The 72089-nt window shown below is 38.2% G+C and overlaps 1 long non-coding RNA gene across 1 annotated transcript; it reads left to right on the forward strand.

The window, feature by feature from the left end:
- Positions 1–25178: 25178 nt before the first annotated feature.
- Positions 25179–28669, forward strand: LOC133829178 (uncharacterized). Its single transcript, XR_009891601.1, has 4 exons — positions 25179–25255; positions 25581–25678; positions 26283–26375; positions 28445–28669. It is a non-coding gene; the product is annotated as an uncharacterized LOC133829178 (long non-coding RNA).
- The last annotated feature ends 43420 nt before the right edge of the window (positions 28670–72089 follow it).

A 72089-nucleotide genomic window follows, 5' to 3' on the forward strand; every position in this document is an offset into this window, starting at 1 on the left:
GTAGACGGCTCGGACGGAGACGTTATAACAGCTCCGTGCACTTCTTTGGTCTCCTCGGAGGGTGCCAATACGCCCATCGTCGCAGGGAAACTTCAAGCATAAGTGGCGTATCGAGGTTATGGCCCCATAATCGATCAGGACCGGTCGGCCTAAGATGGCATTATACGCCGTGGGGCAGTCGACCACCACGAATGTGCTATGCTTGAAGGCACAAGCGTCGCTTTCTCCTCTGAGGGTGACTGGAAGTTGAATTTTGCCTAATGGCATGAGTGCGTCCCCATTGAAACCTTGAAGCTGGATAGGGCATGGGGCCAGGTCCGTCTCGGTCAATCCGATCGCGTGGAAGGCCGCTTTGAAGAGGATGTTCACGGAGCTTCCATTATCGATCAAGATCCGTGAGACCTTCTTATTGGCAATCTGGGCTTCCACCACGAGGGGATCGTTGTGGGGGAAGTGCACATGTCGAGCATCGTCCTCCGTGAAGGTGATGGGAAGATCCATCATTCGGGGACGTTGAGCAGGTGATTGGACCAAGGCGCACATCTCCTCGGCGTGCCCTAACTCCCTCAAGTACCTCTTCTGGGAGTTGCGGGTGCTTCCGGCAAGGTGTGGTCCTCCGGAAATGGTGGCGACGTGTCCGTCAACGGGTGGCGGAGCAAGGCCGGGCGGATATGGGTTGCCTGGTCCTGGAGCCAACAAGGCAATGGGCGCCGGAGCAGGTGGAGGAGGAAGTGCTGGGAACTGAGACCCGGGAGCTTGGGGGTGACCGGCTCCGGGAGCGCTAGCGGCCCCCCTCTGTCCCGGGGAATATGCAGCTCCGTGAACTACCCCCTGTCCGGGATAGATTATGGGTATTCTCACCCACTGACCGAGGTGTCCCGCTCTTGCCAGGGACTCGATCTCATCCTTCAGCTGAAGGCACTCATTCGTGGTGTGCCCCACGTCTCCGTGGAACTCACACCTCTTATTGGAGTCTCGCGGACGCCTTCCTCCGTGAGACACTTTCGGGGGCTTCCTGTAGTTGACCATATTACAGGTCGCCCGATAGACATTCTCTCGCGAGTCTATCAAACTGGTATATTCCGTGAACTTGGGCTCATAGTCCTTTCGGGGTTTCTTTGAATGGTCTCCCCGGTTGGAGTTTCTTCCGCTTCGTTTGCTCCGCGATTGGCTCAAACTTCGTTCCGGGGCTTCCGCTTGCGGCTGCGGCATGCTAGGAGCGATACTACATCCGGTTTGTACTGCTCCATACCCAGAGAAATGGGTTTGACTCAGCGTCTGAGCAGACGCGGAAGGCCCATACACACTCGGAGTGAATCGGGCTCCTGGAAGCGTGAGGGCTGGTGCGGGAGCCTGCGAAGCAAAGCTCGGCGCAGTCACGGAAGGGGTTGGAGCCGGGGGAACTCCAAAGGCTTGCTGGTAGGCATCCTCAAGGTTGATGATTCCCTGAGCTTTTGACATGAATTCGGACAGGGTTTCTGCCCGTCTCCTTTGCATTTCCCCCCATAGCAAGGAGCCGACAGTAAGGCCCGATTGAAGGGCGATCAGCTTCATGTCATCGCTGACCTTGGTTTTTGCAGCAGCTTCCATCATTCTCTGAATGAAAGCTTTGAGGTTCTCAGTGGGTTGCTGCTTGATGTTGGTTAAGGAACCAACCTCCATGTCGTGGTCACGGGCAGCAATAAACTGCCTCCTAAACGCGGACTGTAGCTCCTTCCAACTGTGGATTGATCCGGGAGCTAATCTTTTCCACCAGTCCTCCGCGGACTTGGTAAGGGTGAGTGAGAAGCACATGCATTTGGCGTCCTCACTGACGCGCGCCACTTGCATCATTTTATTGTATTTAGCTAGGTGGGTACGCGGGTCTGTCCTCCCATCATATAATTCTATGTGAGGCATTTTGAAGTTATCCGGGAGTGACGTTTCCGCGATCCTCCTAATACATGGTTCCGGGTCTTCCTCCTCAGAATCTGACAGGGCCCCACTTTGCTTCCGGACCAGCTTGGTCAAGGCAGCAATCTGTTCCTCGAGCCTCTTCGTATCACTTTCCGGGAGGTCACGTCCCCGGAGCTTGTCATTAATATGATTTCGGAGGTCATCTCCGCGAGGCCGGGCTTTTTCCACTTTGGCCTTCTCATACTTGGCCTCCAACCTTCTTCTTAGGTCCACCGTGGACCAGCTATCTTCGGAGTGCGAGTTCGCAGCCCGACCGTCCTGATTGACGGAATCACTGGGGCGGTTGTTCCTTCCCCTAGGCCTGGGTGCCTTAGCACCGGGCCTTTTAGGCACAGAGTGCCCCCTTGGGGCTGAAGGGCGTCTGGGCTTAGGAGCGCCAGAGACCTTCTGTGCGCGGGGGGGGCAGTCGGCCTGGTGATTCACGCCTTTAGGAGGTGCAGGGGCGTCAGCGCGCACAGGCTCTCCAACTTTTTCTTTGCCCTTGTTAGGGGCGGCTTTGGATGGTCCAGCAGCGGCTGGATCCGGCATGGGGGCATCAGCACCACCTCGAACAGAGGTATCCTCGTCCGAGTCGCCTAGATCTCCGAACTTACTTTGGAGGCGTTCCATCATGCATTGCATTCTTTCGGAGACGCGCTCCTGCTCAGCAAGCTTGGCCTTAGTGGCCACCAGTTCTTCGGCTACTTGGACCAGTTCTGGGTCCTTCTCATAGTAGCAGCCGTCCTTGTAATAACTGTCTTGGACATACTCTTCTTCGTCTTCTAAGTATGTTGTATCTTCGGTACTGACCTGATCCTGGCGGGATGTCGGGTCTTCACCTCGGTAGTCTAAGGGTTCGCTTTGCACCACATCTTCCATCACGGTATCGGGGTTGACCGTAGCATTTTTGTCAACAGCGGATTTTCGCGTAGTCACCATCTCTTTAGTACGAAGTGAATACAAAAAAAAACGTACACAGAAAAAGAGCTGACTAACAACTTCCTACAGCTCTCAATGAAAGCACCAAAATGTTTACCGAGTTTTTCGGAAACGAATAACTAACAGAATAATAAAAAGATAAGAACTGTAGAAATACTGAAATGTAACTAAACAAACAGTGTTTTTACGTGGTTCAGGCGTTAACAAGCCCTAGTCCACGAGTCGATGTTATTATACTTGGAAAAGGTTACAGTAAGATGGCTGGTGCACAAGAACTTCACACACTCACAATGTTTCTCTCGGGTTCTCTTGAAGAAGATGAAGCTAGAGAGATTTTGGTAGAGTTTTTGCTATGTGATCTCTCGGTCCCCCCTCTTCTTGTAAAATGAAGGGGCCTTTATAGCTAGGGTTTCGGATTAGGGTTTTTCTCCACGTACATGAGTCTTAATTACACCAGCCATAAATAGGGGATACAATTACTGTAGTCGCATGGCTACAAGACTCTATGTGGGTATATTTACGTGAAAGTATGGGGAACACACAAAGTCAGCCGTCTTTTCCAAGTTGTCAGCGGAACAGTAGGCAAAAAGGTACCCTTAGGCGTGCTGGGATGTGTGCGGCTTTGTCCTGACGGGCGTGTCAGGCGGGATCCTGTGTCAGACGGATATCATTCCAAATATGCCTTCTCCCGGACTCGACAGTTCGGTTTTGTTCTGTGCGAGGCACGGAACTGTTTCCGCGGAGACCACTCGAAGGGCCTCTCCTGGAAGGGGCCTCCCCGAGGGGTATCCTTCGGGAGTCTGGGAGAGTCAACGAGTTTCTGTGTTGTGCTTGCTTGGAAGAGTAATCCGGATATCAAACAGGAGAGGCGAAGCCTTTCTGTCCATCCGCGAGCTCTGGTCACCTACCGTGAAAGACATCGATAATTCTGTTTCCCCGAGGTCATCAATCTAAACGCTATCCGGAAATCTGGATAACACAGTTCTTTACCTAAACTTTGAGATAGCATAACTCACTCATTTTTTAACATTTTTGAGTGTTTCAAAAGCTCGATTTTATCTACTCAATCTCAAAAAATTCAAAGTATAATTAAATTTTACAAAATCAATATACAGTGGATGCTTGACCCCTTGGATCTCACAGCTCAAAACATGTATTTTGTTTTAGGGTTTCCTACAAAACCCTTGGCGGTTTTGGTCCCTATTTTAAAAATCAACACACAAGCATCATAAAAATTATAAAATAACTACCATAACCTTATTACATCACCAATAAGAAACTTTACACACTAACTATACAAAATAATTCTTAAAACTAAAAACCATACAATAACAACCATAAAAGTAAACTTTTTACCTCTTGTTGTTCTTGCTTAAGGTTTGGATCTCCCTATTAGCTTTGGCTCCTTCAAAACCCTTTCAAAACCTTAACCAACTACCCCAAAAAACATATATAATCAGCTATTGAAAAATATATGGTTAAAACTTTACAAGAGTCTAGTTTTTTTAAACTTTACCTTAGGAAAACCCTTTCTAGACCATGGCTTAGCTTCCAAGCCTTCTTAGTGTTCTTGAGGTTGAAGATGGAGAGAAAAATTTGTTGATGCGGTTCTTCGCCAACAGGTAATTAAGAAAAGAAGAGAAAGGGATTAGTGCTTAGGTTGAACCAAAACAGATAAATGATCTTAGGAAATGAAATGGTGACTCAAAGTACGTTTTTAAAGTGGTTCAAAGGTTAAAATCCTTCTACTCCACTAGTCAGTATTATTGCTATATATTGGGTATTTGATTACAGGGTATTTCTTACAATCGAGAATCCAACCTCCATTAACTCCCACGGTCTCCATATTTATAGGAGAAGGTACCTGGGAGTTGGTAAGAAGGTCATCCCGTGACCTTCTTACCTATCATGTCGACTCTGTGACATTCATGATTAATTCCTAAACCTGACACATAAGTGTGGTCAAATCAATAGGTAAAGGGATAATGGGCCGCACGGCCCAAACCAGTCGTGGGAGTCTGAATACGCACGTTCCTGCTGCGTGTGCGAGAAGTCAGGGATATATCCAACACGTGATGTCTGATATATGCACGTTTACCTTGCGTTGTTGACTTTATAAGGGGTCACAGCCTCCAACTCCAACTCGTATCACGAGCTGGATCATCACTCGACCTGCGGCCTTCCAAGTCCAGACTCAATCCTTAGGCAATCTTTAGGAACCCTTAGGTTACCCCGAGCTAAGGAAGTAGGACCTTACAATGGAAGCTCCGGTCCTGGGGATGTCTGCCTGGTATCATGATTAGGCCGTACCTCAGCTCGCTAATCAACCCGTGGGAAAATCAGGGCGTACATCTGCCCCCCAAGCCCCTGCTCATGGTACACGACATCGTGTAAGGCCACAATAGGGGCTTTTAGGCTTCCCCATGAACTCTTCACATTCCACCCTTTACGCAGGTGCCTAATACGTGGAGCATCGTGGTTGGGGGATGGTACGTCTTCCGAGAACCGTATTTAATGGCCTAGCCTATACCCATCCGTCGTTTCGTATATCGAGTGGAGGGCCTTGGATCCCACATCAGGACCATCCAACGGCCCTCTTTATGTGACCCTTCACGTATATAAAACGGGGTGGCCACCCTACGCATGGGCCACCCTTTCATTTGAAATTTCTCAGAAATTCTCTTCTTCTTCTCTCTTCATCTCAGAAGAAAAACCCTCTTCTTTCCGTCTGCCACCCTCAGCGTTCAAGAATCTCAGGCGTAAGGACTCCTTCGAAGCTTTGGAAACAAATACTCCGACGAAGCTCCAACCTAGGCGACTCCTACACCCACTTTCCAGCCAAACACTCTATAAGTCTCCTGACTGTGCATGTTTTGAAAATATTTTTCACTGTAGCTTAAGTAAATATTTACTGTAGCCGCATGCAAGGGTTTACTGGTTGTTGTGGGTATGAAGGGTGAAAGCCTTTTAGGTTAGGGTATTTTTGCAGTAGGAAATAACTTAGGAGTATGGTTTACAGGATGCCCTTTCTGGGAAAAATTTATGGGTAGGATTTTTGGTATTTTGGGTGCAAAATAGGGTAGCTTAGGGGACACGCTTCACAGGAGGTTTTGCCTTTCATGCCTATTGGAACTTTCCCTCCAAGGAAACATTTTAACCTGACCCTCCTGACACACAAATTTTGAGTAATCGGGGATCTATTGGGAGCACAGGCGCGTGTTCATAGAACCGCGTGGTCTCACTCTCCACGAGCTGGGCTTACCTCAGCTCGTGCAAAGAACATTTGATTTTTCCTCATGCTTGGGTCGCCTTTTTTGAAATCTTTTCTTTTGTTCGCTAGGCGACCAGATGGCATCGAAGAAGAATGCTCCAAAGAAGACCACTGGCAGCTCGTCCTCCCAGCAAGAAAAAGGAAAAGCGGTGAAGCCCGAATCCCCGATCCCCAACTTTCGGCCTGCGGTGGAACATGAGCTCGAGGTGGCTCTTGATGCGTTCTTTGAGGCGGAGAGGATCGTTTCAAAGATTACCGACCAGACGAAGGTCAACAAAATCTTCCTCTCCCACAACATCGGGCTGGGGAGAGCATCAGTGATTGCCCGACCTTCCGCGGAAGGCGAGCGAAGCTGCGCGCCGCTCGACAAGGCATTCGCAGCCTGGAGCGACAAGCACTTCAAGGCGGGGGCCTTCCTCCCGTTGGACCAGTATTTCGCTGACTTCCTCAATTTCGTGAGGTTGGCCCCATTCCAGCTCCCCCCCAACTCTTATCGGCTATTGGCGGGGTTGAGATATTTATTCTTGAAACACGAGTGGGAGGTCCCCACTCCTGCGGATATTTTGTACTTTTTCTGCCTCAAGGCCAGCCCGGAGCAGCGGGGGAGAGGCGACGGGTTTTACTACTTAACTCAATTCCTCAACACGGCTGCGGTCATCGAGCTGCCCAGCCACCCCAACGACTTCAAAGATCAATTCTTTATGTCGACAGGGTTCAGAAACTGCGAGCTCCACTACTTCAATCATCCTCGTAAGTGCTTTTTAACCTTAGCTTGTAAGTTAAGTGTCGTTTAGCTCCTCCTATATCCCTTTCTGACTTAGATTAATCCTGCAGTTATCTTCACGAGGACAGAGAAATCTATGACCCTCGGGGCCCAATACGAGACACTGGCGGGCTTGCCCCCCAGTGAGAAGGATTACCGCGTGCTCGTAACAAACGAGACAATGGTGGCCTGCAAGCTGATTTCCCAAATCAGACATTGAACTTAAGGAGGCCCCGGGGGCTTCCTCCAGCTCGCGACACCAGACCTACCATCGTGGAAGAGGTCGCGGGAAATGAAGATGAGGAGGACGAGGTGGATGAGGCTCCCCTCGTGAGGAACAGGAAGCGGGCGCTAGAGGTCGCCCAGAGAACGGGCGAGGAGAGGATCCAGTCCGGAGCAGCCGCGGGTCCTTCTGGCCAAGGTAACCCTTACATTTTTAGGAATTTAGATAGGGCCATTGCCGACCCCTGGCTACCTAGGTTCAATCCCAGACAAATCGTCCAACATCACCGAAGGGATCCGGACCTGGATACAACCCTGCTCCACTGTGTCGACCAGCTCGTGCTGGACTACCAAGATAGCCGACCTAGGGGTACTGTAGTCGTAGATAACACCCTAGCCTTTAGGTTGATCCTATTCGAGGAGTACGGGACCAACCTTCGGTCGTGTCCATCACTTCGGAGGGGTACCGTAGCTCTGGGACTTAGGCAATATATAGAGGAATCTAGCCCGGAACTAGAGTCAGATCCAGAACTTGCACCAGCTCGGGAGATAATTGACTTAGATTCTCCCGCGGGAGCTCCGGAGCCGATGGTCGTAACCATAGGTTCTTCTAGCTCGAGGGGTAGGATCCCTTTTAGTATACATATACTTGAATTTCTCTTCGCTTTTGCTTTTGAATGGCTGTTAACTTTTGTACTAACCATATCTTTGTTTTGACAGAAGAGATGTCTCAGCCCGATGAGAGTCTGCGAGGTGCGTTCGCCGGGGGGAACCCCTCAGCTGGGGCCCCTGGGCCAAGAATGAAGAGGCTCTGGACGTCTAAGCATGCCGCCGAGACCCCCACCAAGTCTCCTGCAAAGGAGAAAGAGCAACCCCCGGCTGCCCAGGTCGTGGGAATGGTTCCTCCTGCTGCAGGGGGAAGCAACATGCCCCCGCCCCCTCTGCGAGCTCTGGCCACCGCCCGGAACGCAGGAACGGAGCTTGAGGCTTCGGCGATTGTACCCTCCGAGGTACGCATCCCATTCAATCCCCTAGACCTGGAGAAGATTCCAGAGGCCTTCCGGGGAACAGTGTATGAGTCGGCGAACTACGCTGTCAGCCACATATACAAGTTCAACGAGAATGAGTTCCGGGCCATCGAAACCAGGAGCCCGGTGGGCGTGCTAGAGTCTTCACTGGGCATGGCCATGATGGTAAGCAAACCTTAACCTTTCGTGGTTTGTTATTATTACACTTTGTCCTGTTTTTTCTTTCTTCCTTCTCTATTTTCTAAGGCAATTGCCTCTCCGCTTTCGCAGAGCACTGTTTCCCTTCATCGGAGCATCGCCAGGACCAAAACTCAACTCGAGGAGATGAGGAACGAGCACCAGACGGTCGTGGCCACCCACCAGGCTTCTCTACAGGCGGCTAAGGATGCCTTGGCGGCGTCGCAGGCCGAGCTGGAAGAGACTCGCCCGAAGCTTCAAGAGCTCGAGACCGCCCTCGCCACTGCGTGGGCAGACCTAGATGCCGCGAAGGCGGAGGCCAAGGCCGAGCTGGCAACCGAGCAGGCAACTTCAGAGGCCGCCATGGAAGACATGTTCTACAATTTCTGGGCCTACAACCAGGACGCCGACTTCTCCTTCCTGGCAGCAAACATCTGGGAGCGCTTGCTGGTGATGTTCCAAGCTCGCCTCGATAAAGAAGCGCCCTCCGAGGCCAGGGAAGGCTCCAGCGCAGCCGAACAGGGCGAGACGGCGACCTCCAAGGGGCCACCTGGCGGAGCTTAGGGCCTTCCTCTCTCATGCCCTTTCCTTCAATATTTTTTTAATAATTTTTTCTGTGTAACCTTTGCATGAGGTGCTTCCACCTCGAGACAATTTAACTATCAACTTTATTTTTAATTGATTTACTCCCCTTTGCCTCTACTCATTTTAGTTACAATTTTGAAAAACTTAGTCCGCGTTAATCTTTATCTATATCTCGAGCTCTTTAGGAAGAACAACGATCGATAGATTTAAATTAACTTCCAAGTTTTTTGACCTGGTTATATCCAGGAACTTAATTTGAAAACTTAGTTCGTGTCAATTTTTATCAATATCTCGAGCTCTTTAGGAAGAACAACGATCAATCGATATGAGTCAACCTCTAAGTTTTATGACCTGGTTATATCCAGGAACTTAATTTGAAAACTTAGTTCATGTCAATTATTATCAATATCTCGAGCTCTTTAGGAAGAACAACGATCAATCGATATGAATCAACCTCTAAGTTTTATGACCTGGTTATATCCAGGAACTTAATTTGAAAACTTAGTTCATGTCAATTTTTATCAATATCTCGAGCTCTTTAGGAAGAACAACGACCAATCGATATGAATCAACCTCTAAGTTTTATGACCTGGTTATATCCAGGATAGGACTTAGTTCGTGTTAATCCTTATCAATATCTCGCGTTTTTTAAGAAAAACAACGTTCAATCGATATGAATCAACTTCTAAGTTTTATGACCTGGTTATATCCAGGATAGGACTTAGTTCGCGTTAATCCTTATCAATATCTCGCGTTTTTTAAGAAAAACAACAGTCAATCGATATGAATCAACTTCTAAGTCATTAAGGCGACCTGGTTATATCCAGGTACCATATGCCCCCCTAAGTAACTGGGAAAGGGTCTTTCGTGGTTACTTTAGATTACACTTGAAAAACATGTACAAACATAAACAAAAAGTAGATTCTCATTGCGTAATACATGAAAAATGGCCTTTCAGGCCGTACAAGTGAATCATTGATAATATTTCTTTAAATGGATGGCGTTCCAAGTCCGTGGGACTGCCCCTCCATCAAGTCGAGCTAACTTATAAGTTCCATCCTTAATGACCTCGATGACTTGATATGGTCCTTCCCAATTCGGTCCCAAGACTCCATCTTTGGGGTCATTACTGGCCAAGAAAACTCTCCTGAGGACCGGGTCACCAACGCTAAAGGCGCGATTCTTGACTTTTGAGTAGAAATAACGAGTGATTTTTTGCTGATAATGGGCGAGCTGGAGTTGCGAATCTTCTCCCCTTTCATCAACTAGGTCAAGGGAAGCGCAAAGTAGCTCGTGGTTGTGGTCCTGGTCATAAGACTGGACCCTATGTCCAGCCAGACCCCCTTCGCTTCATCTAGTCGCTTCTTGAGTCTCGCCTTGAGAGTCTTGTTGACAGCCTCGACCTGGCCGTTCGCTTGGGGATAGGCCACGGAGGAGAAACTTTTCACAATTCCGTACCTCTCACAAAACTCGGTAAACAAGTCGCTGTCAAACTGAGTCCCATTGTTGGAGACAATCTTCTTGGGCAGACCGAACCGACAGATGATGCTCTTAACCATGAAGTTAAGGACTTTTTTGGAAGTTATTAGCCCACTTCGTAAAGTAGTCGATGGCCACCATCGCGTAACAGACCCCGCGCTTTCCAGTAGGGAGGGCGCCAACTAAGTTGATCCCCTAAACTGCAAACGGCCATGGGGAAGAGACCATCTTCAACTCGACTGGGGGAGCTCGGGCAACTATGGCGAATCGTTGGCATTTGTCGCACTTCTTCACGTATGAGATTGAGTCTTTAGACAGAGTTGGCCAGTAATATCCTTGCCTCAGGACCTTTAAGGCCAAGCTTTGCCCCCCAGTGTGATCTCCACAAAAACTCTCATGCACTTCCTGCAGGATGGCCTTTGCTTTGCCTGGAAGAACACATCGTAGGAGAGGTAGGGAGTGCCCACGCCGGTATAACACCCCGTCTACTATCGTATACCTGGGAGCTTGATACAAAACTCGCCGCGCATCATTACACCCTTCAGGTAGCTTTCCTTCGACGAGATACTCAAGGATGGGAGTCATCCAGGTCGGCCTGGCGTCGATCATCTCGACCTCCGCCCTGGCTTCCTCTATACTTGGTTTCTCCAAGAATTCTACTGGCACTAACCCCAGGATTTCCGTCTCCCCAGAGGTGGCGAGCTTGGCGAGAGCGTCTGCATTAGCGTTCTGCTCCCGAGGTATCTGGTCGATCGAGCCCCGCCCGAATGCGGACAGCTCAATATTTACCCTCGCTAGATAGGCAGCCATCTTAGGTCCCCGTGCTTGATATTCGCCCAGAACCTGGTTTACCACGAGCTGGGAGTCACTGAAGCACTGGACGGAGCTCGCCTTTAGCTCTTGAGCTATCCTTAGCTCGGCCAGCAAAGCTTCGTATTCGGCCTCGTTGTTGGAGGCCTTGAACCCGAACCTCAGTGCCGAGTGGAATCTATGTCCTTCAGGGGATATCAAAATGATTCCAGCCCCGGAGCCATTCTCGTTGGATGAACCATCCACAAATATTCTCCACGACGCCTGGGCTGAGGTGGCCTGGGGCGAGTCTTCTACATGATCCTCATGGAATCCTGTGCACTCGGCTACAAAATCGGCCAGGGCCTGACTCTTTATAGTAGTTCGCGGAGTGTACAAAATTTCGAACTGGCTAAGCTCATTTCCCACTTTAACAAGCATCCCGATGTTTCAGGTTTTTGCAAAACCTGCCTTAAAGGCTGATCGGTCATGACATGTATTGAGTGGGACTGGAAGTACGGCCTGAGCTTTCGCGAGGCTGTGATAAGGCAGAATGCCAATTTCTCCATCAACGGGTATCGAGATTCAGCCCCGAGAAGTCTCTTGCTAATGTAGTAGACTGGCTTCTGAATCCGGTCTTCTTCCCAGACCAACACGGCACTGGCTGCGTCCTCTGTGACAGCTATGTAGAGAAAAAGAGGCTCTCCTACTTTTGGTTTGGATAATACGGGTGGTTCGGCCAGATGTGCTTTCAGGTCGAGGAAAGCGCTTTCGCACTCTTTTGTCCACTCGAACTTCTTATTTCTTCGGAGCAGGTTGTAGAATGGCAAACAATTATCTGTGGACTTGGAAATAAACCGATTGAGGGCTGTCACTCTCCCTGTCAGGCCTTGGACATCTTTGCGCGACCTGGGTGAGGGAAGCTCGAGCAACGATCTAATCTTTTCGAGGTTTGCCTCGATTCCTTAGGTATTGACTATGAAACCCAGGAATTTTCTCGATGCGACTCCAAAGGTGCACTTCTGTGGATTTAGCCTCATGCCATACTCCCATAGGATCTTGAAGCATTCTTCCAGGTCGGAAACATGGTTATTGGCAGTCTTTGACTTGACTAGCATGTCATCGACGTACACTTCCATGTTTTTTCTGATCTGGTCTACGAACGTTCTATTCACCAACCTTTGATACGTAGCCCCGACATTCTTCAACCCGAAGGGCATGACCTTGTAACAATAAACGTTAGTTGGGGTCATGAAACTGGTGTGCTCCTGGTCCGCCGGATTCATGGCGATCTGATTGTAGCCTGAATACGCGTCCATAAAGGACATGAGCTCGTGCCCCGCCGTGGCATCCACCAACTGGTCAATCCTTGGCAGTGGAAAACAATCCTTGGGGCAGGCTTTATTCAGGTTGGAGAAGTCGATGCAGGTTCGCCATTTCCTATTGGGCTTCGGGACCAGCATGGGGTTGACGACCCAAATTGGAAACTTGGCTTCACGGATAAAGCCGCATTTTTTTAGCCGGGCCACCTCTTCCTCCAAGGCTTCATCCCGGGTCGTTCCTAGGCGTCTCTGCTTCTGGGACTTTGTAGGAACGCTCTTATCCAGATGAAGTGTGTGCATGATGACACTCGGGCTGATTCCCACCATGTCCTCGTTTGACCACGCAAACACATCCAGGTTATCCTGCAGAAATTTGACCAGCTCCGCCTTCATCTCGCTGCAGAGGTTTTTTTCGAGCTTGACCATCCGTGATAGATTCTGCGGATCGATGTTTTCTTCCTCGAACTCCTCAGTAGCTTGGAGCTCGGATCTGTCGTCGCCTATTCGGGGGTCAATATCCTCACTTAAGACGATATTTTCCCCTTCGGCGCTTTGAGGTTTTTCAATCTCAGGATCAGCTAAGGGTTCCCGAGATTCCTCTTCACCACCTTGGATGGCCATTGCCAGTTGCCCGGGTTTAGATTTTCCCTTCATGGAAATGTTGTAGCATTCCCTGGCAGCGAGCTGATTGCCCTGGACAGTGCATATTCCCGTGGAAGTAGGGAATTTCATCGCGAGGTGGCAAATGGAAGTGACGGCCTCAAAAGCTATGAGCGTAGGTCGTCCCAAAATTGCGTTGTATGCAGCGGAGCAGTCGATGACCACGAACTCGAGGAGTTTGGAGACTATCCGAGACCCTTCTCCCAGGGTGATCACTAGCTCGATCGTCCCTATTGCTGTTGATCCTTCTCCCAAAAAATTGTACAGCATCATGGAGGTGGCCTTAAGCTCGGAAACGATCAAACCCATCTTCTCCAATGTGGACCGGAATAGGAGGTTCACAGAGCTCCCATTGTCGACCAGCACCCTCCTAACCCTCCGATTGGCGAGCTGAACTGCCACGACCTGAGGGTCATTTTGAGGGAACTGGACATGGCTCGCATCTTCCTCTGTAAAAATGATCGGTTGCCTATCCAATCGCTGCTGCTTTGGCTGACGCTGCTCCAGGACGAACTCTACTCCGTTGTGCACCTTAAGTTCGTTCACGTACCTCTTCTGGGCACCCCTGCTCATGCCAGCCATATGCGGTCCTCCAGAGATGGTGGATATCTCCCCTCCTACCACGGGAGGGGGGACGTCCTGGTATATCCGAGACCCGGGCTGACTGGCCGAGACTTCTGGAGCAGGTCGACTTGCTGGGACCCTATTCCGCGCGTATTGAGCCAAGGGGCCGGCTCTAATGAGAGTCTCGATCTCATCTTTTAGATGCCTACAATTATCAGTATTGTGGCCAACATCGTTGTGAAAGCAGCAAAACTTGGAGGTGTCTCTCTTCCCCTTTTGGTGCTTCAATGGCTCCGGCCTCTTCCAGGGGAGGCAAGTAGAATTAGCTAGGAAAATATTATCCCTAGACTAGGTGAGCTCTGTATAAGTTGCATAGACGGGCTTGAAATTGTCCACGGACTTATTCTTCTTTTGGCTGTGCTGGCTGCCTTCACCATTCCCCTTTCTTTTGCCTCCACCGAGTTAGTTGTTCTGTGTGACATTTTGGGTCGCTGCCACGACCTCCGTCCCCACTCCAGCGGGCTAATCAGGGACCTGGCTTGTTCCTGCGGCTGAGACTTCGGCTTCCTCCAAGTTGATCAATTCTTGGGCCCTGTTAAGGAATTCGTTAACCGAGCTGACTCCCTTTCTTTGTATGTCTTTCCAGAGATCCCCTCCGACGAGGATTCAAGTTCTCATGGACATGAGCTTGGAGCTATCATCTGCGTCTCTGGCCTGAGCAACGACGTTCGCAAATCTGCTCAGGTAGGCCTTCAGAGTTTCGCCGGGCTGCTGCCTCACGTTAGCCAGAGAGTCGGCCAGAACGCGGGCAGCCTGGGAGGCTCGGAATGCCCTTTTGAAATCTACCGAGAAAGTCTTCCAGGAGCTGAGTGATTGTCTTTTACCTTGCTTGAACCACTGCCTGGCAGGTCCAGTTAGTGTGGAAGGGAAGATTAAACATCTCAGCTCGGGGCCAATGTTGTGGGCCATCATCAGGGTGTTAAACATCCCCAGATGATCCGACGGATCTCTGTCTCCATTGAACTTGGACAGGTGCGGCATACAGAAACCAGGTGTGTACGCCGTTGCTGCTATGCTGGGGGCGAAGAGCCCCATCTCGTCCCCTGAATCATATTCATCTTTTTCTGATAGGAGCTCCATCTTTTTCTGACAGGAGCTTCCTCATCAGCTCCTCCGTCTGAGTCAGGCACTCGAGGGTTTGGTCTTGATGTCCTTGGTTATTCCGGGGCTGTTCAACAGCTCCGAATCCATTGTACATATTTGGTGGGTTATTGCCCCTCCTATCTTGAGATAGGTTATTCGGGGCATTCCTGGCGTTACGTACTTCGGACAAGGCCCCCCTGAGCGAGCTTGGCTGTCTCCTCCTGCTGGCTCCCCTCTATGAGAGTTAAGGCGATCTCGCAGATCACCTCCCCGAGTGGCTTATGGGCTTTGTGCCGAACTTAGACGCTGACGCAGGTCCCTGCTAAAAAGGTCACTCTGGCAACTGTCGGTCCAGTCGTTCCCGCCAGAGAGGCTCGGAGCTCGCCTTTGGTGCTGAGGATCTGGGCTTTCCCTTGGCGCCCTGCTACGTCGGGAAGGTCCGGCTGATGGCGAGTTTCTCCTGCTACTCCCATAGGCTGGGCTATCTCGGACGGACCGAGGAGGAGATGGATATCTAATTGGAGACGGAGGATGCCTGACTGGAGAGGCGATCCTGGTTTCGTCAGGACGGATCAAGTTCGATGGGGGCCTTTCGGCCCTGCCAACCTGCTGGTCCCGCGCCTGGCGATCTGGACGAGGCGCAGGACGGTTGTTGGGGATGGGCTGATGCGCGAGCTCTCCCCGGACCTCCTTCTGGAATTTCTTCGAGCTGCCCTGGGCGCGCTCGAGGCTGGTTCGGAGATAGGAGTCGAAGTTCTGATTGAACGGCTGTACTGCTGTTGTCCGGCTCTAGGCACTTCTTCGAAGTTTGCCTCTCGATGGTGTGATGAAGGAGTGGAGTTGGCTGTCGGAAGTCTGTCCGAGCGGCTATGCCTGGACCGGTTACCCCAGCGAGACTTAGGAGCCTCGCCTTGCCTCTCTCCGACGTTAGCGTCGGTTGTGAGAGGGGGTAGTCAGGCTAGCACATCCTTGATCTGCTGGTTAGCTATTGCTAGCTGGCTCCTCAGCTGAGCATTCTCCATCTCCACCGTAGTGTAATAACACGGGTTTGGATTAGGTGGCCGGGGCGCCGAACTTCCGGTGTCATCTTGGCCCGCCGGCTATTTTCCTGGCCGCTGCTGGACATCGGGAACTTGTTCACCAGGGATGGCAGTATGATGAGCCTCCTGCCCATCATGTTGTTCTGTCTCGTTACCGTGCCTGGATCGAGTAGTCACCATAGTTGGATGTTTGCGACAGCACTAATCGAACTTGCTCTCAATGAAAGCACCAAACTGTTGACGCGATTCTTCGCCAACAGGTAATTAAGAAAAGAAGAGAAAGGGATTAGTGCTTAGGTTGAACCGAAACAGATATATGATCTTAGGAAATGAAATGGTGACTCAAAGTATGTTTTTTAAGTGGTTCAAAGGTTAAAATCCTTCTACTCCACTAGTCAGTTCCTGCTGAGTGTCCGAGAAGTCTGGGATATGTCCAACACGTGATGTCTGATATATGCACGTTTACCTTACGTGGTTGACTGTATAAGGGGTCACATCCTCCAACTCCAGCTCGTACCACGAGCTGGATCTTCACTCGACCTGCGGCCTTCCGAGTCCAGACTCAATCCTTAGGCAATCTTTGCGAACCCTTAGGTTACCCCGAGCTAAGGAAGTAGGACCTTACAATGGCAGCTCCGGTCCTGGGGATGTCTGCCTGGTAATCATGACTAGGCCGTACCTCAGCTCGTGGGAAAATCAAGGCGTACATCTTGATAGAGAGTTTTCAAATAAGATGACAGTGATTGTGAGAGAGAGAGGGTCGGATTTTTTTTGGGGGGGGGGGGGGGGGGGGGGGCGTCGGATTGATTAACTTTAAATTTTTTTTATAAAGGTGATTCAATATTTCCTAAGAAGAAAAATCCAAATTGACTTTCTATAACCTTTTTCACTCTTACTAAGTTTTAAATACAAAACTTAACACATAATAATTAAAGTAAATGCCTCTCACATTTAATTTAATTAATCACGCGATAAAATTTAACCTAAGGTCCATTCATGGAATAAAATTCTCCATTTCGGTAAAATTTAGCAATTAACACAAATGCTCTAAAATTTCCATTTTCCCTTAGGTTTATTATTTTTGACCAAACTTTAATTTTTATGAATCTATTTTATGCCCAAAATACATTTGCCATAGTTTTTCCATTTATTTTTCGAGATTTCTACCCAATCAGGGTTTTTGTGTCGGTCCAAGACCGAAAGTCTTATCTCGACTTTTAATCACAAAATTCATAATTTTCTAGCAAAAACTCATGGAATAATTTCCAAAAAAATATAATATTATTCAAAATAATATTCTTAACTCGGCAAAAAAATCCTAACCCGAGTCATTTAAAGGTACCCGAAAACGTAGGACGTTACACTCGTTGGATTGGATTCCCCCTGAGCCCCATTAGATGGGAGCATAGAGGGAATATTGGATCCCCGAGGCCACGGGGCCAGGTGCAGCTAATGTAGGGAAGAGGGTGGACGCTCCAAATGCCCCAATCTGACCGTCCTCCCAGCTGATGTATTCTTGTACTCGACGAATGAAGTCGTCGAGACGCAGGCATCTCCTTCGTTGGAGATCATCCAAAAGCGGAGACCCTGCGTGGATGCTAGCCTATAATTCCATCATCTACTGGCCATCATCAACCCTCTTTATTCTCACCGCTTCTTCTTTGAAGTGCTTAATGTAGGCCTTGAGGGTCTCGAAGGGTCCTTGCTTTATGTTGGCCAAGGCGTTGACCTCAAAGCTTAACTTATGAACTCCTATTAACTGTCTTTAGATCGCAAATGATTACTGGTGCCATGACTAAATGGACCCTGGTTGGTGCTTTTTAAACCATTCATCTGCTAGTCCCGTCAGGGTGAGCGAGAATACATGACACTTAGCGTCGTCGGAGACACGATGCACCGACATTAACCTGGTGAACTTAGACAAGTTGTCTATGGGATCCCAACCACCATCATAGGATGGTATGGATGGAATTTTGAAGCTTATAGGTAGCGGGGCCTCCACAAGGTGAGGGGCACATGACTCCACCTCTTCATCCTCCAAGTCAGACTCATGGCCTTGCCCCCTGGCCATTCTGATCATTATTCGCTTCAGACTTTCTAACTTTGCACGGAGTGGGTCGCGATCTAAGTTGACAATCTGAGCTGGGTTATCTCTTCTTCAAACGTTGAGATTATCTCAGAGATCTGGCAAGCCTCTCCCAATAGGCTCTCGTCCTCCTACCTTATTGCACCTCCAGGCATTGAGGTTGTCTCCTAGGTCGGACTGTCCTCGAAATGCACCGTTTTCCTCTGGACGAGCCCCTTCGGTCTCTCCATCAGACTCGACATTTTCATTTAACGAGATATTGATGCCATGTTCTCGGTTTTGTGGGGCATTCATCGGGCGAAACCCTAGCCCATTATTCCTATGGGGCTAGTTGACTCCCGAGGGGGCACCAGCTCCAAGCCTCATGCGGTCTTTATGGGCACATCAGTGAGGAATACCCCGAGCTCCATGGGCGCTGACATCCTGGCTGTGTCCTCGGGCCCTTGTGTCATTACCTTTGTTAGCTTGCTGAGGAAACTGGTGACCTTCAGAATCTTGACAAGCCCTCTTCTGCTTTGAAGCAGGATTATCGTCAGCCTTTCCCTTACCACAGTCCCATGGTGGCATTGGGGCTCCAACTCCTGCTCAGTGCTCGACAGGCACCTCAGCTGGCAGATCTCATGCCTCTTCAGCTGGGTGCTCGGGAGGCACTCCAGCTGTATTGACAGGTGGAACTCCAACGTGGTGCACAGGTGGCATGCCAGTTGGATGCATAGCTGGTACTTTGCCATTGGGGTCCACTCGCAACCCCTAGGCTGCAAGAGTGGCCTTCATGGAAACTACCATCTCCTGAAGGGTGATGATGTTACCCTCTTGAGCATCGATCATTTGTTGTTGGGTGCCCACATGCTGACAGAGCACCACCACCTATGGTGTCTCTTTTGCATCCATGGGCTGAGGGTATTCTTCCTCATAATACCTATGGTTGACACCTATGGTGTCGTATTCATCGTATTCCGCCATCATCTCAGGAACTTCTTGAGGTGGGTGCCTACTGGGTTCTCCTCCATCAACTCCTGCAAGAGGGAGCACGTCGTCTGTATCATTTCTTCGTGTAGTTACCATGGCTGTGATTGTTTTGAATGCTTTCTTTAAGCTCTCAATGAAAACATCAAAATGTTGACTGCCTTTTTCGCAATCAACCCTAAGAAAAGAGATTAAAGAAATAAGGGAATAGAACACAAAGATCTTTACGTGGTTCAAGTTATAAAAGAACCCTAGTCCATGAGTCTTTGGTATTAAAAGGTTTAGAAGCTTGTGTTAGCAAGCTTCAATGGAGTATTCTCAGGCAGTGTTTTGGTTGCTCTGAGTACGAGGTCTTTTTCTTTCTCAAAAGCTGACCTCTTTATAATGAGACTTCGAGCTCTATTTATAGAGGATGGGGTAATCAATACTAATCATAAAAAATTAATACATATTCTACCCATTATTGTGGGATTAATACACAATTCAATGCATTGGGCTGCATTGAATAGAGACCACGACCCAAGCAAGATTTGCAGGGTCCACTACAGAAAAGTACTTACTTTATGGGGAACATTCCTTGGTACTGTCAGGGCATGCTGCAAGTATGTCCATATCAGATGGCATAGTGGGAGTATGTATTTTCAAGTCGTGCTCGACAATACTTTTGACGGATCACCCACAAAGGTTGTCATACGATCCTATGGCTCTGCAAACCCGCATTTGCTGACACATTGCACCCTATCTCAGGGTCCGAGAACTAGAACTAGGAACCTGGTAGATGACTGGGGGACGAGAGCCTTCGCCTTAATTTCCCGAGCTGGAGAAGCTCCAGCTCCAAGGACAAACCTCGTGAAGTAATCTACTAAGGCACCCCCGACCCACTGTCAAAGGCAAAGTCTCACCTAGGAGGACCCTTACTCCGACTAGTGGCCTCGGGTAGTAACATGCCCCGATGAGGTCTATGAACGTCCGAGCCAATCATTGGGGGTTGCCACATGTCAGAGATGAAAATACGGACAACTGGAATAAAAGTTGATTTTTAATTAAAAGTGATATTTTAAATTTAAGCTTTTGAAAAATTTAGGTGTTGGACCCCTTTTTAAATTTTCTTAAACCAAATAAATAAAACATTCATAAAATTTTAAGTTTCTAATATTCAAATTAATCTTAGTTCATTTAGTTGGTTAAGCCTACAATAATAATTACTATAACTAAAGCACATTCCTTTAGTCAATAGTTTCTATTATTTTTCTTAAGTAAAAAAGTTTGCAAGACTAAGTTGTAGGAAACCTCGTTTAGAAATTTATATTTTAAAAAATATAGCTCCAATGATCTTTAAATTTTGTAGAAATAAACTTGACTATTCCATTAATCTCCTTGCAAAATTTCATTTAAAATTAATTATATTTACTTGGTGAAAACTATATTAAAAAACCATACAGCAAAATTTCTTAGAGAAAAACAAATCTTTTCAATGAAATTTGGAATTCATAAAATTATTTTGTTTGCCTATTTAGGTCTGAAATTTATTAGACATATACAATGATATGTGAATGTTACTCCTACAATACATTAGGTTCTTTGAACCATTTTTACTTAATAAAATGGATTTTCAAACTTGGCTAGCTATAAGCTATTTTGAGCTTCTTATATTTTTTGTCTAATTTATAAAACCCATAACTCTCATTCTTTCAATATTTTTTCTTTGAAATTTTACAAATTTATTTATCAATAACAAAAGAAGGTTCATTAAAAAAATCAGCCAAAAAATCAATTATTTACCCATGAAAAATACAACTCAAAGTCGGCTATTTACCCAACAATTCAAAAGCAACTTTCCAAATTACATAAAAAATTTGTAAAAATATCATAACTTTGTAATTTTAAATCATTTTTACATGTTTCTAAATATTATTAACATCTACACATCTCAAAAGTTATAATACAAAGAAGAAAATCTTGAATTATATTAATATATAATTCACTTGACCACTTGGAAATCAAGGCTTAAACATTTCTCTTGCAAAAACATAGTTTTGTCTATAGAATATTGGATTCCATTCCTAACCATTATCTAAACACTCTTGCATACATGATCAGCCAGTGAATAAATAATATTACAATCCTAATATATAATTTAAACACATTAAATAAATTAAACACAATAGAATTAACAAATAGTTTGAATAAATACTCATGGAGGTGACCATATACCTCTTGATGACCTTGGTTATGATCTAGGTGACATCTAGCTCTTCAATCTTTTTCTTAGCCTTTTCTCTACATTCATATTCTCCCCTTAATAACATAAATTAGTTTACATGAACATGCAAACTTATGTAAGAGCAAAATCTTAAATTTTGAGAAAGTAGATTTAAGACTTTTCCTTTGATAGTCTATCTTTTCTAGCCTTTTCTCTATTTTCAAACCAACACTCAAGTGACCTAAAGCTATGTGTATAGAAGAAAGAGGATGAGGTATGAATATTTATGTGGAAATTGATGAAAAATTCAGAGAGGAGGACATGGGGTACTCGGCCAAGCTAGAGAGAAGGAAGTGGATTTGAGAGAAAATGAAATCTCTCGAGAGAAACTCGTGTGAAAAATGAATATTTCGTTGACTTTTTACTTGTAAGTGCCCAAACAGTTAATGTTGTGGTAATTTTTTCTTACTTATCCTATTTGAAATTTTAACATAGGGAAATTAATTTAAATTGACCTTTATATTTAATTTAAGTTCTCACACTCTAATATTTGTTACACAATATAATTTAATTAACAAAAATCTCATTTTTAGCTAAAAAAATGGGCATTTTCACAAAAATGCATTTCTAGAGATTTTTTTCATACAAACGTCAAACTTTTGACTTTCTTATAAATTTATAATAAATTTTATGCCCATATCATTTTTGCCATAATTATTCAACAAAATTTTATCCGAGATTTTACTCGATTGGGGTTTTCGTGTCTGTCTGAGAATGAAATTTCTAATTTGGCTACAATCACACATCACACTTAACAACTATTATGAAAAACAAGACTTTTGCTTCTCAAGTCTATATTATTAATTAAGATAATATTCATATAAGTTTTCTCCACCTCGAACCAGTTTCTAGTAGGTGCTTGAAACGCAGGGCGTTACATTATCTACAATTTATAGAAGTTTCCTCCCCGAAACTCAAAATAGATTAGGGTACTACTCCTTCATCTTGGCTTCTATGTCCCAAGTTTCTTCTTCAATGTGATGGTTGTTGCACTACACTCTGACCAAAGGCACCATCTGATTCATCAACACTTTGTCTATCAGATCCAGAATCACTACTAGCTTATCTTTAGAAGTTAGTTGAGGGTCCACGCTTAGCTGTTCGTAGCTAAGGGCATGTGTCGGATCGATCACATACTTTCTAAAAAATGACAGTTGAAACACGTCGTGGACTTGAGATAGGGTTGGCGAAAGAGCGAGCCAATACACTACTTTCCTGATTTTCTCCAAAATCTCAAAAGGTCTGATGAAACTTGGGCTAAGATCCCCTTCTGCCCAAACCTCGTTGCTCCTTGCAGTGGAGCTATTTTAAGCAATACCTTGTCCCGAACAACGAATATTAGAATTCTCCTGCGTCGGTCTGCATATTTACATTGCCGAAGCATAGAGGTCTGCAATCTCTAGCATATCTGTCAAATATCCTCAGTGATCCGGTCCACTTCATCCGATCCCAAAATTTTTCTTTCACTAGCCTCATGCCCATGAATCGGTGATCGTCACTTCTTCACATAGAGTACTTCGTAAGGGGTCATCTTAATGGAATCGTGGTAGCTGTTGTTGTAAGCAAACTCTATCAGTGGCAGATTTGCATTCCACCAACCTTGAAAGTCCAATATGCAAGCTCTTAGCATATCCTCCAAGGTTCGAATTGTTCGCTTGCTTTGACCATCGGTCTATGGGTGGAAAGAAGTTCTGAACTTCAGCTTGGTACCTAGTCCCATTTGTATTATTTTCCAGAATACTGATGTAAAGCATCCATCTTGATCAGATACGATGGACATAGATACTCTATGAAAAAGCACAATTTTTTATGTGTATAAATTTTCCAATTTATCCGCGCAGTAAGTTATCTTGATTGGCAAGAAATGCGTCGATTTGTTTAGCCTGTCAAAAACAACCTAAATCACGTCGTGCCCCTTTGGAATGGTTTGTAGACCAATGACGAAATCCATAGTAATAATCTCTCATTCCATTTCATAATTTCTGATGGCTGTAATAAACCCATTGGTCGTTGATGCTCGGGCTTGGTCTGCTGACAAGTTAGGCAATGTGCTAAGTATTCTACTACCTTCCTTTTCATTCCTGGCCACAAGAAAAAAAAATTCAACCACCAGAAATATTTCTTCAGGCCTTTGTACATTTTTGTGGTGCCCAGATGCATAGCGTGAGGGGTGTTGTGTTCATTATAGAGAATCTGTTCTTGATCTCATTGTCATTTGGAACGCAGATTCTACCATTATATCCTAACACCCCTTTTTTCTGAAATATGAAACTGTGGTCGTACATCTTTTCTCACTTAATAAATCAGTCGTTGTAGCCATGGATCGACAAGTTGTCCTCCCTGAATAGATTCCTTGATGGTTCGCTATACTGAGAGGTTTGCTAGTATGTCGACCACATTCTCAAAATTCAGAGTGGAGATGTCGGTTTATAGCTTTTGCGTTATCTATTTCACCATCAACACGTAGGCCTTTGGCTATCGACTTAGTGCATCTTCCACCTTGTTGGTTTTTCCCAGGTGGTACAGGATGTCGCAGTTGTAGTCATTGAATAATTGTACCCATCTCTGCTACCTCATATTCAACTCCTTCTTAGTAAAGAAGTATTTGAAGTTTTTGTACACTACTACAAAATACCCTTTACGGGACACTTTTTTAGGACTCGCACATAAATGCAAGTCCTTAAAAATATTTATGGAGTTTTTAGGACACTCATTGGGAATCCTGAAAAAACACAATTTAGGACTCGCAATGAGTGTCCTAAAAAAATATGCGAGTCCTAAAAAAATATGGGCTAAAAAATGAGTGTTTTACTTAACAATTTTAAGAACTTGCTTTGGGAGTCCTTAATACTCTTTAAGGCATGGTGAATTTTAAAGACTCGTTTTGTGAGTCCTAAAAGAGTATTAAGGACTCTCAAAGCAAGTCCTTAAAATTGTTAAGTATAAAGTATAAAAACACTCATTTTTTTCGAAAATATACAATAGGTCAAAATACACATTTTGGAAATCTATTTAAGTCACACACACAAGATGTTTTTAATTTAAATAAAAAATAAATTTTGTTAACTAAAAAATAATTTATATATTAGATATTAGTTTTATTCAATTAAATAAATAAGAAAATTTTAAAATAAAAAAAATCCAAAACATCATTTCTCTCTCCCTCTTTTCCTCTATCTTCCCCGAAGCCTCATTCTCTCTCTCACTGTGTTGCCTCTGCCAGGCCCGAACGGCCATCGTCCCATCGCTGGAGCCGTACACGCGCCAGCCCAATCGAACCGCCGGCCCTCGAAACGTCGACCCCCGCGAGCTCACCACCATACGCGCTGCCCAAGGCTGTCAATCAACGGTCCGAAGCCGTCCGCCTCTTGCATTTTCCGGTGAGATTCCAACTACCCCGAGCCTCTTGTTTGACGATCTGTGATTAGTTAGGTAGTAATACATGTTTTCTAATGTTATTTTGGCATATGGGTTTGTAATGTTTTATCTTAAATGGTTCTCTTTCTCACTTTGTTTTCTCTCACAAAGAGAGGATCCTATGCTATTAGTCCGATCAACTTAGGGCAAGGCTACGACGGTGACGGGGGAGAGGTGTGGGTCTGGGCTCGTGGTCTTCCTCGTCTCAGATACGGGCTCAATGGTGGGGATGGGGATCGACGTGATGAGAAGAATCATCTTCCTCTCCTATATTTTACTGAATTTGATTATTTATCTAAGTGAAAGATGCATCTTATTTCTTATGGGGATGGATTTTTTATTATTATTATACTTGCTAACTTTACTACAGTTTGTATATCATTCATTTGGTTTTTCTTTTCCCTTTCTTTTGATTGCATTGTTTGGTGAAATGTTATACTTTTCTATTGGGTGTCTTTGTGATTTACTGATTTTGATAAATGCTATGCATATTTGTTTCGTGGGTTATAGGAACATCTGCTTGTCAAAATGGAAGATTCTATTGTCAAAATGTAGGGCATGCTCCTAAAGTGTTATTCTCTTCTAGAGTGAATGATGGAATATGCGGTAAGTAGCTTTAAATTTACTGCTTTAATAACTTGTATAGACGCAAGAACCAATTTTTCCTTCCATGTTCTATTTCCCTAGTTTATTTTTCTTATATTTTGAGTTCTTTCTTTGGAGAGGATTGTGATTTTAGAAGAAACTATGTCATTGATCAGGGATAAAAAAAAATCTTAATGAGCCTTTTTTTTTCTCTGATTATCATGTTTTATTAAATGTGGCGTGCATGTAGGATGTAATATAAAATTATTAGATCTTTTTACTGAATTGTTGTTTTGAGCTGGATACTTGTCTTCTCTAATCTGCTTTAACTAGTCCTTAATCTCAGACTGCAGTGATGGGAGTGATGAGTATGATGATAAAGGGAAATGCCATAATACATTTTAGACTGCTAGATACTTAAAGGACTTGTCCAGCAGCTTAGAGGTATGATCTCCTCATTCCCTATTCATATTTATTTTAGCTAAGTTGGGTACTGAACTTATGATAGATGTCATTATTCATAGGGTTTATGCAAATTATTTCAACTTGCATATGGGTCAATATCTTTTAATGAACTTCCAATGCTCAATGAAGTGATATTTTGTATTAATGAAAAATAAGTATGGGTCTTGGGAGGTGTACATTCCAAAGTTTATTTTTTTCCATGTGTAAGTAATATAGGCTTCTCATGTTTTTATTTTTCTCCAAACCAATACAAAGCTCACCTTATTTTGAGCAGCACGAGAACGGGAAGTTGTACAGTGTTAGAATTTTTTTCTTTCAACATATACATATGAGAAACAGCTACATCTACTTGTTGTAGTATCATAAGGAAGAATAAATTGTCAGTTTCTTTTTCTTGTGTGATGGTTATGATTGCTGGAGTCTTTTTTAGTAGTTCTTGCTATTATGGATTTTATTCCTGCACTGCAGCAATAACATTTAGAATATTTTTTTGCTTGAAATTGGTTTGTTATTATAAGTACTATGAATTGCTTTTGTAAATATTCTCACTGCCTTTACTTCTCACGTTTGCCACTGTTTATAGGATGCTGTGGACGTCCATGACAGTTTAGCTGCTGAAGCTGAACATGGTGATGCTTCCAGAAAGGAAAGGTCCTCAGTTCAAGGTGTAGAACAGGTAATTTATACGAAACATGTTTCATGTAATTAGAAATTGATTGCAGTTTTTTTTTCATATATTTTAAAGATTTTTATTAGAACTTATCTGAGTTTGAATTATAAAAAAATAGTTTCCTAGTTGAGTTAAGACTTCTTATTTATGGCTATCTGTAAAATATTTTTGTACTTAGTGGAGTTTGAATGTCTTAGATATTCATCCGTAGTGAAGTAGGTTCTTGGAATTCTGTGTGCTGCAGTGATAACGGAAGGTTGAAAACTTGCATGTCTTAGTGAAGTAGGTTCTGAGAATTTTGTGTGCTGCAGTGATATATGGATGAAAACCTGTGTGTTGTTTGATTTGTTTGACATGGTGCTGATTGTAACATATGGCAGGCTAGTAAATTAGGGGATATGTTGTCCGATTTTCTATAGATTTTTTTGTACTTAGTTTTGTGTGGAAATATGAAAAAGATGGCTGCCACAATGATAAATTTGTGATCCGGATATTTAACATTTGACCACCTAATTAATAATTAAGTTGAATTTAAATTTTGCTACTAATCACAAAATTTGCTTAATCCAAGCCTCAAAAGAGCCGATTTAGAGTAACTATGTGATCTACGTGATCACAGATTTGTGCTTTCGATATTATAAGTGCAGGATAGGTCTTTCTAGAATTTGAATCAAATCCTCATCTTTTCTCTCCCGAAAGTGTAAAACAGGTTGCTGAATAAACCCCGTCCGTGAGATTTTAGAATCATACATATAATATAACATTCTGAAAATTAATCTTAGAAAGATCCATCAATGGTGTTTGTTCTACCACCTATTGTGAACCTTTAACTAAGCTTACGTTGGTGATTGTGGCCTATTTTCTTGCCTTTTTAACCTAATTTTTAGGGTTTATATGATTTGAAATAGATTTAGGATATATGATATTTGGCTTTTAGGAATATATATATTTATATAGCATGAAGAAATTTATTATCTAGAATCAACGCTTGGGGTTACTTCACAGGCAGCTGAAGTGAGTATTTTTTGAAAAAATATTTGATGGTTTTAGTTGTGTAGAAGGGGTTTCATTAAAGGCTTGAGTTGTCTCTAACTCTTGATGATATTTTTCAATCTCTTTCAATTGTGCTTGTATTTGGTGTTTCTGGGTTTAGATTCTGAATTTTTTTTCTTCATGTTTTCCTTTTTATCTTATTTTTCTACTTGTAATAAGAATATAGTTGTTAATGCCTTTCGGTTCTCTTATACAACCATTTTGTGGCTATCTAAAATTGGGCAAAATAAATATACACTGCTTGATGCAACCTCTACTCTTCCTCTCGCGTACCAATTGCCTTTTTATTATTTTTTTCACTCTTATATTTCTTGTTTCAACTTTCAAATTGGCATGGTTTTGGTTTTCTTTTTAATTAATCTTCCTCTCTTTGCATGTAAATGTGCTTTTGGTGGATTGAGTTTGTTTCATCTTATTAGTAATTATAGGTTCCGTTTCGTGAAATAAGTGTAATTGTGGGGAGGATTTTGATTAAGTTATATGTTAAAATTGATCGTATTTACAATGCGAAAAATTGTTTCATAAAATGTCCCCAGCTAAAAGATAAAAAAGATAAAAAAAACCAACATCAGTTATTGCAAATAAACAAAGAATTTGATGTGCAATATAATAGTTTTAATATCTTTTTCCATCATAAGTTCCAATTACAATACATCCAAGATAGGATTCAAATTAGTGATGTTTCTTTCTTAATTAATCAAGTAATTAAGTAGTACTAATGTCTTATCACTTAAGCTCCTTCCCACTTGAACCATAACATCATAATAAATAATAAGTCTGCATTAAAGTTTTAACGAAATTAGAGATTAAGAGGTGGATTATGATTAAAAGGGTCTCTTAAAAGATGCTTAATTTAGTCAAAACTATTTGATTTGAATGCAGTTTGCGTAGCTTAATTATGCATTTTCACTTTGATTTGATTGTTAAAAGCCAAATGATGATGATGATGTGTGTGTGTCTACTTATTTATAAGTTTGAATTATAATAATTTTATAATTAAATAACTTTTTTATAATGTGCAGGTATATATTGAGATGCATTTCTTTGGCGTAATACTAGACAACATTGACAGTTGAAGTTTTTAGAATAAAAAATATAGTTCACTAACATTGTATACATTTCTTGTTTAATATTTGGTGATGCTATAATTTGATTGTAGTATAAACTGTCATGTAATATGATTTTGTAAGCCGAGTAGACTAAATACTGAAATGATATTTTTGAGTAATTAATAAATTATTTTGTTGTATTTTCTTTTGAAATTTTAGAAATCTAACATATATAATACATTTTGGACACTCAAAGGGATATATTTTTTAAATCAAAATGAAAATTGTAGCTGCATTATTTTAAAAAAAAAATTACTTTTAAGGGCATGCAAAGCGAGTCCTAAAAAATTACTTAAAGCACTCAATTAGATTTTTTAGGACTCACAATGCGAGTCCTAAAAACTTAATTAAAGGCACTCAACCAGATTTTTTATCGCAACACGAGTCCTAAAAACATTCTTTTAGGACTTGCAACGCGAGTCCTAAAAAATCTTAGTTTTTAAGGCTCTCAAATAGAGGACTCGCGCCCTGCGAGTCCTAAAATTTTTTGTAGGACTCGCAATGCTAGTCCTAAAAATCCTTTTTTTGCAGTAGTGGTGGTTGGTGTAGATGTCACAGTACTTGAAGTTTTTGTGGTTGGTTTTTGTAGATTACGCAAGTTTTTTCAGATTTTTAGTGCAAAACCTACTGCTGCCAACTCCGAATAAAGCTTAGGGTAGTTCCTTTCGTAGTTGTTTAATTTTCGCGAAGAATATGATATCACCTTGTCGTGCTTCATCAACACAACCCCCAATCCTTGTCCTGATGCATCGCTATAAATCCCATTGACCTTGGTGCCATTCAAGATTGTAAGTGCCGGAGCTGTTGTTAACCTCGTCTTCAGTTCTTGAAAGTTTTCCTCACATTTATCGATCCATTCAAACGTTATGTTCTCCTATGTGAGAGCGGTCATTGGCAATGCTATTTTAGAAAAATGTTCCATGAATCGTTGATAATACCTCGCTAGCTCCAAGAAACTTCAAACTTCTTGTGAATTCTTCGGTGGTTTCTAGTTTACCAGCCTCAATCGTGCTAGGGTCAACCAAAATTCCATTCCTTGACACCACGTTTATGAGGAAACTCAATTTCTCCAGCAAAAATTCACACTTCAAGAACTTGGCATATAACTTCTTCTCTTTCAGCCTTTGCTTTACTATTTCCAAGTGAGTTGTGTGTTCGTCTCAGCTCCTTGAGTAAATAAAAATATCATCTATGAATATGATGTCAAACTTATCAAGATATTCACTAAATATCCTATTCATGAGATCCATAAATGTTGTCGGTGCACTGGTGAGTCCAAAGGACATCACTATGAATTCGTAGTGACCGTATCGAGTTTGGAAAGTCATCTTTAGAATATCTTACTCTTTTATCTTCAATTGGTGGTAGCCAAGTCGGAGATCGATCTTTGAAAATGATGATGCTCCTTGGGGTTGATTAAACAGGTTGTTGATTCTCGCTAGCAGGTATCGATTCTTGATTGCACCTTATACAACTCCCGATAGTCAATACACATTCGAATGGATTCAATATTCATTTTCACAAACATGTATGGGGCTCACCACGGAGAATGGCTTGGTATGATGAACTTCTTATCCAATAATGCTTGAAGTTGTGTCTACAACTCCTTGAGTTTTGTAGGTGCCATCCAATACGGAGCTTTCAAAATTGGTGATGTTCCTAAGATCAACACTATCTCGAAAATGACTTCCGAATCAGGTGGTATGAAGGTCGGTTGTAGCTTTGTCTCATTGTCCTTGTCCACAATGATAGCCAAATACCCGATACAACCATCATCCAACATTTTTTTTGCCTTCATTGGGGAGATCATGGCGTATTTCTTTTCTCTGGCTATGCCTTGAAAGGCGAATGGTTCCTACCCCGTCGGGTTAAGGACTAATATCCTTCATTTACAGTTCACAATGGTCCCATACATGGTCAACCAGTCCATCCAAAATATGAAGTCGTGTGTAGATCTAAAACTATCAGATCGACTGTCAGTTCGCAACCTTCTACCCAACTGGTACAACTCTAACCCATGAACATACCAGCATGTTCTCTCCTGAAGGTAATGATACCCCACAAACATTAGACATTGACTCATGTATTATGTCTATTTTCTCAACAAATGAAGCATCTATAAGAGAATGTTTTGCACTAGTATCAATCAATCCATATGCTAGGGTTCTGGAGATAGGAATCTGACCTGGCACCATCTCTACTTGTCTGGCTCCTTTGTCACCTTGGGTCAGAGTGAATACACATAGTGGGGCTCCTTTTTGTTTATGTTCTCCATTTCTGCCCCTCTGAACAATAACATTCGGGCATTCTCTAGAGTAGCGTCTGTTCTTACCGCACGTATAACAAGCTCTGCACTTGCACTCGCCTAGGCTGCTTGTTGAATTTTAAGCCTCCATTTAGTGGTCTTGTTTCCCCCATTCTAGAGCCTCGAGTTACCCTGGTTGTTGGATCTCTTCGAGTTCTAGTTGAACCTAGGAGTGAACCGTCCACCATGCTCATTCCTGTTGGCTTGGAATTGCCCTAGGTTATTAGGAGTATAAACTTGTTCCTTAGCTCTCTAGGGTTCCTTCTTCTCTTGAACCATCCAGGATTCTTGGCGAATAGCCCTCTCTACAGCTTCCTCATAGGCCTCCAAACTTGTCTTCCCGGTATCCACAAACAGTGTTATGTCTCCTCTCAAACCTTCCAGAAATTTTTGGACTTTGTTTGCTACAGTGTTTAGTAGGTCAGGGGTGAATCTTTCCAATTGATAAAACTTTTTGACATAATCTTGCACTCTTAGTGTCCATTGAATCAAATTGGATAATTCTACAACTTTGTGATACATTACGGTCCCATTGTAGTATTTAGAATTGAATAGAGTCAGGACCTCTGACCATTCCATCTCGCCCACATTGTGTCCTTTCTTCGCTGCATCCTACCAGATGCAGACATCCTTTCGCAACATATGCATTTCACATATCACTTTCTCCCTTCCGGAAGATTTGATAAAGTCCAAAATTTGTTCCAGCACACTAACCCATTCCTCGGCAACCATAGGAACGTCAGTCCCCTCAAAAGTAGGTAGGTTCTATCGATTGAATCTTTTAGAGATTGATTTGGATCGATCAACCCTTGATACTTCTCCTGACAGGTTAACTTATTCTGCATCGACCTGCCTTTCCCTATCCTATTCCCTTTGCACCAACAGTTTCGTCGTTGCTCTTTGCAGGGCTTGTACTTGTTCTTCTAAAGTAGGTGACTTTTTTTTTCTTTGTGCCCGGATCCTAGGACGTACCATTCTGATTAAATGAGCGTAGAGACGTCTAAGTGGAAATAAGAATGAGGGATTAGAAGTAGCAATAATTGGTTTCTTAATCAAACATTAAGTACACCATACAAAATTAAGCATATAACAATTCAATAGACAAAAAACACAGCTTTACCATAAAAATTAAACTTTATACAAGGATCCAAAACTTTGGGCTTGGTTCTCCTATAGGTTTACAAATTAACCCTAAGTGTCGGTTAGTTGAGCTTAGTTATCCTAACGGATGTACAAAACTTAGCTCTAACCTATAAGTTCTACAACCGCTAAATAAAATAGATTGTTATACATGTAGTTCCTATCCCCAAAATAAAAAACATAGCCACATAATGTATTTATATGCTTAAGCTATGATATTGATGTCAAAGTCATTCTTCTCACCCTCCTCTGGATCCTCCTCTAGATCTTCTTCTAGTTCATCTTCAGGTTCCTCTTCTGTATCCTCGTCGGGATCCTTTTCACGAGCCTCCTCTATGACTTCTCCATCCTATGCTACTGCTACCGCTTTCTTGGTTGCTGCTTCCTGGGCTGCTGCTTCATGAATCTGTTGGTGGTAGCATGTTGCTAACATCGCCTAGTGTTCTCGAAACCATGGGGATCGGCCATTGAGTTGCCCAAAGGCAAACTCAATCAAAATATGAAAGTCTATCCACAAGCTGGTGTTTGGGTTTGGATGTCAAAAATGATACCATCTGTAAGCCTCTCCTCGAAGATATAGGATGACTAGCCTTACACAAAACTGGGCATGAAAATGACTCTCGATAAGAATGTGGTCCATACCGTAGGTCCAGGACCACACATTTGACTTGTCTTGATATGCCCCGTCAAACATCTGTGGTCCCATCCTATGGAATCGCTCATAAAAGTTAATCCTCTATTCAAGTGTATAAACTACAAGTGTTTCTACAACTTCATGGTGAATAATTTCGTGTTGTTATGCCATCTCTACCTATAATTTATAGAAATTTAGGTAAGTAACAAATAAACAACCTAATTATTAACAAATTTTAAGAAGTACATACAGTGAGTGTCAGTCTTTCTTGCAGAATTGTACATGTGGGTTTGCCTAAAGAACCGGCTCAACTCAAGTATTAACACCAATCGTAAAGGCTCGAAAATAAAAGACCAAAAACAATGCGGAAAATAACATTTTCATTATAAACATGTCCCAAAAATTCACATAAATATTTTTATCAAAATAAAAGTTAAATTTGTGTTCGCACACTTAGCCACTTACTTTTGTTCTTAAAAATTTAAAGTAAACATAAATAGTTTTAAACATAACCAATAAAACAATGAGCACCAAAAGACATTTTCTCAAAACATTGCCCAAAGGTCGGGCCACATGACTGCTCCCGTAAGCAGACTCCAGCACTCACTGCTCCGCTCCACCCTTGCACTTACCTACAACATGAAACAATTAGGTACGCGAAAACACTTATTAAGTTCAACCGTGAAACATTAAGTCATAAAAGCAGACATGGGTCTATGACCAAGTCATTGACTAGAAATTAAACCACTTACAGAATTAGGGTTCCAGATAAATCAAGATCATAAACATGCAATTCAAGAATGCCTAAGAGTCCTTGGAAACTTATGGTTATGCAAGATAACCAGAAATAGTCAAATCGACCTTGCACGCAGAAAATCCCACAGCAAAGCAGATATATAGGAATATTATACATAGCGACAATTCTAGAAGCCAACTTAGGAGTTGCCAATAAAGTTGAGGCATTTGAGCATCCTCTTAAAACAAAAAATAGTGGAGACCCAACTCTCAAAACTATTAACCCTACCCCAAATCCCCAACAAGGGTAACCTTCGTGTTACCTAGGTCATAAGTACTATCTAGAATGTAACCAGAGTTACATCGGCTCATCGAGACTTCTAGGTTTTGTGAGTATGCTTAACCTATAGCTAGATTTCACAGGCTTATACCGAATTGTAGATCACAAACTTGAATGAGATAGAGGGTCACAGACTTGAGCCAGATAGAGGGTCACAGACTTGAACCGAGCTAAGGGTCACAGACTTGAACCGGACAGAGGATCGCGGACTTGCATCGGATAAAGGGTCACTGACTTGAACCGGACGGAGGGTCATGGACTTGAACTGGACTAAAAGAATGTCAAAGGCAGAGACACTATGCACTTTGCTAACATAGGCAAGGTACCTATCACACAATCTCGGAAAGATTCTAAGCATCCCCTAGTCATTGTATCTAATTGTGCCCCTTCCCCCAACTAGTGTAAGATCCTATTTCTAGCAATCAATATTTAGTATGTTTCATGTTGTAGCCAGAGAAGTAAAAGGTTGACTTACCTTGATTCCTTTGCTCTAAGCATAAATCCTTAAACCACAGCTACATGCTCCTTTTAGCCAATACTGGAATTCATATAATCTACTCAGATTAATTATGGCAATTAAGTTATTAATAAATCATCAGGGCATTTTAGTTGTTACCGTTTATTAAGTAAGGGTATTATCGTCCTTAGTTTAGCCCTCTAAGTGGCATGTAAACTTTCGGCAAAACTTCTCTTACAAGTCTAGTTAATTGAAAGACAACTTTTAGAATATTTCTCACTATCAATCCTAGCGGGAAAAACTTAGTTTCAGATGCTTTCAAGCTTAACTGATTTTACCCTTCCCTTATTTTTTACCAAACAAATCACATGTTTTCTAATAAAATCACTTTAATTATAAGCTTTGGTAATTTAGTTGAATTTAAACAATTAAGAAACATTTATAATAAATTTTGATTAGTTTTTGGTAAGTTAAGAGGAATTTGAATCAAAGTTGGCTTTTAATTAAAAATGTTAATTTAAATTTAGTCTTTGGAAAAATTTGGGATTTTGATCCCATTTTCATGTTTCTTAAACCAAATAAATAGAACATTCATGAGAATTTAACTTTCTAATAGTACGATTAATCTTAATTTATTTAATTTATATAGTGAGTTAAACCTACACTAATAATTACTATAACTAAAGCACATTCCTTAATCAAATACTAAGAGCAATTTCTACTATTTTTTTATGTAAAAACTTTGAAAAACTAAGTTGTAGGTAACCTAGTTTACAAATTTATATTTTAAAAAATATTGCTCAAATGATCTTCAAATTTTGTAGAATTAGACTTGGCTATTACTAGAAGCTCCTTGCAAAATTTCATTTAAAGTTAATCATTTTTACTTGGTGAAAACTATTTTTAAATACCTTACAACAAAACTTCCTTAAGAAAAACCAATATTTTTAGTGAACTTTGAAGCTATTTTGAGCTTCCAAATTTTTTTGTCTAATTTAGAAAACCCAAAACTCTCATCCTTTCAATCATTTTTCATTGATATTTTACATATTGATTTACCAATAACAAAATAAGGGTAATTTTTAATATTAGCCAAAAACTCAATTATTTTCCCATGTATAACATAACTCAAAGTCGGCTATTTACACAGTTTTTGAAAAACACCTTTCCAGATTACACACAAATGTTGTAAAAATCATAACTTTGTCATTTTAAATCTTTTTTGTACGTTTCTAAATGTTATTAAAATCTAAACATAATCATACAAACAAGAAAATCTAGAATTATATTAATATGTAATTCGCTTGACCCCTTGGAAGTCAAGGCTTAAACATTTCTTTCGCAAAAACATAGTTTTGTCTATGCAATGTTTGATCCAACCCTAACCATTATTCGAACACTCTTGAATGCATGATAAGCCAATGAATAAACATTATTACAGTCCCAATATATAATTTAAACACATCAAATAAATTAAACCCAACAAAATTATCAAATATTTTGAATAAATGCTCATGGGAGGTGACCATACACCTCTTTATGACCTTGGTTATGATCTATGTGATTTCTTGTTCTTCAAACCTTTGCTTAGCCTTTTTTATACATTTATATACTCTCCACAGTACCACAAATTAGTTTATACCAACATGCAAACTTGTCTAATAGCAAAAACTCAAACATTGACAAAGTAGAGTTAAGACTTTTACCTATGATAGTTTAGTTTTTCTAGCCTTTTTCTCTGACTTCAAACCAACACTCAAGTGACCAAAGGCTATGTGTATATAAGAAAGAGGATGATGTATGAATATTTATGTGGGAATTGATGAAATATTCAGAGAGGAGGACATGGGGTACTCGGCCAAGATAGGGAGAAGGAAGAGGATTTGAGAGAAAATGAATTCTTGAGAGAGAAACTCATGTGAAAAATGAAGACTTGGTTTACATTTTACTATTTGTACCAACTCTAAAAACATGTAAAATGACCATAAAACCCTCCCCTATCTGCCTCCCCTTTTAACCCCACTTACCTTTTGATTAATTTCCTAATTAATCAAACTTAAGCTAATTAATCTTAGTCTAATGGTAATTTTCCCAAAAAGTTACTATTGTGGTAATTTTTTTCTTACTTATCCTATTGAAATTTTAACCTAAGATTATTCAATTAAATAGAAAGATCTTGATTTTTAATTTAAGGCTCACATTCCAATATTTTTTACTCAAAATAATTTGATTGACCAAAATCTCTTTTCTGGCTAAAAAAATGTGCATTTTTCACAGAAATGCATTTCTTGAGATTTTGTTCTTACAAAAGTAAATATTTTTGACATTAATATAACTTTCCAATAAATTTTATGCCCATATTAATTTTTCTATAATTATGTAGCATAATTTTATTCGAGATTTTACACGTTTGGTGTTTTTGTGTCCGTCAAAGATCGAAATTTCTAATTTCGCTGCAATCACACATCACACTTAATGGCTATCATGAACAACATGATTTTGGCTTCTCAAACCAATATTATTAATCAAAATAATATTCATATATGTTTTACCAGCTTGAACCGGTTAGTAGTATATGCCCTAAATGCGGGGCTTTACAAAAAGATCGTTGATTTTGCTAAAAGACTCGATGACACTTGATAGGCTACAATAGCTATTCTCTATTACTTATATGTTTTATTTAATATATTTATATATGTATGATCCTGGCTGGTATTAATTATTTTTAAAAATCCCCCTCCTATACATTTCGTTGTGTATTTTGATATTTTTCAAATTTAATACCAACAATCAGTACCAGAGCAGTCTACTTATATATATATATTAAATATTGTATAGGTTTCTTGCATTTTTTATATGTATGTTGATATGTATATTGAATGGATGGAATTTTTTTTTGAATGTATGGTTGAATGATGGATCGTTAATTATATGGTTCAATTTTATTTGTGAATTTTGGTTGTAAAAATTATGGTTGCACAAGAAGAGGAAGTGCCCATGCCCTAGCGCACCTACACCCCTGTGTGTCTGCGCCCCTGCGTGCCCACGCCCTAGTGCATCTGCACCCCTATGTGTCTGTGCCCTACATGCTTGTGCCTCTGTGCACATGAGCCCATCCGTGCACCACTCGAGCACCTGTTGGGGCTTGCCCTATGCGTCGGCCTTAAGCCTAGGGCACTAATCATCGGTGCCCAACATAATCCCATTTTTGTGCAAAATATTTTTTATTTAATTAATTGTAAATTGTTTGAAATTAAAATGATAATTATCTTATTTTATTTTTATTAGAAAAATAAAATATCTTTTCGTTGGTTAAGATCTTATCTTAAGTTTAAATAATTATTTGAATTTAATTCTTTTAATTATTTAATTCAACTAAATTATTAAGATGACAAAATGGTTATTTAATTAAATAAATTGATTAGAAAGTTAGTTTCTAAATAATTATTTGGGCCTAATGAATTCCTAATAATTATAAAGATTGACCTATATGAGAAGATAAGAAGTTTGAAGTCTTGTAAATAAATAATGCCCATTTTGTAATTCATATTTCTATTTCTTCAAGAGCTGTAAATTTAGGAATACCCCATAGTGCTCGGTTCATCATTTATTGTATTTATTTAAATAAGTGTTAATTTATGTTTGATTGATAACATGATCATGCATTAGTATATTATATGACACACATGAAACCCAAACAGTTTTTTGATTAATCATGCATCTTTTTAAAATATGATTATGTACCTTTTGATTATGTACCTTTGTTTAAAATATGATTAATCACGTTTTAAAAAGTCATATTTCAAAGTTGTTTAAATAAATTCAAAATATGCTGAAGAGTGCAAAATCATGTCTGATGTATCAACATATGTCGATATATCACAGCTATAAGGGTCGATATATCGCCTACGGAAGATACAGAAAACATGTTGACTTCATAGGAACGAAACCACGAAGTACCGGGACAAAGATAGGGGCGATATATCGCCTATGGGAGGCAATATATCGGCTCCTGGAGCTATTTTTGAAATTTTGAGGATTTAAATTAGAAATAGCCCCCAACCACCTAGACTTGCTCTTGAACGATTTTGACTGAGTTCTGGGCATCTGTTGAAACAAAAATTCAAATCTTTTCAATTAATATTCATTTATTTGTTCATTTTAAAAGGGGTTAGTTTCACTCCATGAACTCTATAAATAGGACCTAGTACTCAGCCATTTCATTCATCATTCAAGCATTCTTGAGAGCCTCCAAGCTGCTAAGTTTATTCTTGAGAGAAAACACTAGGGTTAGGGATTTAAAAACTTTTCAATCTCAGCTTTATAAACACTTGGGAAGTAAGATAGAGTGACTTTTCGGTATCAAGGTGTAGATCAAAGTCATTGTCCATTCAAGGTATTCTTATCCTCAGATTTAGTTCATCTATAATGACCCACTACTCTAGACTTTTGGACCATTAACGAAACTATACATACAAATCCTTAATAAAACTTACATTTGCGAAAATACCATAACTTTATTAGAAACTTGTAGAAATAAAAATTACTCTCATAAAATATCAAGTAGGATATGGGATCCCATTGTCTTTAAAACAAAACATAATTTAAAGTGAAAAGGAGTTACATAGAAAGTGTGGAAAAATACATGTAAAACCATAAAAAAGGTAAAACAAGACTACATCCTCGAAAATCGAACTCTCGACTCCTTGACTCCATTCACCACCGATACACATTCTCCCAAGCATCCATGAATCTTACCACCACTATAGCTATTTTTCTGCACATATAAACAAAAAGGAATGAGCCTAATGCCCAGCAAGGAAAAATCTAACACATAGTTCATATACATAATTTCATAAGAAACATAAAAACTTAACATAACACTTTATCATACACATACTATAATGGCCATTATTACTTGGGGTCCCATAGACTAAACAAGTCATATGCCCATGAGATTAGTGGGGTCCTACTAGCTAAGTAGGTCATATGCCCATAATTTATTTGGGGTCTTGTTAGTCATATGGGTCATATGCCCAAGCCTACAAACATACATATTCATAACATATTTTATAACATATTTCATAACATAAGATAACATAAGCATAAAACATATAGATTCTATCCTATTTTCCTTACCAAAGTTACCGGGATAAGAGGACAGCGTTGGGACTTTTGGAACACTCCTAAAACCATATATAACAGGGTGAGTAGATTTGAAGAAAAAGTAATGAATGGAATGGAAGGACTAAACCTTGGAGAAACATACTTACCAAAAACTTATGTGCAAGTTCTTAGATTTCCTAACCAAAATAAGAATAAGGTTAGAAGACTGAGTAGAAGACTATGAGAACTTAAAAGAACAAGTACAGAAATGAACTAGACTTTTGGGTTACCTTGAAGACTTGTAAGACCAATCTACACCTCAAACCGAAATACTATAAAACCTTACTTCCCAAAGTGTTTGATAAGCTTATGATGATCAAGCTTATGATTCCCCAACCTAGGTGTTTACACTCTCACACTCACTTAGCACTTGCAGCCTCTGAACTTTAGAGCAAAAGATGAATAATGGCTGGGTACTAGGTCCTATTTATAGATTTTAGGAATGAAAGGATCTTAATTTTACTTGAATAAAAATAATAGCTTTTTAGGTGAAAATAATTTGAATAATCGTTCAGCACAGGCTGAAGACTCGTTCAAAAAGATGCTGGACTTATCAAGAGGTTGAATGGCTGAAAGGAAAAAGAATTCAAAAACTTTTGAAATATACTGAAGGAGGCGATATATCGCCCCCTGTAGGCGATATATCGCCTGGGCCAGTATGCCCGAGGCTGTCGTGCATCGTCTCGTGTTTTCCGTATCTACGTGCTGCGATATATCGCCCCCTATAGCTGCGATATATCGGCACACGCTGATTAATTAAACATGAAATTACACATTTTTAGCTAAGTTTGAATGGAGTAAACAGCCTTGACTAAGCCCTCAACGTATTCAAAGCTGCTGACTGACCTTATAGCATTCAAACTTTTACCCTTATTAAATTTAATCCTCAAAATACTTAATCCTTAATCATCCATACATAACATGTGCTTAAAATCCTATTTGTCCTTATCTAAACCTTATAGTATAATAAATATTATCCTTAATATCAGTCATATAATCAAACCTTAGGTTAACATTAATATTCTTAAACTATAGGTTAAACTTAGAAAATCTACAAGTACTACTATGAGTGTCCAAATAATTCCCAGTCTGAACCAAAAATCCACAGTTACAAAGATAATGCTATAAATACTATAATACTACTATCTAACTGGCTAAGTAAAGTTCTTGGACTCTACATCATCATAGTTCTTTTATTTTCTTCCATTTTTCTTTTAGATCCTAACTTGAATTTATGACTTCTTGGTTAGGTATTTATGTTCTTGAAACTTATGGTTCTTCGGTAAGTTTCTACTTTGACAGTTTAGTTCTCTTTATCATCTCATTTTCATTAGAAACTCATGGATTTTACTGTTGGTTTTAGGAGTGTTCCAATCTCGTTCTTGTCTCCATATCCCGGTTTTTGGTAAGGAAAATTAGATTATATGTGTTTATATGATGTGTTATGATATGTTTATATGTTATAGTATGTGTTATGAATATATGTATATGAATATGTTTTGTAATCACTTGGGGCTTATAGTTGCTGAGATAGCAAACCCCAAGACTTTTATCATTATCGTGGTAGAGTTATGATTTGCCCTACCTCGATTAGTAGACTGAGGACCTAGATGGGTTATCATATACTACCTTGTGATCTAACCTACCTCGATTAGTAGACTGAGGACCTAGATGGTTTTATCACATGCTACGGTAATGAGTTAATGGCCATTAATATTGTAGTCCTATATGATATACATTTTTATGTCATATGTTTTATAGTATATGTTTTATGATATGGTCTTATGATTTATGATATATATTTTTAGTAGATTTTCCTTGCTGGGCATTAGGCTCATTCCTTTTATTTTAGATGGTGCAGGAAAATGAACTTTGAAGGCAAGACGGATTTGTGGCAGCTTGACATGTGTATTGAGGATGGATGAATTGAATGGACTACTAGAAGATCGATGATGACGTTGTTTTCAAGTCTTTTAATTTATGTTTTATGTATTTCCGCACTTTGTATTTAAACAATTAATTAAAGTTTATGTATTTATGTTTTATGTACTAAACAATGGGTACCCATACCTTATTTTGTACTTCGTACCTTATTTTGGATTTTAAATGAAGTTATATTATTTTATGTATTCCAAAATAGTAGTTATGTTTAGTAGTTTTTAATGGTCTATGGTCTAGAAATAGTCAGGGCCTTATAGTTGGTATCAGAGCCCACAGGTTCATATGCATGAAGTTCTCCTCGATCCACACACACAAGCTCCAAATCTATCACCAATGTAAGTGTTTATATTATGATTATTATGTTTATGTTAATAGCTAACATTTTAGTCATTATGTTTTCAGTTAAGAATGGATGTAGCCTTGATCTATCATGATATCTTAGCCATTAAGGTATTGAAAAGGATTAGAGAGCCATGGAATACAATAGGAGTGCTAGAAAGAATCACTCAGAGATTGATCTTATTTCACAAAGAGATAGTTCACCTTCAAACTACTAAGCAAATTATGATGAGACTACCAAACAATATATCCTAGTAATTAGGCTTTTTTAAGAATTTTCCTTCTGTAATTTCAACATTAGAAGAATTATGGGATACAATAGATGATGAAGATGATTTACCAGTAGCCATGAGATATTATTTTCTCATACTTAGGTTCACCTCTAAGTTTGAATTTCAATTCACTAATGAACAAAAGAATACCATCTTCATGAATCTTCCCCGAGGTAGTTTTGAGGCTCAAGATAATGATGATTATGAAGAAATAGATGATGATATGTTATGTAACGTCCTGTGTTTCGATTACCTTTAAATGACTCGGGTCGGGATTTTTCCCCGAGTTAAGAATATTATTTTAAATAATATTATATTTGTTTGGAAATTATTCTATGGGTTATTGCTAGCGAAAATATGAATTTTGTGATTTAAAAGTCAAGATTAGACTTTCGGTCTTAGACCGACACAAAAACCCTGATCGGGTAAAAATCTCAGAAAATAAAATGAAAAACTATGGAAAATATATTTTGGGCATAAAATACATTCATAAAATTAAAGTTTGGTAAAAAATAATAAACCTAAGGGAAAACAGAAATTTTAGGGCATTTTGTGTTAAATGCTTAATTTTATCGAAATGGGGAATTTTATTCCATGAATGGAACTTAGATTAAATTTTATTGTTTGATTAATTAAATTAAATATGAGAAACGTTTAATTTTATTATTATGTGTTAAGTTTTGTGTTTAAAACTTAATAAGAGTGAAAAAGGTTATAGGAAGTCAAATTTGATTTTTCTTCTTAGGAATTATTTATCAACCTTTATGTAAAAAATAAAATTTATGATTACAAATAAAACAAATGGGTGGCCGGCCATGTATAAAATCTTCTACCCCCCCCCCCCCCCCCTAAAACCGACCACTCTCTCTCTCTCTCTTTCACTATCATCTTTTTGAAAACTCTCTCAAGTTTTCTCTCCATCTTAAACGTCAAGAACACTAAGGAGGCTTGGAAGCATTTAAGCCTTGGTCTAGGAAGGGTTTTCCCTAAGGTAAAGTTTCCATAAACTAGACTTTTGTAAAGTTTTAACCATAGATTTTTCATTAGCTAATTATCTATGTTGTTGGGTGGAGTTGGTTATGGTTATTATTGTATGGTTTTTAGTTTTAAGCATTATTTTGTATAGTTAATGCTTAAAGTTTCTTATTGGTGATGTAATAAGGTTATGGTAGTTGTTTTATAATTTTTATGATGCTTGTGTGTTGATTTTTGAAAATAGGGACCAAAACCCCCAAGGGTTTGGTTGGAAACCCTAAAACAAAATACATGTTTTGAGCTGTGACTTCCAAGGGGTAAAGCATCAACTGTATATTGATTTTGTAAAATTTAATTATACTGTGATGTTGTTGAGATTTAGTACATAAAATTGAGCTTTTGAAACACTCAAAAGTGTTTAAAAATGAGGGAGTTAAGCTATTTCAAAATTTAGGTAAAAAACTGTTTTTTCGTATTCTTAATTTCGGGACCAAGTTTGGACAGCCACTGTATAGGCCAAATGAACCCGGTTTTTTATAAACTTTGGTGGACATATTTTTTGCATAACCTAGTATTCCACTGTAAAATTTGGTAAGAAAATACTGAACAGTTTGAAAGTTATTAAGTGTCAAAGTTTGGAAAAAAATAAGCACTTGAAAATAAGGACATTTTTACCTCATTGTTGGAAAATAATTTCACCAATAAAAAATGGTCCTTTTGACCTAAGATTTTACAAAGACCTAAAAGGCATACAAAAAATGGAATTGGGAAATTTTAGTAACAATTGGGTAAGTAAACATCAAGTTATGAACTAACAAAATATGTAGTTAAAAATGTGAAAAATAGGGTTTTCACACTTAATGTAAAAATGAGATTTTGGAACTTAAGGTAAAATGTGAAAGTTTGCTTATTGCAAGATAAAAATTTGGTAAGTCTTGAAAATATATTTTGACCTAAAATACCACTTTGAGTTTAGTGTGAATTATTTTTATTAAAGAACTTTTTATTCTTTTTAAAAATAAAAGATTTAATTTATTAATAAGTTAATAAATTTAAAAAAGGGTTTAAAATCCTATATTTTGAGAAAATAATTAAGTACATTATTCTTCTAGTATGTAAACTTGATTAATTGATTTTGGAAAAATTAACTAGTCAAGATGGGAAATTTTTAACGGTTTTCCTAATTAAGACAAATTAGGCAATTTTCTTAAAACAATTTTTAGAGATTAAAACCTTAAGAAAAATAAAAGGAAAATTAAGAGTTTCTTTTTTTTAAAAAATAATTAAGGAATTTAATTACTATTTTCTGGATATAATACCGGCTAAAATCTTCTATATATTTAACCGACTTGTTAAAAGTACGGGTTAATAGCGATGCATTTAAAGAATAAGATTTTTAGTGGATTGTGGGAAAATACTATTGTGATAACCTAGCCTAGGTATCGAGACCATAGGATAGGTCTCCCTGAGACTTAGGGTTTAGTTTCAAATATTTTTGTATGAATTTCCTTAATGGGATTAAAGCCAAATAATGATCAGTTATCCTTACAAATGATTTTTATTAAAATGACCAAACTGCCCAAAATAATAATAATAAATTATGAGTTCCATAATTAATCTGATTATATTGTATGGATAACTACTGTATGGGCTAGCATAACTGGACTGAACGTTGGAGGGTGAAATACTGCTGAGAGCTAAGGACTCCAAGTAAGTCAACTTATATTGTGTGGCTGCAACATGAAACGACTATTGTATTGTATGTTAGTATAGGGACACATGCACATATATACACTGTTGTAGAAAGTAGCTTAGATATGATCGGTAGATATCCGTCATATTCTAGACGGCTGATCCCCGTCACACTGCTTGATTTTATTATGTTTGGTTCATTACCGCAACGAGTGGCAAAGAGGATAGGATTGCTGGTTAAACCTAGGGGCGCCAAAATGAATGGGACCTAGGGGCCCTCATGCTTACTTAAGCAGTGAACGGTTAGAACCCAAGCAAGTGCTCTGATAAGTTATTCCCGAATAGCAGCCATGAATATTGGCCATTTAGTGAGAGTGCCTATAGATACTAGGGGTTGCCAAGTTGTAGTGAGGTTGAACACCCTAGGGGCAACTGCTCACCAGCACCATTGATTAACATAGAAGTCTCTGTAAAACTGTGTAAATTCGATTACACTCTTGCATAAGTAGTGATGCCCTAGGTAACACGATAGTTACCCTTGATGGGGATATTTATTGGCTAATTCTTAGTGTTGAGACTCGGTTCTCTCTTACAGATTAGCATTTATACTGGAGGGCGTGTTATGCCCGAATTGTTGGAAGTTGTCGAGCATGGGTCTCGAATTATATTGTGATATATTATATTTGCTTACTCTGGGATTTTCTAAGTGCAGGTATTTATTTGTTGATAAGAAATAGTTGTGATATAATATATCTGCTTGTTCTGGGATTTTCTAAGATCATGAATTTATCTGTTTATATGAAATAATTTGTCATTGGTTATCGGGCATGACCATAAGTTTGCCAGGATGCTTTTGCATTCTTGAAATTGATTGTGTAGGGTTTGGATGGATCCAGAACCCTAATTCTCTGCATGCTTTTGTTTTAAAGTTGAACTTACTAAGCGTTTTTTCTTTCCTAGTTGTTTCCTGTTGTAGGTAAGAGCAAGGGCAAGGCAGAGCAGTGAGCGCTGGAGTCTACCTTGTGAATATACATGTGGACTGACCTTTTGGGAAGCCGGTTTATTTTTGGAAATGTTATGTTATTTTTTGAAACTAGGCTCACTCTACTCTTTATAAAATATGTGTGTATTGAATGTTAAGTATGGCCATACGACTTTTAAAAAGTTTTTTTTATACGGGTTTTTGAGACATTTGGTCAAATGAAAACATTTATATTTCTGCATTATCGAGTCTTGAAAATCCGGGTCGTTACATGTTAGATGAAGGGTCAGATGTAGAGGATCCTGATTTTTAGATTTACCCCAGTTATTTTTAGTTTAGTTTATTTTTTTATTTCTATATTTATTTTTTCTTTTTTTTTCATTTATGATTGTACTTAGTGAAAATCTTTTTCCAAATGAATAAAATTGTTATTTTAGAATGACATGTATGAGTTTGATTTTTTTAACAATCATAAAAAATTTAGAATAAATAAATAATGACTGAGTTCGGTGAGGGGGTTAAAAATCAATGGATTGGGTTCTGTATTGAGAGTTTAAGGGGCCATAGTAGTGGGAACGATTTTATTGATCCCAGCCTTCCCTCGATATGGTTAACTTTTGAACAGCAACGAGTTTCGTGCCTGAGAATTTAGTCATATAGGATGATTAGAAACCGACTTAGAAAATAATAAAGATGACTTATTTTTCCAAGTATAGAAACACACCCTAATTATAAAGAAGGCTTACATAATTTTTCATAAGAAATCATAGCTGATAGGTCCAAGCTATGTTTTCTTAGACTAAGTTTTTCCTTACAACCTATTAGGGAAAGTTCTAACATGTTTTTCTCAATTGTTAGAACTTTGCTGAAGATGTTGCTCAGAAGGTCTGCACGCACAGCCGGCAATGCCTCCAGTGCTGCCCACGAGACTAACGAAGCCCCTCCAGTTTGAAGAAGGTGAACGCGTGCCACCATTGCTTCTGCCAACAGAAATGCACCGCCACCTCCAGTTGACAACATTCCTGAGATTGTCAGGCTACGTCAACAAGTGGAAGAGTAGCTACAGCAACAACGACAACAGACTCAGCTGCAACCGCAGCCTCAGCCAGCGGCTCAAGCACCCCAGCAAGTAGGTCCATATGGGGGATGGTCGATGGTGAATTATGCGCCCTATCCAACTCAGTACATAGAGCTAGTCTACAAGCGTTTCTGTAAGGAGCATGCTCCAAACATTGAAGGGACAACCGGCCCCTTCGAGGCGGAAGAATGGCTAAGGAATGTAGAGCCTATACTAGCACACATGAACCTCGAAAAATCAGATCGCATATCTTGCATTTCGTCTCTTGTGAAGATGGATGCGAGAATCTAGTGGGATTTAGTACAGAAAACTCACAACGTTACCACCATCACATGGACTAGATTTGTGGAGCTCTTTCACAAGAAGTATTACAACTCGGTAGTCATCGCTACGAGGGTAGAAGAGTTTGCTAGTCTGAAGTAGGGCAATCTTACAGTAGTCGAGTATGTTTGACAATTTGATCGACTAGCCAAGTTCACGCAAGAATTGGTTCCAACCGACTTCTTGAGGGTCACAAAGTTCACTAGGGGACTCAGACCCAAGATTGAGCTAGGAGTCAAGCTAGAAAATCTTGGAACCACTTCTTACGACGATGCTTTAGATACAGCTATAGCGATGGAAAGGCTTCAGGCAAATGTTAGTAAGGAGGAGGCCAGCAAGTATAAACCTAAGCAGTAGAATCAGACGCAGTATGGTCGGAACCACAACAATAACCACCGGCACAACAATAATGGCCAGAAGAGGAAGCATCCTGATAGTAAGCAGGCCGATGGTGACAAAAGAGCACGGAATAGAAATGGAAGTAATAGGTTGGGTTATGTAGAATACCGGCAGTGCTCCAAGTCCCAGAAAAGACATCCTGGGAGTGTCTTGCAAACACCAAGGGCTGTTACAATTGTGGCCCGAAACTTCATCGGAAGAAGAAGTGTCCACAGATCAAGCAAGAAGAAAAGAAAGACAACAAGATGGTTCCAGCTAGAGTCTTTTCCTTGACCAAGGGAAAAGCTGAAGCTAGTAACAAAGTGGCCACAGGTCAGATTCCTATCCTTGATAATATATGTTCAGTATTGTTTGATTCAAGAGCAACACACTCGTATATCTTGTTAGGAATGATGGAGAAATTAGACAAACATTGTGAAAGATTTAGAAGTAGGTTTGTGACAAAATTTCCTTCAGGCAAAATAGTCCTACCATCACGGATAGTACAAGGAGTACTGATCAAAATCGAGGACATAGAACTAGAAGGAGACCTAATAGAGCTAGAGATTAAGGACATCGACATAATACTGGGCATGGATTTGCTAGCAAGGCATGTCGCAACCATCAACTGTCGACCTAAGCAAGTGATTTTCGAAACTCCTGACAGTCAGAATCTATTCTTTATGGGAAAGATTTCAGGACTATGGACACCGCTTATATCATCTCTCAAAGCTCAAAGGATGATAGAGAAAGGATTTCACACATTCTTAGCAAGTATCACGGATGAGGAAAAGGAAACACCGCCAAAGGACGGAGATGTCCGCATTATAAAGGTATTTCCAAAGATATTTCCTGACGACTTACCAGGGTTACCGCCAACTCGGGACATTGACTTCACAATCGAACTAGTACCAGGAATAAATATCTCAAAGGCACTGTACCGGATGGCACCAACCGAACTCAAGGAGTTGAAAACGTAGTTACAAGAACTGTTAGACTTGGGTTTCATCAGACCAAGCCATTCGCCATGGGGAGCACCGGTTCTATTTGTGAAGAAGAAGGATGGAAGTATGCAGATGTGTATAGATTACCATGAGCTAAACAAGGTGACATTTAAGAATAATGACCTGATACCCCAAATCGACGAGTTGTTTGATCAACATTGAGGAGCGACGGTATTTTCTAAGATTGATCTACGGTCTGGTTATCACTAGCTCAAGGTATGGGAAGAGGATATACCAAAGACAACTTTTAGAACTCAATATGGACATTACGAGTTTCTAGTTTTGTCTTTTGGTCTTACCAATGCTATAGATGAATTTATGGACTTAATGAATAAGGTCTTCAAGAATTATTTGGACAAATTCGTCGTAGTGTTCATTGATGATATTTTGGTGTACTCCAAGGATGAAGTCGAGCACGAGGAACATTTAAGATTGACCATGTTGCGACTAAAAGACCATCAACTTTATGCCAAGTTCAAGAAGTGTGAATTTTGGCTGTCGCAAGTGGCGTTCCTTGGCCACATAATATACAAAGATAGAGTTACTGTAGACCCCGCTAAGGTAGAGGCTGTGAAGGATTGGCTAAGACCTAAGAATGCGCCAGAAGTTAGAAGTTTTCTCGGGCTAGCAGGCTATTATCGGAGGTTTGGAGAAGGCTTTTCTAAGATAGCCACTCTGCTTACCAACCTGACTCGGAAACAAAAAAAGTTCAACTGGACGGATAGATGTGAAGAGACACCCAACCTGACCAAGTACTATGCTCAACACCAGTACTTTGTGTACCAACACCCAACGACAAGTTTGTAGTATATTATGGTGCGTCGAAGCAAGGTTTGGGTTTTGTACAGATGCAAAATGACAAAGCGATGGCCTACACCTCAAGGCATTTGAAGGAATACGAGCAACACTATCCAACGCGCGATATGGAGTTCGTAGCGGTGGTCACCGCATTCAAAACTGGCACCACTATCTTTATGGAGAACAGTGTGAGATTTATACGGACCACAAGAGCTTAAAGTATTTCTTCACATAGAAGGAGCTCAATATGAGACAGCATAGGTGGTTAGAGCTAGTAAAGGATTATGACTGTGAAATCCTATACCACATAGGAAAAGCAAATGCAGTTGTAGATGCACTAAGTCGGAAGAGTTATGGAAATCTAGCAGCATTATCCATAATAGAAAAGTCGCTCCAGCAAGAGCTGATTCATGCTAGAATAGAAGTAGTTATTGGTAAACTGGCTAATTTGTCCATCCAGTCAAATCTATTAAAAGATATACGGATTGGGCAAAGGCATGATGACACACTGGTAACACATATGGCGGCAGTCAAAGAAGGCAAGGCAACTGATTTCTCTATATCAGGACTGGGGTTCTTGAGATATAAGAGTCGGGTACGCGTGCCAAATGACCATGGAATTAAGATGAAGATTTTTGACGAGGCACACACTACCCCATACTCAGTTCACTCGGGGTCGACCAAGATGACTCACGACCTTAAGGCACTTTATTGGTGGCCGGGAATGAAGAAAGACGTACCATAATATGTGTCCAAATGCCTTTACATGCAAGCATGTAAAAGCGAAACATCAGCGACCTGCAGGCTTATTGCAACCGCTTAGTATTCTATAATGGAAGTGGGACGATATATCCATGGACTTCGTGACAGGATTACCACGAACAAATAAACAGCACGACTCAGGTTGGGTAGTGGTACATAGACTAACCAAGTCAGCTCACTTCCTGTCGGTCAAGACTACGTACACAACAGACCAGTATGTAGACATTTATGTTCAAGAAATTGTACAACTGCGTGGAATCCCTAAGACCATAATTTCAGATAGAGGATTGGTGTTTTCATCGAGATTTTGGGGAATCTTGCAGCAAGCCATGGGTACCATGTTAAGCCTTAGTACGACATTTCTCCCTCAGACCGACGGTTAGTCCGAGCGTACCATACATATTTTAGAAGATGTGTTGCGCGCTTGTGTACTAGACTTTCGAGGATCGTGGAGTAAGTATTTGCCACTTATAGAGTTCTCCTACAATAATAGCTACCAGTCAACGATCGTTATGGCACCTTATGAGTTGCTTCATGGAAGGAAGTGTCGATCGCTATTACATTGGGACGAGGTAGGAGAAAGAAAACTGCTTGGACCTAAAGCAGTTAGAGAGGCTCAAGATGCAGTGGCGCTGATTAGAAAGTTTATGCTCACTGCTCATAGTCTACAAAAGAGTTATGTGGATGCCAATCGGCGAGATGTGGAATTCAAAGTTGGAGATCAAGTCTTCTTAAAGATATCTCCTATGAAGGAAGTAAAGTGGTTTGGGAAGAAATGCAAACTTAGTCCGCGATTTATATGTCCTTTTGAGATATTGCACAAGGTGGGAACAGTAGCATATATATTAGCCTTACCGCCAGCTCTAGCAAATAGCCACAATGTGTTTCACATCTTGATGTTGCGTAGATATGTGTCAGACCCATCTCACGTCCTCAAGTATGATACGATAGCACTCTAGAAAGACTTGAGTTACGAGGAACGGTCGATTAGCATCCTAGAGATGGGGATGAAGGAAATATGGTCTAAGATTATTTCAATAGTCAAGGTCCTGTGGAGTAATAGTTCAGGACAGAAGGCAACGTGGAAGTTGGAGTAAGACATCCTAGCATTCTTTTTAGTAGGGGAAAATTGTAGCGTCTTAGAATTTAGCTAGGTAGCAGCAGCAGCAGCAGCAGCAGCAGCAGCAGCAGCAGCAGCAGGAGTAGTAGTAGTAGTAGTAGTAGTAGTAGTAGTAGTAGGTAGTAGTAGTAGTAGTAGTAGTAGTAGTAGTAGTAGTAGTAGTAGTAGTAGGTAGTAGTAGTAGGTCGTAGTAGTAGTAGTAGTAGTAGTAGTAGTAGTAGTAGTAGTAGTAGTAGTAGTAGTAGTAGTAGTAGTAGTAGTAGTAGTAGTAGTAGTAGTAGGTAGTAGTAGTAGGTAGTAGTAGTAGGTAGTAGTAGTAGGTAGTAGTAGTAGTAGTAGTAGTAGTAGTAGTAGTAGTAGTAGTAGTAGTAGTAGTAGTAGTAGTAGTAGTAGTAGTAGTAGTAGTAGTAGTAGTAGTAGTAGTAGTAGTAGTAGTAGTAGTAGTAGTAGTAGTAGTAGTAGTAGGTAGTAGTAGTAGTAGTAGTAGTAGGTAGTAGTAGTAGGTAGTAGTAGTAGGTAGTAGTAGTAGTAGTAGTAGTAGTAGTAGTAGTAGTAGTAGTAGTAGTAGTAGTAGTAGTAGTAGTAGTAGTAGTAGTAGGTAGTAGTAGAAGTAGTAGTAGAAGCAGCAGAAGCAGCATCGGGATTTAGTAGTAGTAACAGGAGAAGGAGCAGCAACAGTAGTAGTAGTAGTAGTAGCTCAGGATTTAGTTGGAAACTCATAGCAACTGTTATAGATTATATAAGTTTAACCTATAGTTTAGAAATATTAATTATAACATAAGGTTTGATTAATATAGCTGGTCCTAGAAATATTTTTTATTATAACCTAAGGTTTAGATAGAATTAATAAGAACGTGACACTTGTCACAAGCATGTTTGTTAAGGATTTATGTATTTTGGATGAATAATTTAATAAAGGATAAATGTAGAAGCTCTAGAACCTTCCAACAACTGTTAAGATCACGTTTTACTCAGTCAAATATGTTTAAACAAATTCAAAATATGCTGAAAGAGTGGAAAAACGAGTTTAATATATCAACGTATGTCGATATATCGCAGAAATAGAGGCCGATATGTCGCCTATGGAAGATACGAAAAATACCTCAACTTCGTATGAACTAAACCACGAAGGCTCAGGACATAGGTAGGGGCAATATATCGCCTAGGGGAGGTGATATATCGGCTCGTGGAGCTATTTTTGAAATTTTGAGGATTTAAATTAGAAATAGCCCTCAACCACCTGGACTTGCTCTTGAACGATATTGACCGAGTTCTGGGCATCTGTTGAAATGAAAATTAAAAAAATTTCAATTAATTTTTATTTATTTATTCATTTTTAAGGGGGTTACTTTCACTCCTTGAACTCTATAAATAGGACCTAGTAGTCAGCCATTTCATTCATCATTCAAGCAATCTTCAGAGCCTCCAAGCTGCGAAGTTTATTCTTGAGAGAAAACACTAGGGTCTAGGATTTAAAAGCTTATAAATCTAAGCTTTGTAAACACTAGGGAAGTAAGATAGAGTGACTTTTCGGTATCGAGGTGTAGATCAAAGTCATAGTCCATTCAAGGTATTCTTCTCCTCAAATTTAGTTCATCATAGTTCTTTTATTTTCTTCCATTTTTCTTTCAGAGCCTAACTTGATTTGATGACATCTTGGTTAGATATTTAAGTTCTTGAAACTTAAGGTTCTTGGGTAAGTTTCTACTTTGATGGTTTAGTTCTCTTTTTCATCTCCTTTTCTTTAGAAACTCATGGTTTTTACTGTTGGTTTTAGGAGTGTTCCAATCCCGTTATTGTCTCCATATCCCAGTTTTTGGTAAGGAAAATAGGTTAGATTATATGTGTTTATATGATGTGTTATGATATGTTTATATGTTATAGTATGTGTTATGAATATATGTATATGAATATGTTTTGTAGTCACTTGGGCCTTATAGTTGCTTAGATTGCAAACCCCAAGATTTTTATCATTATCGTGGTTTAGAGTTATGATTTACCCTATCTCGATTAGTAGACTGAAGACCTAGATGGGTTATCATATACTACCATGTGATCTAAGCTACCTCGATTAGTAGACTGAGGACCTAGATGGTTTTATCACGTGCTACGGTAATGAGTTAATGACCATTAATATTATAGTCCTATATGATATACATTTTTACGTCATATGTTTATAGTATATGTTTTATGATATAGTCTTATGATTTATTATATATATTTTTAGTATATTTTCCTTCCTGGGCATTAGGCTCATTCCTTTTAATTTAGATGGTGCAGGAAGATGAACTTGGAAGGTGGGACGGATTTGTGGCAACTTGGCATGTGTCTTGAGGATGGATGGATTGAATGGATTACTTGAAGATCGAAGATGACATTGTTTTCAAGGCTTTTTAATTTATGTTTTATGTATATCCGCACTTAGTATTTAAACAATTAGTTAAAGTTTATGTTTTATGTACTAAACAATGGATACCCATATCTTATTTTGTACTTCGTACCTTATTTTGGATTTTAAATGAAGTTCTATTATTTTATGTATTCTAAAATAGTAATTATGTTTAGTAGTTTTTAATGGTCTGTGGTCTAGAATTAGTCGGAGCATTACGGAATATCTAGGATTCTCCTAAGTGTTTATATGAATTTTTTTGCTGAAATCAATTGCATGTAAACTACTAAGTCTTAAATTAGTTAAAACATGGTAATTCACACCATAATAAAGGCAATAGTTTTTTTTTATAAGCCTTTAGGATAACAAACTTTATTTAAAAGGTGTTTTAGAAAAATTCGATGAATGTAATGAATAATTATTTAGATCACATTAATTGTAGAAAGAAGCTCTTGTATAATTATATAATATTTTTGTAATTAATTGCATTCATAGGGTTAGTAATACACTAGTAATTAATTTATAATTAATTGATTTCTTTAATGAACACATTTATTCTAAAATAGTAAGATGGAGAATGTTAACATCTCAATGTGATCTATGGTCCCCATTATTAGTACAACACCGTAAAATATGATTAGCGCCTCGAGGCGGCTTTGTTTTCATCCCCCTAAGGAAGGTATCTGGTCATATTAATACCAATGTTTGATTCTTATGAAGACACAATTGGTATTAAGTTAAGTCATAAATTTTGAAATAATGGGTTACACTTACAAAGATACAATTAAGCTTTTGTAGTGGTTAATTGTATCACGAACAAACCAGCAATACTTTATTTTTAAAATATAAAATATGAGTTATTTTAAGTTTTAAATAATAAATATAAGATTGTCTTATAAGCTCTCTGAAATTAACTTCACCGACCATAAGGCGACACTTTATTTGTTGGATAGTTTTATCGTGGAATAGTAAATGTTAAGTTTATGTGTTTTAATTATTACCTTCACACATCATATTTACTTTCCAAATTATTGATATTTATTTTCAAATTATAATATTATGGTATTTTATTTCTTTCAGTAACGTCGGAACAGTGGCAATCATATTACTACTTTACTATCACTTGAAAAACATAATGGTAATAATTTTATAAGATGGACATCAAATCTAAATTTGATGTTGATTTGTCAAAATAATAAATTTGTCCTAATTGAGGAATGTCCTGAAGAGCCCGCTGCTAGTGCCCCAAAAAACATTCGAGACAAATATGATGCCTGGATTCAATCCAATAATAAGGCTAAGTGTTACATGCTTGTGAGCATGAATGATGTTCTGAGAACAAGGCATGAACCCATGGAAACTGCTTTTGAGATAATGGAATCTATTCAGGCCATGTTTGGGCAGCAATCTGATCATAGTAGAAATGAGGATACTAGAACCTACATGACTACTAAGATGAAGAAGGGTGTTTCTGTGCGTGAACATGTCTTGAGCATGATTAACGTGATGCATGAAGCAAAAATACATGGGGCTTCCATTTAGGAGTGTACACAAGTAAGTATCATAATTGAATCTCACTCTTGCTTTCTCTACGTTCACAACCAACGATATTATGAGTAAGTTGGTGTTCAACATGACCTAGCTGTTGAATGAACTATAGATATTTGAGTCTCTTAACAAAACCATAATCAAAGAGGCAGAGGCGAATGTGACAGAGGAGAAACCTTCAAACTCTCATAATAAAATAAATAAGAGGAAAAAGAACAATGACAAGGACAACAGTAAGGGCAAGAAGTCCAAGAAAGGCATGAAGGCACCAAAAGACAAGGAGAATAAAAATAACTCTAAAAATAAGGAACCAAAGGGAAAGTTTTTATTGTGGAATTTAAGGTAACTAGAAGAGAAACTATAAAAGGTATCTCGCTGAGCTAAAAACGAAAGGTAAATTTGATTTGCTTGTACTTGAAGCTTGTATAGTGGAAGATGATAGTTCATCCTTGTTTTTAGATTCAAGATCCACTAATCATGTTGGTTCTTGTATGCAAATACTTGAGTCATTAAGGGAACTTACTGATGGCGAGGTGACTATGCGAGTTGGAAGTGGAGCACTCGTTTCAGCAAGAGCAATAAGGAATAGTCCGTTTATATTTTGGAAACAATATTCTTATTTTGAATAATGTTTATTTTATTCTTGGTTTTTTATTAAACTTAGTTTCTTTATCTATGTTGCATGAAAAATCTTTTGATATTTCTTTTGATAATAATGTGATTGTTATTTCAAAAAATGGTTTCAAAATTTGTGAAGCGAAACAAACAAACGAGTTGTATGTGTTCAAGCCTAATGAACGATCGCTAAATAACTCTGAATTATTTAAAGTGGCTAAAACAAAAGGTAACAAAAGAAAAAAGCTTTCAAATGAGGATGACACGTGTCTTTGGCATCTTCGACCAGGTCATATTGGTCTAGAGAGAATAAACTAGTTAACAAAAGATTGATCATTGGGAGAACTAGTTGTTGGAGCTCTTCCAGTTTGTGAATCTTGTCTAGAAGGAAAAATGAACAAACATCATTTCTCAGGGAAATGAAATAGACCTAAAGAACTTTTAGAGCTTGTACATAGCGATGTCTGTGGTCCAATCAACATACAAGGTTAAGGTGGTTATGAGTACTTCGTCACCTTCATTGAACATTACTCAAGATATGGTCATGTGGTCATGCTTACCTAATGGTTAGGACGTGAGAAACCTTTAGCAAGTTTCAAGACTTCAAAGTTGAGGTTGAGAAGTAGTTAGGTAAGACTCTTAAAACACTTCGATCAGATCGAGGTGATAAATATTTGGATTTAAAATTCAAATATTTCATGTTGGAGCATGGTATTCTAATTAAACTCATAACACTAGGATTGTCACAACAAAATGGTGTTTCAGAAAGAAGAAACAGGACTTTGTTGAACATGGTCAGGTCTATGTTAAGCTACTCTTCACTTCCTCTCTCATTATGGGGATATGCACTTCAAACAACGACTTACATTTTGAATGTAGTCCCATCTAAGACCATAAGTAAGACGCTCTGGAACTGCGGAATGGTAACAAACCTAGTTTGGGCTATTTCTGCATTTGGGGTTGTCCTGCTCATTTTTTTCCTAACTCAAGGAAACTTGATTCAAGGTCTGAAATGTACATTTTCATGGAATATGCTCCACAGACACGAGGTGGTTATTTCAATATTCCCAAGGACCGAAAGGTATTTGTTTCCACAAATGCAACCTTCCTTGAACATGACTATATGACTAACTATACACCTAGGAGCAAGGTAGTTTTGGAAGAACTTTGAGTTGATAAAATTCCATCACCTTCATCATCATCATTAAACAATAAAAGAAAAACCGAGGAAACCACTGTTCTTCAAAAGGAAACCCCAGTCCAGTGTCGTAGTGGGAGGATTGTGAGACAACATGTTCGCTATGCAATATGAGGAACATGTCCTTGTTTCTGACATAGACAAGGACAACCCATTGAACTTTAAGAAGTAAATGGAGGATACTGAAAAGAAAAAGTTGCAGGAGGCCATGAACCAATAAATGGAATCAATGTATTCAAATTCTATCTGGGAACTTGTAGACCCACTTGAAGATGTCAGACCCATTAGGTGCAAATGGATCTTCAAGAAGAAAAGAGGTGTAGATGGGAAAGTAAAGACTTTCAAAGCAAGTATGGTAGCCAAATTTTACACACAAATAAAGGGTGTTGATTTTGAAGAAGTATTTTCTCCTGTGTCCATGGTAAATACCATACGCATCCTCTTATCCATAGTTTCCGCCTATGATTATGAAATATGGCAGTTGGACGTCAAGACAACTTTCCTTAATGGTTATCTTGATGAAAGTATCTATATGGTACAACCAGAATGGTTCCTTATTGAGTTGAAGAAAACGTCTAGATCTTGGAATATCACCTTTGATGAGACAATTAAAATTTATGGCTTCGAAAAGAAAGTCGACGAATCATGTGTGTGTAAATATGTCAAAGGTAAAGTGGTGGTTTTCTTAGTTCTTTACGTGGATGACATTCTCCTCATTGGCCACGATGTAGAGACATTATCAAATGTGTAGAAGTGGTTAGCTAAAAAGTTATAAATGAAATATTTGGGTGAAGCGAGCTATGTTCTAGGAATCCAAATCCGAAAAGATAGGAAGAACAAACTCTTGGAACTTTCTCAAGCTAACTATACACATAAGGTGCTTGAAAGGTTCTCTATGGAGAATTCCTATAAATGTCAGTTACCGACCAGACATGCAATTACTCTTTCCAAAGAGCAATGTCCAATGACACCTCAGGAAGAAGAGGAGATGAGAAAGTATTCCTATGCTCTAGCAGTTTGGAGTCTAATGTATGTAATGTTGTGTACTAGGCCCTACTCATGCTATGAAGTGGGGATTGTAAGTCGTTATCAATCAAACCCTTGTTTGGAATACTGGTTTGTAGTAAAGCACAGTCTCATCTATCTTCAGAGAACGAGCGATTATATTCTTGTATATTCAAGGGGTGAGTTAAACCCTACTTGATACACTGATTCTGATTTCCAATCTGACAAAGACAATCATAAGTCGAATTCTAGGTCAGTTTTAACTCTTGATGGAGGAGCGGTACTCTGGGGAAGTATTAAAAAATCTAGCATTGCAGATTCAACCATGGAAGTCGAGTTTATAACGGCTTGTGAAGCAGCTACCGAAGCGATTTGACTTAGAAAGTTCTACACTAATTTGAAAGAAATTCCAGATATGGAAAAGCCTCTTATGCTATACTGTGACAACAGTGGAGCAGTAGCTAACTCTAAGGAACCTAGAATCGATATGAGAGGTAAGCATATAGAAAGGAAATACCATATAGTAACAGAAATTTTGCACCGAGGTGATGTGACAATTATGAAGATATTGTCAAAATAAAACCTGGCAGACCCGTTTACCAAGAAACTTCTTGCAAAGTCATCTATGGGTCATGTACGCTAAAAGCATATAAAAAGACATTTTATTGATTTAAATAAAAGAACAATTTTATTATATTTTAATGTTACAATTATTGTTTGATGAATATGTATAAATATTGGAAAATTCAATATTCATTTATGAGGATAAGATCGTGTATTAGTAAAAGATAATTAAGATCATATACAATGAATAAAATAGTCAGTGACATATTAAAGTATGAAATCTTGAATGAATAGTTACTTGTACAGATTACTAAGCATACAGGATGCAAGTATTCTAGATTCAGATTACTGATGTGGATAGACATCTTCGTAAATCTTCTGTATATAATAGTGATTATATATGATCGGACCGATATGAATTAACTATCTTTATAAACTTACCATTTGCCATAAACATTTAATTCTTATCATTTGTAGATCAGTCTAAATCCTGAGTGATCATGAACTCATATTTGTGTTTATTGGATCTTTTGATTCATTTGTTAAGGTCTCTTTATATAATAAGGCTTATGACTTTTTTTGGAGATTCAATATCATGAATGGCTGGGAACATGAATTTACAATAATAGAATCCATGCTTTCTTGACAGATCGAATAATGTTTCCCTTAAGGGTTAATTTTGGAATTGAATAGTTATGGAGCTCAAATCTATAAGATGGTTATTGATTAATTATTCACTAGTGAATTAATGATACTTAAGGAACAAGAGGTAATTAGAAGGGTAAAACGGTAATTTTTATCAGCTCTAATTAATGAACCAATAAATGGAGGACAAAACTATATATATTGATTATATGAATGGACTGAGATAGAAAAATCTATAAATATAATTCTATAAATACTTAGAGAGAAATTCCATAATTATAGTGGAGTAATCATGGAATTAATAAATAAGATTATTGAATTAAAGAGTTTAATTAATAAGCTAGTTTATTGGTACATCGTATTATAGGTCCATGGTCCCCAGGTCGCCTTTGTCCTACTTGAGAAGGACTAAATTGCAAAGGAATTAATTTTTCATGGCAAGGAAATAATTATGTTATAATTATGGGCAATTGATTAATTGTGAATTAATTATTTAACTATATAGTTTTCATTTGAAAAACACTCTATTAAAATAAATATTAATCATGTTTGGATTAATATTTGGGAGAGTTTAATTATTATCTTATTGTAAGATAATTATTTAAAACTTATAGTTTTTTTAGATAATGTTAATTTTGAATTAATTGATATTTATTTTGGGATAAATATCTTGTCTTAAAATTAATTAAACAAACAAATGAGAAAGTTAGGAATAGAATAGACTGTCAATCGTGTAACAACCCTCAAAACGTACAAGACCAAAACACATGGAAATCTAAACTTTTACATTAAATAATTGTACCAGAAATCTATATAAAAAAAACTTTTAAAAAGGTCGTGTGCACACACTTTTAGTTTAATAAATAGAAATACAACTACTCTTCCACAGAGTTATAACAAAACAATTATCCCAAAATAAATAACAAACTTCCAACATTTTATTTTCAAAATGGTGATCCATCAAAATCCTCCCCAGTTCAGGCCACATGTACATATCCACAAGCAGACTCTAGCGCTCACTACTCCACTTTGTTTTTGCATGTACCTATAACATGAAACAACTAGGTAAGCGAAAGCGCTTAATAAGAATAGCCTTACACACAAGTATACTAAACCCAGTAACGGATTGACCTAAGGTAGTTATCACTACTGGTCATTAGGGTATAGGATAAGTTCCAACCCTATCATACAATTCTCAAACAATAACCAAATCAGAATCAAATACTTTGATTGTACCTAACAACCAACGTTACACATATCATGATAACCTGCACTCAGAAAATCCAAGAACATTCAAGATATATATATAATTACAAAATTAAATCAACTCAACAAACATAAAGGATCCTGGCTCAAATCCGAATTCCCTCTTAAAGTCTTGGCTCGAACTCGGACTATCTTACCATGTCCAGGCTCTAACCCGAACTTTATCTTACCATGTCGTGGCTCCAACCCGGACTATATTTTACCATGTTCTGGCTCCAACCCAGACTATATTTTATCAGGTCCTGGCTCAAACCCGGACTATATTTTACCATGTCCTGGTTCCAATCCAAACTATATTTTATCATGTCCTGGCTTCAACCCGGACTATATTTTACCATGTCCTGGCTCCAACCCGGACTATATTTTACCATGTCCTTGCTCCAACCTGGACTATATTACCATGTCCTGGCTCAAACCCGAATTACATATTACCATGTCCTGGCTCCGACCTAGACTCACTTACCATTTAGCCGCAGAATGCATAAGCATTGTAAAAGTAGGCATTAAGCACACCCTGGTCTTAACGACCCAAACAAAACTAGTGTAATCTATTGCTACAAGCACACACTAGTATATTCATGTTCTAGCCAAGAATGAGAAAGGCTAACTTACTTGGAGTCCTTTGCTCCCAGCTGGATCCTTAACACCGCTATTCATTTTCCCTTACGCGGTCACAATAATTAATACAGTATACTAAGATTAAACTATGGTATAATATTAAAGCAAATATTCTATGACAGCTACAAGCAATAAAGTTCTCTTGAAGACTCTATACTATAGCCTCTTATACACCTTAAAGTGTATATAAGACCAGATTTCATTTCAGTCTTTACAGTATCATGAGAAAATCGGCCTCACCGCAACATGCTCTCCCTGTCGTGCATCTTAATATTCTTTAACTAAAGAACTCTCTTATAATATAACTTGTATTTTGGTTTTAGGAAAAGGAGTTTTGCTGAACTAATAACTTTAGAAAAATACCAACTTGTCCTCATCTTACGAAAGTTTACCATTTTTTATCATTTACCAAAATACCACTTTTTGACCTTTTACAAATGATATCCTACAATGTTATCCCATTCTCTTAAAGGTTCTACAAAACCCAAAGTCCCATATTTACCATTTATATCCATAACGTAGGATCTCTTTTTATGTTATTTTTTTAAAGAAGGGAAATTGGACCCTTAACTTATAAAATGGTAAAAATAAAATTTTCAATTAACTCAAGCTGATTTGGGATTGATTGAATCTCCAAATCCTTAGTTATCTTTGCAAAGGATTATTTCTTCTCATTTCCAAAACATTACTTCCACTATTTACTTTAAAGTGCTAAAGTTTACTTTTTTAAACTTTTACCCTAAGTTGAATTTCTGGAAAAAACCCTTAAACTATCGATCACGTATTCTGTGTCATAAGGACGGGAACTAGGCAAAAGCCTCGCGTCAAAAATTATTTTAGGTTAAGAGAGCTAACCTCCCAAAAATCATTTTTCGTTAAGTTTTGAATTTCCTACTTTTCAGTTTTTTGGGAAAAATTAGAAAAATCATTTCTCTTAAACTGTGACACATTTTTCTATAAAATTTGAAAATATTCCTTATAAACATCATAGATAATTCCCCTCAAGATTTCATAATTTTTGGGATAGAAAAACTAATTCAAATATTTAAAACAATCTGAGCACTGCCACCTAGCAAGAAGTTTTTCGCAGATTTTATGATAACTTTGAAAAAAAAATTATCCTATACCGAAGCTCAGTTATTTCTGAAAAATTTCAGGGATTTTTATAAATGTCTAAATTAGCTTTCTTAAAAATTTCATCATTTTTGGAGAAATAAACCCATCAAAATATTTAAAGAAATCTTGCAAGTGCTTGCTGCCCAGAAGTTTTGTCTCCAAATTTTAGGGAAAACTTTGAAAAATTATATCTCCTATACCATAATACATTTTCCTCTAAAACTTTACAATGACCCTTATACATGTTTAAACTAACACACTTACAAATTTTATAGCTTTTTGATTAGTAAAACCCGTTCAAAAGTCAAAACAATCTGGGCAGTGCATGCTGCCCAGAAATTTTTCAGATTTACATTACAATGCCAAAACGTGCAAAACTTGGGTTTAAAAGTACCTTTTTATGATTTTCCGGAGCCTATCATCAAGTACTCATAATGAATTATGAAACTACACAAATATTTTTCATAAATAGAGAGAGTGGAGTGCGATCTGACCCATTGGAATCAAGACCACGAAATTTTGGCAGAATGCATTTTCACTCACACTCAACACAACAAGCTTTCTAGCATAAACCCTAACCAGATGCATTCACGAAAATCATCATACCAAACAATCTCAACCTTAAGCATAAAAATAAGCTCAAAAACTATTGAAATACCCTATACAGCCAGATCTACAATAATTACCACAAAACATAAAGAAAACAACCATATATTCTACCTTTTGAAGCCCTAGGTTGGAGATGTATTCCTTAGCTCTTCAAAACCTTCCCTTAGTGCTCTAAAATATGAAAACCGAGCCCCGTTTCCCACATGCAGATTTTTAAGAAATGATTAGGGTAGAAAGAAACTAGATGAGGGATAAGAACATGCAAGCTTACAAAAACTCTTACCTTGCTTTATATGATCAGAATGGTGCTCAACTTTGAGATCCAACTAGTATGGCTTCTCTTGAACCATAGAACACAAGAACAAGGCCATGCATGGATTTTAGATCACATGCATTCACAAGGAACCCTGGGGTTTCGGGTTAGAAGAAGAAGGAGAAAGAATAAATCAAAAGAGAGGATTTCACTTACCTTGAGCTTGGTCTTGCTTAGGGTGGTACACTAGCTTCAATGGAGTCTTTTCTTGAGAAAGAATAAGAGAGGGATGAAATGAGAGGGAGAGAGCCTCTGATTTTTCTCTCTTTTCAGAGTTATAAAAATGAAAAGGGAAGGGGAAGAAAGGGTACCTCAGTTTTGGGGGAAAATGGAAGTGAAAAATTGTTTTGAGAAAAAAAAACGATGATTAAACCCTTAACTTGTGAATGGGCAAGACTCTTCCTATTCTCTAATTCTCATTCCTAAGCCCGATTGATTGGAATTCAAACCTCAATTAATTTTTCTTAAACTTATTGGCTCGACTATAAAGTCTCAATTGACATAAAAAATTAATATTTTTATGCCGTAGTATTTCTTTTATATTTAATCCGAGATTATTCTCCCATTATGATTTATTCCTTGGTCTGAGACCAATCTTTCTTTGCATAAAGCTAGATCCTTTAACAGATCATTACAACGGCAATAATATTCACTAATCATCTCAAGTTCATATAATATCATTTATCAAAATAATATTTCACACAATTCTTCGCCAGCTCCATTAGGCTACTAACGAATGTTCAAAACTTAGGATGTTACAACTCGCCACTCACACCCCTATCCCTGAGATTTGAATATTGAATTTCAATGTAATTTTTTTATTTAATTATCATTTAAATTAAATAATTAAATTGGTTGTAACTAATCAATTTTATTTTAATTAAATAAAGATTAATTAGAATAGTTTAATTATATTTATAAACATGAAAAGAAGAGATTATTTTCTAATTGAGATTGTTTCTAGGTTGTCAGACTCTCTGAAAGAAAGAAACAATAAAATTTTCTAAACCTGAAATTCTAGAAGTTTCCATAACCTCTCTCTTCTCAAACCTCTCTAAATCTCATGTGCTGAGTACATCTAGAGAGCCTAAACTCAATATGTGAAATCTACATGCCCACACATGTCTTGTGTGTTAGAGGAACTACTTGGAAGGCTAAGGTGTTAGCTTTCATAAGGATAGGAAGATCATTGATTTTAGTAAAAGACTCAAGAATACTTGATAAGCTACGAGAGGTAATCTTTATTCCTTATATGTGTTATTTAATATGTCTATAAATGTATGATCCTCACTTGTATTAATGATTTTTATAAATCCTCTTCCTATATATTTCGGTGCCTATTTTGATATTTTTCTAATTTAATGCAAACATAAGTCTCCTTTTTAAAACTCTGGAAATTGTTTTCTGCTTAATTAATTTAATAATTGAATTAAATTCAAACTTCAAAATTAAATAATTAAACAATGTAAATTATTAAAATTAATTAAATAAATAAAAATATTCCATACTGAGTCATGGGACTTGTTACACACTAGTTATAGTGCAAGACACATGTCCATTTTCAGGGCACATGTCCAACCTTTTTATTTATTTGTTTATTTAATAATGTATTTATTTTTAAATGAAAAAATATCTTAAAACTAATAACCAACCTTATCAGATTTATTTTTCACATCTTTTACATAAATAAAAAACTAATGAATTTTAAATTAATTATTTTTATTATTTATAAATTTAAAAAATAATTATTATTATTTGATAACAATTTTCAAACATTATAATTAATTAATTTCAAAAATTAATAATTAATTATTCTCAATTACATATTTTCCGTGAAGAACAAATTTCTTCCAAATATATCATTTCACTAATTTATCCTGGTTTTAGCTCTTACCTTGAATAGTGTTGATAGAGCCACATTGGGGACCTATGGACCTATAATTTCAAGCCCCAATAAATTTTGGATTATTAATTAAATATCTTTAATATAATAACCTTGATTTATTAATCTGAATATTATTCCACTAAAAATATGAAATTGCACTCTTGCAAATATAGACATTTATTTACAGAGTACTTTTTAAAGATAAAAAACGTCCATCGATTTAATTATTACATACAATTCAATCATCTATTAATAGTTGATAATTGGAGGAATAAGATGATCATTTCACATCATTAATTCTTTTATGTTTCCTTAAGTACCATTAACTTTACTAGTGAAGGTTAATTCATAAAGTGATTTATCAATTTGAGCTCAATAACCTTTCAGTTCCAAAAGCTAACCGTTAAGGGAACCATTATTCTATTTCTCTCGGAAAGGTATAGATTTCATATTTGTATACTATGTCCCCAGCCACTTACATCAATGAATCCTCAAAATAAAAGTTTTTATCCTGATCATTTTAACAAACTATAATGAGTGAATTGAATGACTCAAATGACATAGTCATGAGTTCATAGTAACTTCAAGATTAAGATCAACTTGTATATGATCATCTTAATGATATGTTTAATTTACACTTATAAAAAAAGTTATTTAACTAAGTATTAATAACATATGAGGTCCAGCTCTTGTATAACCACATTATACAAAGTACCTCCACTAAGATGTCCAACTATATCAGTATTCTGGATCTAGATGACATGAACTCATAATACTAGTGAACCGCACTAATAGTATTTAATCCAAAGATTCCATGTAACTTTGTTTTACCGTGAACTATTTAAATTTTTTCCCTATAATCTTAATCATCTCATACCAATACAAGATTGTAGTGACAATAGCGAATTTTGGAATTTTATGATATTCATGTAATATTTTTCAAATAATAATAACAAACAATCAATATATGTAAAAATTAATTTCATAAAAATATTTTCTAATACATATGCTTTCAAGGGTACCATTCCTAACAATTTCCACACCTCAAAGAACAACACTCTACTTGTTCTTGGGTCATGGACCTTGGATTGGCCTATTACATGATAGAAATTCCCTCACCCTTTAAATTTTTCCATAGGAACTTCGAGTATCTTTCCCTTTTACCATGGAGGGAGCTAGTATGTCCTGCACATGCCAGTGAGCCATATATGGTTCTTGCGCATAGATGGTTCTTCTCGTGCGTTTAAGGCACGAAGAGGGGCCTTCTCGCTTGTGAGCCTGGACATGCACTATTTTATCTGGTATTCCTCTTCGAGCATTTTCAACACCTATTCGATCTTCCTTCTTTTTTATCATCAGCTTGATGGTTCAAGCATTTGGATTGCAAAAGTCTCAGGGGAGGTATCAGTGCTTTATCTTCAAGTCATTTTCTCTAATGGGTAACTTGTTAGGGTTGATGCCCTAAAAGCATGTGTAAAGACATTTTATTTATTGAATTTAATAAAAGTACATTTTTTTTATAATCCATTATTTAAATTATCAATGAATATTTTATATAAATATCAAAAAAATTCATATTCATTAATGAGAGTATTATCTTGTATTATATGAGAGGACCATGATCATTAATAATGAATATAACAGTGAGCAACAAATCAATGACAAACGGTAAGTTTATAAAGAAATTAATTCACATCGGCTCTATCATATATAATCATAAATTATATAAAGTACATTTACCAAGATGTCTATCTACATCAGTAATACAAATCTAGATCACTTGCATCCAACTATATGCTTAGTAAACCGTACTAGCAACCATTGATTATAGATTCCATACTTTAATATGTTGTTGACTATTTGATTCATTATACATGTTCTTAAATCTCTCGTACGCATACAAGATCATAAATGAATATGGAATTTTCTGATATTTATGTATTAATTATTCAACAATAATTTCAATAATCAAATATAATAAAATTATACTTTTATTTAAATCAAGAAAAATGTCTTTTCACATGCTTTTAGGGCACCAACCCTAACATATATCATCAACATATTTACAAACTTATCATCAACATAAGCACTTGTCCACACTATTGTGTCTAAACCAATCAGAAACAATTTCTTCATCAAACATCTCATGCCATTGTTTTGGTGCTTGTTTTAAACCATATAATGATTTAACAAGTCTACACATCGTATGTTCATTTCCTCTTAGAACAAAACTTTTTGGTTGTTCAATGTAAACCTCCTCATCGAGATTACCATTTAGACATCCATTTGATGAACATATAGGTTGAGTATTCATGATAAGGAATCAACATTCTTATTGAAGTTGTCCTTGCTATCAGTGCATAGGTATTAAAATAAACTATGCCTTCCTTCTATCTAAACCATTTCGCTACCAAGCTTGCCCTGAAAGCTTGGATGATTCCATTTGTGTGATATTTTCTTTGAAATACACACTTGTGGTTAGAAATAATTCAATCCACTCATCATTTATTGCCTCTTTCCAAAATGTGGAGTCCATTTTAGGATCATCCTATACTTGAAGTGCCATTGGTTACTACCAACTGTCTCCCTTGTGATTTCCCTGGACTAAGTAAAGAGTTTCCACTGAGTTTTTATCTTGTGATCCATTTTCTTTAAGCCTTTGGCTTCTTCTAGGTAATAGTGGTTGCTTTACAACCCTTAAAGGTAATTCCTCTTGAGTTCCTTCGAATGAGATCGGTTCTTGAGGTTTGTTGTCACTATATAACGAATTCTCAAAGAACTCAACTTCTCTTGATTGAATTATGAAATTAGGCTCCAAGTGTAACAACCTATAGGCCTTGTTATTTGATGCATAGCCTACAAAAACACACTTAACAAACCTTGTACCCAACTTGGTCCTTTTAGGCTCTGTGCTCTTGCAATAGGCAAGGCACCTGTTGTAAAAAATCTAGTATGCAAGTATACACAATCGTTAACCAAGTAATATAATGAAAATAGAGTGTCGAACTCACAAGGATTTTTTACTAGGTACCACAAATTAATTCTTATTTCTAATTGGTCTAATGAAAATCAAGTTGCAGAAAGTAATTAAGCTAAATTAAAATGCAATGAACTTCAAGAAATTAGAAGAACTCAAAACAATTTTAAAGAATAATTGAATGGATTAGATACAGAGCACTTAATTTCCTCAATTTTCCAGTCTATGTTTCTCTAACACAATTTTCAGAATTCCTATCTCTATTGTGATAGAGGATATACAATTGCAAATTATATTCTTATTAGGATATATAACTCTTTACTATATGCGTACTTCCTATATTTCTAAGGTATATTTAACATATATCTTCCACTAATCATACAATCCTTAAGCTACAAAATCATACAGGTACTGTCATCCAATAACGAATTTGTAATTATTTAACTAAAGCATAATTGACCCTCACTTTTTAGATTTTAGGTTAAACTCATATAAATCATGTAATTGGAGGCCAATCAATCACAATCATTACGCAAGAATTTAATAAATCACAACATTGGTAGGAGATTCATAGAAATTGATTAGATAATCATAGAGTTTCACGAAGAACCCATTAATAACCTAATAGAAAGACTAGTTCATACTACACATAATGAAATCACTATAATTAAGTTTAAAAATCACTATTGCAAAAAATAAGAATGGATGAATCTTGATTCTTCAATATTTAGCCTCCAAAAATTATAATTTTCAGTCTTCTTAGGTTTAAAAGTCCCTAAATTTAAAAAAAATATGTGGTTTATATAGTGTCCCAAAATGTTTTGTGTGAAATCCTACTTCTGCCCTTGCTATAACACACTTTCTTTACATCCACGGAAAAGAGCGTTGTGGCTCTACTTCGAATGGCAAATTGGGATCTCTCTCTACCATAGCTAGGCACCGAGACTCTAAAGGTGAGTACCGTGGCACGAATTCCAGAGTTTCGACTCTCTAGTGTTCCCAGGCATTCGCTCCTTTTTGTTTACCATAGCTCGGCATCTTTAAAAGGTGAGCACTGCAGCTCAAAATCCAATTTCACCGATCTCTAATTTCTGAGCCTGAGAACCTAGCAAATCACCAAAATTGCTCCCTTAGAGATCTCTTTAATGCATTTTATTGAACGATAGTACTTTGGACTCAAAATTGCACGATTTCTCCACAATCCTCTCCATTCCCTTAGTTCGCACATAATCCTAAAATCATTAGCAAAAGCAAGTGCAATACTGCACAAAACATGACTTAAAAGACTTAAATACTCCCTAAAACAAGCTCTAAATCACTACGAAAGCTAACCTGACGGCACTCCCACACTTTGAGATACCCTAGGTTGGGTCTCTTTCCTTTCCATATATCATATGAAAAAATATTCTTCTTCTTTAAAGGAATCCAGTTTTGAATATGACAAACGGATAGCATGACTTCTCCCCATAATTCAAAACTCAAATTTGCATGTAATAAGATAGCATTTATCATTTCAACAAATATTCTATTTTTTCTTTCTGCTATACCATTTTGTTGGGGGGCATAGAGGGTTGTACATTCATGTATTATACCATGCATTTCACAAAACAAATTGAATTCATTGGAAAAGTATTCACCGCTCCTATCACATCTTATTACTTTGATTTTCTTTTCCAATGGATTTTCAACTTCGACTATATAGATTTTAAACATGCTAAAAGCTACATCCTTGTTCTTAAGCAAGTAAACATATGTAAATCGAGAACAATCATCAATAATGGTAATAAAGTACCTATGTCCATCCTTATTTATTATTCAATTCAATTCACATAAATCACAATGTATCACATCTAACAAGTTAGTCTCTCTTTCAACACTAGGATAAGGTTTCTTTATCATCTTAGATTGAACACATAGTTCACATTTATCATGTTGAATGTCATTGAATACAATTAAACCATGTTTAATAACTCTTTTAATTGTACTATAACCTATATGAGCAAGTCTATTATGCCACAAAGTAATAAAATTAAAGCGAAGCATATAGCATGAATATGTAAATGCAATATTGTGAAAGTTGGAGTCTTAAGCACACAACTCTATCATGCCATCACAAATATACCTTTTTGCCACAAAGTAGTTACCCTTGGAAAAAATCAGCTTACTGGACTCGAAAGCTGCTTTGATGCCCAGTTTTCTTAACAAGTTTTCACTTACAAACTTCAACCTTGTGGATGTCAAAACTTCGCGTTTACAAAGGCCCAATGTGGATGCCAAAAATTTAACATGCGCCCAAGACGGCCTCCTTGTTACCCACACCCCACAAGGCCAAAAAGTGAGACCCTCACCTTAAACTACAAGAAAAAACAATATTCATAACATACTAAATGGCACATTATTACAAAAATGCTATAGTATTAACTAAAAAAAAGGCGCTCATTTTATTTGGTTATCCTGCCAAATCTATTACCAGAAAAAAGAGCTCAGCAAAACCCAAAAACAAGAGAACCAGAGAGTGCTCAAACCACACCACACAAACCTCTTTCTTCTCTCACGATACGGCCACCCACCCTCTTCCTAACAATTCTCTCTAGGTCTGTCACTCTCATTTCATCAATTCTCTCCAGCCTCCACAAGAGAGTGTTCAAACCACACGATGTTGTTCTCTTCCACTAGCGGTCTGATCGGTCTAATCCAACCTCACGAAGTCGCTCTCCACCCCATCGACTCGACTTAGCAAACATCAAAGGTAGTCTTTCTTATCCCGACCTCACTCTGGTAATGGTGGCCTGCAATTTTGATTCATTATATATATATATATATATATATTAGGGTTTCTTTTATCTTCTATGTAAATCACATTTCTCTTACACGGCATTATTTCTCCAAAAAAATTTCATATCTAAATTCTCAATCGTCCACCCCTGGTCTCTTTTCCTCTATCTCCCTCACTTCTGAACTATCTCTATCTCGAAGTTCTCCTGACTCCACTCCTCTGTCCATCTCGTCATCATCCTCACTAGGTCTATGGCACCCTCTATCTTGGAGGTACTCTTGTTCGGCTTTGGTGTGCATCGCATTGTCTCCGATGGTGGCGTGTTCTATTTTAGACAGGGTAATTGTATATTTACTCTTCCTGTCAAGGGTTTGATGTTTGTTTTTTTTTTACTCATGGAAAAGGTTAAGGGGTTTGCGTTTGTATTTTTGTGCATGATTTGATCTGTTTTTGTTGTTCTTAATCAAGCTAGCCCTTATCATGATTTTGTAAATATGAGTATGCTTATTTTTTTTTAAATTTTTTTTTGGTTTTCTTTGTATATGTGTTAGTTGTGGTTGTTTGTGTTTTCGTACAATGGATAAGTTTTTTGGTGTTTTGGATCATATGGGTTATTCATTTGAGTTTAATTTGGTTTTGGTAGAGGTTAAGTGCATTTTTTTTTTGCTTGTTTGTTTCTCTACTTATATTAATCCCAAATTCTTTGACTGATTATAAGTTTTATTAAATTCAAACTGGTTGTTTTGTTGTAGAAGGATTTCATCTTTCAGGTCTTTTAAGTGTAGTTAAGTTATAAACTCTCTACATATTTCTAAATCTAAATATAATACACTGTGTTGACTTTAGTTTTCTGTGTTTATGTAAATGACAATTAGTTTTTCATCTCTGTTTCTTTAAACATATGCAGCTATTTAGCTTTTGCATGAATACTAATTTGAATCTTGCTTATGACTGATCTAATATTAATATGATATAGGCTATTAATCCAACATTTCCTGAAAGTGAAATTATTCTCAGAATTTCTGGTTTAGGAGTTGGTTTTTCTTTTTTTTGGTTTTTTTTACTGATGAGAGGATTGATGATGCAATAATTTTTCTGTATTTGTAATGTGTTTGTGAATGCGAAAGGTTGTTTATTGTAAAATGCCCTTAACTAGTACTTAATAAAACATTCACATTTTCATTGGTCTATAAAAGAAAGCCACTTATTATAAAGGTTTTAGTGGGGTCTTGCTTAAAACATGTAAGTTGGGCACAATAGTTTTAAAAGAAAATACCAGTTTTTATGCAAAGTTTTAAAACAACCAATAATTCAAGTCCCATTGATAAGTTAAAATAAAAAAGTCTCATAAAACATAACATTATTAAAAATGGCATTTTTAATTGATCATTTTTCGTCCATAGGATGCCCCCACGCCATACACACCAGGATGATAGAACTCCCTACATCACCACGCGTGCCACAGAGAAAACGTATTTGCTACCTGGAAGGGAAAGTAAGGGGGTGAGCTAAAAGCCCAGTAAGGAAGTACAAACAACAAGCAAGTAAGAATACAACAATATACAAACACTATCATTCATCTTTATCAATCATAG

Source organism: Humulus lupulus, chromosome 4, assembly GCF_963169125.1.
Source record: "Humulus lupulus chromosome 4, drHumLupu1.1, whole genome shotgun sequence".
NCBI lineage: Eukaryota > Viridiplantae > Streptophyta > Magnoliopsida > Rosales > Cannabaceae > Humulus > Humulus lupulus.